At 43.4% G+C, this 72,089-nt stretch overlaps 1 protein-coding gene and 1 pseudogene across 1 annotated transcript; both read left to right on the top strand.

Annotated features, from left to right (window-relative positions):
* The first annotated feature begins 26,441 nt into the window (after positions 1-26,441).
* LOC123042987 (cysteine-rich receptor-like protein kinase 36) lies at positions 26,442-36,662 on the top strand (annotated as a pseudogene).
* A 184-nt stretch (positions 36,663-36,846) lies between these two features.
* Positions 36,847-40,962, top strand: LOC123039765 (FT-interacting protein 4-like). The gene is made up of 3 exons (XM_044462782.1): positions 36,847-37,241; positions 37,985-38,173; positions 40,788-40,962. Exons 1-3 carry the CDS (start codon positions 36,847-36,849, stop codon positions 40,960-40,962), a joined length of 759 nt encoding a protein of 252 aa, XP_044318717.1.
* The last annotated feature ends 31,127 nt before the right edge of the window (positions 40,963-72,089 follow it).

Below are 72,089 nucleotides of genomic sequence, written 5' to 3'. Positions count from 1 at the left end.
TGCTCTTGATTCAGTTGAGGACGAGGGTGACTTCCATCAGCACGACGGCGTGGCGACGGTGTTGATGAAGTTACCGGCGCAGGGCTTCGCCTAAGCACTATGGCGATATGATCGAGGTGTTTAACTGTGCAGGGGGCACCACACACAGTTAAGAGAGAACTTGGTGTGTTCTAGGGTGCCCCCTGCCCCGCATATAAAGGAGGGAGGGGGAGGCTAGCCGGCCTATGCTAGGCGTGCCGGGAGAGGGGAGTCCTACTAGGACTCCAAGTCCTAGTAGGTTTCGACCTAAAGGAGAAGGGGGATGGAAAGGAGAGGGGGGGCCCAACCCATTGTCCAATTGGGATTGGGCTTGGGGGGGCACTACCTCCTGGCCGCAGCCTCCTCTTCCCCACTAAGGCTCACTAAGGCCCAACAACTCCCCGGGGGGTTCCGGTAACCTCCCGGAACTTTAGAAAATACTCGAACTTCACCGGAACCATTCCGATGTCCGAATATAGCCTTCCAATATAACAATCTATTTGTCTCGACCATTTCGAGACTCCTCGTCACATCTATTATGTCATCTGGTACTCTAAACAAACTGGGGTCATAAAAACACAAAACTCATACTACAAAACCCACGTCTGATCATGTGCCTTGCAATGTCAGCATTCAGTCCAAAATTCCCAAATCCAAAATATTTTATTTCGAGGATTTTGGGATCAGGCAACCTTGATTCTTCGAGGTTGTCCAGCATTCTTGGAATACAAGTTGATATGCCCCAAATGCTGTCGCGGTTTTGTGCAAAAAGCTCAAGAACCTAAGCTACTATCTGAAGCAATGGAGTAGGAAAATCTCCAAACTATTGGTCCTGATTGAAAACTGCAACAAATCCCTCTTGGAGATTGATGGACTGAAGGAAAGAAGGAGACTGTCTATCCCAGAAGCTAACTTTAGGGTGATTTTGAAATGACACCTTCTTCATCTGGTGGACTGCAAAAAAATGTACTTGAAGAAGTGTTGTGCTATCAGATACTTCAAGTTTGGAGATGGCAACACAAAATCTGTTCACAGAGTGGCAACTGAAAGGTTTCGTAGAAACAGCATTGCCTCGCTTCGATTGCCTGACAACTCGTTCATTCATTTTCATATGGGGAAAGAGGATGTCCTCTTTCAGACGTACAAAGAAAGACTGGGATGCTCCAGTCACACCAGCATGCGTTTTGATCTGAGGCGAATCATCAAAAAAGTGGAGGGGCTCCAAGCCTTGTCGGCTCCCTTCACTTGCAAGGAGATCGATCAAGCTGTCAAAGAGCTACAGTTGGACCGAGCCCCTGGCCCGGATGGATTTAGTGGCAGCTTCATAAAATCAGGCTAGCACATTATCAAAGAGGACTTTTATCGGCTTTGTTTTGATTTCCATGCAGGTAATCTTGACCTCGAAAGTTTGAACACTGGATTTATCACCCTCATTCCAAAATCTTAGTCCCCGGAGACCGCCAACGACTATTGCCCAATAACACTTCTGAACTACTTCCTTAAGCTTCTGACCAAACTCCTTGCGACCCGGCTGCAGCGTGTGATCCTCAAGATCATACACCGCAATCAGTATGGTTTCCTGCGGGGGCGATCTATACAAGACTGTGTGGCGTGGTCGTTTGAATTTATACACCAATTCCAAACGTCGGGGCGGGATATATCTATCCTGAAACTAGATTTCGCCAAGGCGTTCAACACAATTGAGCATGCCCCAATGATGGAAATTATGAAGTGCATGGGTTTCGATGATCGATGGCTCGTATGGATGAAATGTCTATTCTCGATGGCCAAATCTTCTGTCCTCCTTAATGGGACCCCGGGTAGGCAATTCTTCTGACTGAGTGGTGTGCGCCAAGGAGATCCACTGTCCCCGCTCATTTTTGTCCTGGCGGCCGACCTTCTACAAGCAGCCATCAATGATGCTTATCGGGCGGGTGCCCTCCAACTCCCTATTCCAGTTCTGGATAATGATTACCCTGTTATTCAATACGCCGATGATACGATCCTAGTTATACCTGCGGACCAATCTCAAGTGGAAACCACCAAGCTTATTCTCCAGGATTATGAAGTGTCGGTGGACCTGCACATAAACTTTGAAAATTCTACCATAATCATTGTCAATTCTTCTGCGGATACGGCCTCGAGGCTCCATGCCATTCACGTACCTAGGGTTGCCTATGGGCATTACCAGACCGACTGTAACTGACCTCATGCCTCTCGTTGCGTTGGTGGAACGCAGGCCCTCCTCAGCTGCCACACTCTTGGACCTCGGATCAAAGCTTACACTGGTAAACTCGGTGATCACTTCTCTTACGATATACGCCATGTGTTCCATCAGGATCCCGCCGAAAGTCCTAGATCATCTTGATAAACTCCGGAGATATTGTTTGTTGGCCAAGAGCTCGGATGATGGCACAAAACTGGTCTCCCTGGCAGCATGGGAGCTAGTTTGCCGCCCCAAGAATAAAGGGGGGCTTGGAGTGATTTATCTGAGGGTACAAAATCAAGGTTTGCTCCTTAAGTTGATGCACAAATTCTACAATCGCATGGACTTGCCTTGGGTGAAGTTGGTTTGGTCAGTGTACTGCATTGGTTTAATACCTCATGCAACTTACCCTTGTGGCTTGTTTTGGTGGCGTGACATCATGCAACTTGCGCGAATCTATCGAGGGGTCACATCGGTGGAGGTGGGTGATGGGAGCACGGTTCTTTTTTGGAAGGACATGTGGCACAGTGACATACTCGCGGACAGTCACCCCCGACTGTACTTGTTCGCCACGAATGAGGATGTGTCCTTGCGAGATCTATTAACAGCGCCTGCTCTAGGCCAAAACTTTCATCTGCCGCTCTCAACCCAGGCTAGGGGAGAGCTCGAGAATCTCCAAACCAGCATCACTAAGATGGAGTTGGCTGAGACTTGGGATGTCTGGAAATGTGTTTGGGGTTCTGAGGGTTTTGAGTCCAGCAAGTTCTACCTTCATTGCTTGCATGATGGCGCGGCAGACAAAGCCTTCGACTGGATCTGGAACTCTAAGTGCACTAACAAATGGAAGGTTTTTGCCTGACTGCTGCTAGCGAACATGCTAAACACACGCAGCTTGTTGAAGAGAAAAAGTATGAAGCTCAGAGGCGATGATTATGCCTGCTTGTTATGCTCCAGCCCACCAAAGGAAACGGTTGAACATCTGTTCTTCGAATGTGAGTTCAGCAAATCGTGCTGGAGGGAACTGGGGATCACGTGGCCAACAGGTGGTAACAGGTTGCAGCTTGTGCATGCGGCGAAGGCGTGTGGACCTGGCCCATGTTCATCATAGCGGCTTGGAGCATATGGAAAGAACGTAAAAATAAACACTTCAGAGGGATTGTTCCGCGTGGAATGGATGGAGATAGAGATTCCAAAAAGACTTTGGAATGACGAAACAGAGAGTGAAGGAGGCCTTGTGGCCGTTTATTGAGCAATTTGTTGGCTCGATCTAGTTTAGCTGTGTAGTGTCCGCCTAGACAACTTGTAACCCTCCTATACCCTTGGTGGATAGGAATCCCTATTACTCTTTTCACTCCATGTAATCTTGCTCGTGTAACATTGCGTGTGATGGTTTAATATAAAGTCAGTGGGGGTTGCCCTCACTGTCCCAAGCTTTAAAAAAACGTTAAGTGTACGGACCCTATGGGTTCGAGAACTATGTAGACATGAACGAGACACATCTTCGACCAATAACCAATAGCGGAACCTGGATGCTCATATTACCCCTCCTACATATTTTACGAAGATCTTGATCGGTCAAACCACATAAGAACATACGTTGCTCCCATTGTCATTGGTATGTTACTTGCCCGAGGTTCGATCGTCGGTATCTTCATACCTAGTTCAATATCGTTACCGGTAAGTCTCTTGACTCGTTCCGTAATGCTTCATCCCTCAACTAACTCATTAGTCATATTGCTTGCAAGGCTTATAGTGACGAGTATTACCGAGAGGGCCCAGAGATACCTCTCCGATACATGGAGTGACAAATCCTAATCTCGATCTATGCCAACTCAACAAACACCTTCAGAGACACCTGTAGAGCATCTTTATAATCACCCAATTACGTTGTGACGTTTGATAGCACACAAGGTATTCCTCCGGTATTTGGGAGTTGCATAATCTCGTAGTCAGTGGAACATGTATAAGTCATGAAGAAAGCAATAGCAATAAACTTTAACGATCATTATGCTAAGCTAACGGATGGGTCATGTCCATCACATCATTCTCTAATGATGTGATCCCGTTCATCAAATGACAACACATGTCTATGGTTAGGAAACGTAACCATCTTTGATTAACAAGCTAGTCAAGTACGGGCATACTAGCGACCATATGTTTTGTCTATGTATTCACACGTACTAAGTTTTCGGTTAATACAATTCTAGCATGAATAATAAACATTTATCATGATATAAGGAAATATAAATAACAACTTTATTATTGCCTCTAGGGCATTTTTCCTTCATGTTTGCATGTTGTGGTTTTCTTTTTCCAGGCATGTGGCATACTGAGGTGATGCACTTGCATGTTGAGAGAAATAAGCTAGTGGGGGACTAGGTATTAAGATAGGGAATATGAATGTTACTCATGTCCTTTCTCTTCCATTCCCTTACTTATATGAGGAGAAATGAAGTTAGTGATCTGCTAAATTTGTAGAGACAAGCATAGATAGAGCAAGAAATTGGAGCAACATATAACATAATTAAGTTCAGTGAGGCAAGCGACATGCATATTTACTTCTATCTTAGAAACCACTGCACCATCAATCTTGCTGCCCCATTGATGTTTCCAGAAGGCGTATTCCATGGCGAAAAGTCACATCTGGGCAACCAGGGCCTGCCTATAAGTCAGGAAAATGGGAAAATGCCTTGGGCCCCAAGGGAAGGAGGGTACAAAATACAAAATATATACTAGTAATCACTATATGATTATCTGTCATTGAAGAAATATTGAAGATGATCAAAAAACATTATTTGTAAGGGCAAGTCCACTCCACATACCAATAACATGTATTAACAAAAAAAACAAATTGACCGTGATAGTTTGGTTGTGAGAGACTAACAGGAGATTTTTGTATGGAGCCTATAAATAATCAATATAATGTACATGAAAGTAAATTTGAGACCATTCCTATGTTAGTTGTTAATTATTATACGCAATATATTAACTCCCAATAAAAAAATGAAAGTTTCAACATTTCACTGAACCCAAATTCCAAGACCTATTTACCAATGGCACAATTTATACCCCAAAAGTTTATGTAAAAATAATTACCTAATAGTTGTACACTGGAAACCACTATTAAGATATTTGATGGACGATACACTTTAGAGCTATAAACTGTATTGATATTTAAATATATTGTACACATGTATATACACACAAATACATTCATATGCACTATATGATTTATGCAATCGTCAAAATTCATTCAAACAAGTTTTCTATTACAACAAAAATAATTAAATTTTGTGGAAAGAAATTTACCAATATATACATCAGAACTATATTTAAAATATTAGTAAATGTTATTCAACAATGTTATTATGTGGTTTATTATGTCAACTAGCAAAGAGCATTAATTATGTGAGTAGTATAATAAAAATTAATTTTAAAAAGTATAAATGTTTTGTATAAATATATTGGATATATCACTTAGGAACAGAATAAAAAATTAACAAGAAATGGTATAATTAAAATAAAGATTCTTTCTTCAAATGACAAACAAACACTTTCATATATAATCTAGACTTAATTATTAGATCTCTTAAGATTGTCATGAAAAGAGGAGAACTACGAGTGACTAACCTTCATATATTTAACAATGTACGAAGTCACTAGGGTGCCAATATTCTTAATCGTAGGAATAATCTCCCCATTTTGGACAATCTCAGGTGAAACTTTATAATCTCAGGAACACTTTAGAGTGTGTGCACCAATAGAATAGCCATGATGGTGTAGTTGCCCATAAAGGTTCATGTATTGCACTTTATCGGTTGTTGCAAGAAGCCAATCAAATAATAGGTTCACTGCAATGAAAACTTCCCGACCGACACCTCGTGGAGTTCTAACCCACTCAGGAATGCTCACTCCATCTCTTTACCCATATGGGCAAATGGGTATATCCTACATATATCACACAATAATAAGGTTGTCACTTATAAAAGAATAACACATTGGCAACAGCTTAATGTAGCTTAATTTCAACCTACTAGAGAAGTTTTATGAACCAAATGTTCCACTCTTGACTTGGCCACTTCCTTGGCTGCTTTCTCTAATTTCTATATGCTACATTTCAGATGTTGTTTATCAAAGGTAAAACATATCATATCAGATCATACAGACTAGGAACAATAGGTAACAAGAACTACAAAAGAAGATATAAGCACAAAATTCTTATTAATACCTCAGGATGTCCCATTTCATACGAATTTGGCACATATCTTATTAATACTTGACAAAAACACATATAAGGTACAATAAAATGTGGAATTTACAGGATGTACTAATATTTTACTAACAGACAGACAAAAGAAATAACACTAGCACAAAATTCAGCTGATAACTGAGTGCATTATTAGCTGCCTTCCCAGCTAATGAGGTGTTGTTTTTCAGATATGCAGTAGCAACAAATAAAGTAAATAAGCTTGAGGAAAATCTACTAACACTAGAATGGTAAGATGCTTTTTGTAAATGTATACTTCACTTAAGTACTACCACCATCCCATAATATAAGATCATTTTTAACACTATACTAGTGAGAAACACGTCATTATGTATGGGATAGAGGGATTCAAGTCACATTTACCAAATAATACTCAAGTACTGACTAGCAATAACATAGTAAACAAGAGTTGATTACTGAAAAGCATCTTCCAAGAAATGGAATAGACAGGCACGCGGACAAGAAAATAACTTAGCCCTAAAGTAGTTGTTACAGCAAAGCAAGGGTTCAAACAGAAATCTTCCAACTAAGCAAAATCAAGACAATAACAGTTCTAACTGATGCGAGTTAACAAACCCCATCCTTAAAAGAGAAAAAAATCAGATATGTGCCTGACCCCTACACCTTCAGCAACTGAATCAAATGCAAAATGATAAAACTATGGGCACCAATCACAATTGAGGAATGGGACATCAGCAGTAAATATTGGTTGCCTTTCTAGATACTGAGATGCTATTTTCACAAATATATGTTTCATTTGACTATGATTTTTACAGAACACTCACCAGCAGCTAATCAGCACTTTCTATTCTCAGATATGTAGTAACACTATAATGACAAGTAGATACTGACTAGAAATACCACATTCAAGTACTGATTAGAAATATGAAGTAGTAAACATGAGTTTATTAAAGAAGCCAAGCCTCTTAAAAATGGAATATAGCTCACCTTTAATGGAGGACAGGCATCATAAGAAAATAGATTTTGGCATCAAGCAGTGCGTGCTGAAAAGCAAAGGTCGGTCCAACATCAACGGCTACAACTAAAGTAAACAAACAGGGACAATTGCCTCATAGAGGAGCTGCAATTGGACATTGGTTACAAAGAAATGATTGAAATCAATGAGCCATGAACTTACAGTTATTTTTTGCTCATCCTTGCAGATGCATTTTGGAGGAAACGCTTCATGTTGGTCCATTAAAACAAAAGCTTCAAGATGCACTGTGCCCTAACACAAGAAAAAATGAGCATACCACTCAGCTAGAAAATCTTGAACAATACAAATATGAGGAAGTAGCTGCTAACAAAAGAAAAAGGGTCACCTTTAAAATATAACTTGAGAAGCTGGGAGAGGGGTTTGGTGCCCTACTTCATCTTGCAAAGGGACAGATGGAAGAACTACCCTTGTACTTGTAGCAGGAGGAGTTTAGGAGGGGCTGCAGAGCTGCAATGAACCACGATGCAGTAAGTAGAAGGAAATCTCCTCAGAAAACAAAATCCCCGTCATGAAGACTAAGAGGAAGGGAGGGGGCAAGCTCACATGCTGCTTGGCTTGGCGTCGAGCGGACGAGGAGGAGCCGCTCCACCGTCGGCGTTGAGGGGACGACACCATGCAAGTCGAGCGTAAATGAAGGCGTGTTGCTTCTGCTTGTTGGTGGGCGAGCAGCTAGGTTACAGTGTAGGCATAGTGAATGGGAACTGGACCAGGCCGCAATGCAAGATTGGTGGACTCGTCGCGGGTACCTGGGCTCCATTTCACAGGCGGGCCGGAGGCAATTCGGTCCAGCAAGATGACGGTAGGATCCTTCACGGTATCCCACACATCCACCATATGATGGGCGGACACCGATACGAGCGTCGTGCCGCTGTGCACCATGAAGGCTTGAAGAATCTGTCCCTTGGATTTCACAATGACGGTGATCCATCCAGCGTGACCGCCGGCTGACTGGATCGTCACATCTCATGGTTGTTGATGCGGAAGGGCACCAACGACGAAGGAAGGATGCGTGTCGACGGCCGGCAGACCACCAATGGCGAAGGACGAGGCGAACGGCTGGTACGAGTGAGAGAGATTCGATTTCAGGAGGAGGGAGGATGGGAGCACGGCGGCTGGATGCGCAGCAAAGGAGTAGATGGGGCAAGTGTGTATTGTGATTAGGTTAAGGTATGGGTGTTTATATGGGCCAGTGGTGGAGGTGGGGCATTAATTACATTCGGGCACGCCACCCCTGCCTACCGTGTCGCATTCTTACTTGGATCCGACGATCCACATTTACTCACGCGACAAAGGCATAAATGTGCCAGCCAAGCGGCAATTATCGAGGACGCTGGCGTGGAAAGTGATGCGTCATGCATGAACTGAATTGGTGCGGTGTGTTGCACATGGGTGGCGTCAATCGATTACCGAGGAAGGGAAGGAGTCATCAAATGAGTAAAGTCCGATTTAAACCTTAAGGTTGTAGACCTCGTCTGAAATGGACCCTCATGTTTAAATCCCTGAAGTTTGTACCCTTTTTGATGCCGCTCTAAATGAACCTTCACTCTGTTTTTTGAGGGGATTTGGTGATGTGGCACCGAGAGTCCGGGATTGTGGACTTTAACCAAAAAAATGATTGCCATGTTGGTGTACACATATACGGGTCCTTTCTTGTCAGTGTGTTGGAGAAAGAAATACTGGAGGGTTTGAGCAGCAACCCGAGCTGAGCGCCGGACCATCCCGCTCTATCTGCCGGAAGATATATTTGTATTCCATATTACGCAATAGCATGCCCATGGCGATGCCGGTACTTATCCAGCCGCTCTAGATCGCCATGCAGTCGCTGGTGACGACGTAGAAGTCGCACGCGCGCCTGCACTGCATGCTCCAACGAGTGCGACGAAACTGATCCCACGCGAAACGAAGCTGGCTCCAGTTGCTTTCGTATCCAGCCGGAACCAATCAGCACTGTAGGTTTGAAGCTAGCTTGTACCGTTGTATGTATGTCTTTTTCTCAATCCCAACGCCCCGCCCAGGAGGACATGCAACTACAAGCGTTGGCGCGTCGTCGCGGGTGGCAGCGAGAAGGACGACCCATGGCAGCCCCCGAAGCACCACCACGACAGCACCTCGCCGCGCCCCCCGTCCAAGAGATGGGTAAGCTCCCGTGATTCCCACTCGACCCCCTCCCCTGAATTCCTAGATTGCTTGCTCTCCACTGATCGCTTGAGTGGGCAGCAAGTGGGTCCAATCTCGATTTCGTTGCGGATGTGCTTTGAGATTTTGCATGTAGTTGTCGATTCTATGATTTGCCTCTGGTAAATGTGAGTGAGCACTGATCCATCGTCATATGGCTGCTGAGATCAATGCCTGTTGTGATTAAAATTGTGTGGGTGCTCCAGCAGTAGATGCACTACATGAGGGATAGGAGCTCGTTGATCATCAGGCTTATAAATATCTCCTTCCTGAATATCAGGTTGTGTTCTCTCTCTACTTCATGTTTGTCTTACAAGCAAATATAGCATGCAATTCATATTTTTTTTTGACGGACAGCAAGTGCCAATCTTTTCTTCAATTGTCATTTACAATCATTTGTGTGTAGGCGCCATTTGTTTGTCTGATGCATTTTAAGTTAAATTATTAACTATGGGCTCTAGCTAACGTTGCAGCGACTCACCCTATAAATGCAGGTTTGGCTTTTGGCACCATTGCATTAATATGTGTAGACCTTCTTCGCAGTGTACCATACGATTGTCAATGAAGTATTCAGTAGCAAACTAGCAACCGGACAATCATCTTGCCACATACGTGTCCGCTGGCAAGGCTCCACCCTGTTCAAGGGTGGTATGTCCCATTGGAAGTGGCAGTTTTGAGAGTCCCAGTGCTACATCTTTCAAACGTCTTGATAAATGGTTTCACTCCATGTTGGGCGCAAAAAAAAGGATAAATGATTTTCCTGAACTTTGTTAGCCTAGATAATCTCATTGCATGCAGCATATTTAGTTCTTTTCTGTTTTGTAATAAACGCATGCATATGCATGCAGATAGTGGAGAGCTGCGCCTCTCTGTAGTTTGTTATCCTCCTGGTCGTGGCCGCTGACTGATCCCGTCGCTGGATGGAGCGACAGAAGCGGATCACAGCAGCCAGGCCAGGAGGTAGTTAGTCCAGTCTTTGTAACTTGCTTAAGATGTGGAATACAGAACAGAAAAGCTGCGCAAGTTTGGCAGAGAAAAACCTCGCGTGTTCTTCCTCTCTAGCGACCTCTCTCTCTCTGATTCGTTCGGTCGGCAACAACATTTGGCATCAGAGCCGTGGTGTTCGATCCCTGCTCCGGTGGCCTGCGGTGTCTGATCCGCGGCGGCCATGTCCGAGAGTGACTCAGAGAAGAAGAGTAAAGGCGGGACGAAGTCGCCGCCGAAGACGCCGCCATCTACAGCACCGGTGGCACGCCTGACGGGCAGCGGCAACGACGAGCTCCGCGTCGTCGAGCGGGTTGTGCGGGAGAGCGAGACCTCTTCGTCATCCATGGTCCTCACCCCCACAAACTACATGGAGTGGTCACTCGTCATGCAGGTCAAGCTGCGGGTGGCACATGTTTGATCTGCGGTGACTGACTACGTCGCCGACGAACACGATGATCGCCGCGCGATGCAGATCATTCTCACCGGCGTGCCGCCGGAGATGATCCGTGTCCTGGCTGCCAAGGACACGGCCAAGAAGTCCTGGGAGACGATCAAAACTCTCCGGATGGGCAGCGAGTGCGCGCGAAGCCAAGGCCCAAGTACGTCGCCGAGAATTCGAGGATCTCCGCTTCAAGGACGGTGAGTCCGTCGAGGATTTCGCGCTGCGGCTCTCCGGACTTGTCGCGGATCTTGAGCTGTACGGCGACCCGGTCTCGGAGCACAAGGCCATCCAGAAGTTTCTTCGTGTTGTGCCGAGGAAGTACCGGCAGATGGCAATGGCGATCGAGTCTCTCATCGACCTCAAGACCATGACAATCGAAGAGCTCACCGGGCGCCTGTCAGCGTGTGAAGATCATTACGATCTGGACGACACGGCGCAGTCCGGCGCGCGCCTCATGTACACATCTGCAGAGTGGGATGCGCGCGAGCGACAGTTCAACTCCGGCGGATCGTCATCAGGCGGAAACAACAAGAGCAAGTCGCCTAGGAAGAACAAATTCCAGGGTGGTAGCAAGACCGCGCCGTCGAGCGCGGCCAAGAGCGGATCCAGCGGCTCCGGCACGAAGAAGAAAGGCAAGTGCCACTATTGTAACAGGCCGGGCCACTGGAAGAAGGACTGCCGCACTAGGCTCAGAGATGAGGAACAGAAGGGAAAGCAGGAGCAGACGAATCTGGTCCAAGCCGGCGCCGAGCACGATCAAGGTCTGTACATGGCTGTGGTCACCGCAGTGGACAACACACAGCTCGCGGCACCCCAGCACGTTTACCTCAACGAGGAGAAGGTCATGCCCGTCCCCTCGCCGGACAGGGTGTGGTTCTTCGACACCGGGGCGAGCAGCCACATGACAGGCGATCGGCAAGTGTTTTCTTCACTCGACGAGACTGTGCACGGGTCGGTGAAATTCGGCGACGGCTCGGTCGTGGCAATCCGTGGGCGAGGCAGCGTTGTGTTCCGCTGCCAGGGCGGCGATCAGCATGCTCTTACCGGTGTTTTCTACATCCCTAGCCTGCGGACAAACATTGTCTCCGTGGGGCAACTGGGCGAGGAAGGCCGCATCGTCAACATCGCGAGCAGCGTCATGGCCGTCCTGGATCCAGCGCGGCGCATCCTGGCACGCATCAAGCGCTCCGGCAACCGCCTGTACACCGGTGTGCTCACCATCCACTCACCGGCGGGTCTGATGGCGCAAGGCGACGACGCTACCTGGAGGTGGCACGCCCGCATGGGGCATCTCCACTTCCGCACGCTCCGGGCCATGACCACGAAGCAGCTCGTGCGCGGCATGCCGGAGATTGATCGGGTGGCCGAATACTGTGACCGTTGCACCTTGGGAAAGCAACACCGAGCACCCTTCCCACAGGCCACGGCGTACCGAGCCGAGCGCGGCCTAGAGCTCGTACACACGGGTTTGTGCGGGCCGATCACTCCAACAACTCCGGGAGGTAACAAGTACTTTCTACTTGTGGTTGATGATTACAGCCGCTACATGTGGTTAGAACTCCTAAGATCCAAGGATGAGGCATACTCCCGCTTCAACAAAATCAGAGTGATGGCCGAGGCTGACGGCAACTGCTGGCTCCGTGCGTTCAGGTCAGATCGCGGCGGCGAGTTCAAATCAATAGAGTAAAAGGAGTACTGCGAGCAGAGCGGCATCAAGCACTTCACCACCGCGCCGTACACGCCACAGCAGAACGGCATTGTTGAATGCCGCAATCAGACGGTGGTGGAGATGGCCCGATGCATGATGAAAAGCATGGACATGCCGGCGTTCTTCTGGGCAGAGGCGGTACGAACGGCTGTGTATCTGCTGAACCGCGCGCCAACTAGAAGCTTGGAGGGTGTCACGCCCTATGAGGCGTGGCACGGCCGTAAACCCCATGTGCAGCACCTGCGCACGTTTGGGTGCACGGTTCACGTGAAGCGCGTCGGCACCGGCATCACCAAGCTCAGTGATCGATCGACACCAATGGTGTTCGTCGGTTATGAGGAAGGCTCTAAGGCGTATCGTGCATATGATCCAGCCACCAAGAAGGTTCAGGTAACACGTGATGTCATTTTTGAGGAGAACGGGCCATGGGCGTGGAGCACTCAGAGCACGAGCGCGGTCACCACTGCGCTGGCGACTTTCACCGTGGTCTACACCACGGAAAGCGGGGTCCAGGAGGTCGATAGCGGGTCGGCAACCTTGCTGGTCACTCCGCGAGGAGCGGCGACACCCTCTACACCAACCTTGGGGACGCCACGAACCACTACAGTCGCCACACCGGCTGTGAGCACGCCTGCCTCGTCGCAGTCGGAGCCGGCGACGCCCACAGACTCGTCAGGCGGCGAGTACACGCCTCTGTCACACGACTCATGCCACGATGCACCTACGGGGCAGCCAGTTCGTTATCGAAGCTTTATGAGCATGCTGGAGGAAACTGAAGATGAGGCGGTGCGCGAGCAGTTCGAGCATTGTTTGCTCGTGCACTGCCTGTTCAGTGCCGAGGAGCCGCGCGATGTGGACGAGGCACTCGCTAGTAAACCATGGAAGATCTCCATGGACGTTGAGATGGAATCCATCGTCGACAACAAGACATGGCAACTTGCTAAGCTCCCGGACGGGCACAAGGAGATTGGGCTGAAGTGGGTGTATCGTGTCAAACGCGATACGGCTGGCAACGTAGTCAAGCACAAGGCTCGTCTCGTCGCCAAGGGATATGTTCAGCGTCACGGGGTGGATTTTGAGGAAGTGTTCGCTCCCGTAGCCCGTATGGAGACGGTGCGACTGCTGTTAGCTCTTGCTGCTCATTCAGGGTGGGAAGTCCATCACATGGACGTAAAATCGGCTTTTCTGAATGGAGATCTCACGGAGGAGGTATATGTTTCTCAGCCGCCGTGGTACGTGGTCGCCGGCAAGGAGGAAAGTGTGCTGCGCCTCCGCAAAGCTTTGTATGGGCTGCATCAGGCGCCACGAGCATGGTATGCCAAGCTGGATGAGACCCTCTCCTCTCTTGGCTTTACTAGGAGTGGCCTCAAGCATGCAGTGTACAGACGAGGCAACACAAAATTGTTTCTGCTAGTGGGAGTCTATGTGGATGACTTGATCATCACAGGAACAAATGTGGCAGACATAATCTCCTTCAAGGACCATATGAAGCAACTATTTAAAATGAGTGATCTTGGGCAGCTGAGTTACTATCTGGGCATAGAAGTTAAGCAAAGCAGCAACTGAATCATCCTGAGTCAGAGGAGTTATGCAAGCAAGATCCTGGAAATTGCAGACATGAGCAACTGCAACAGCTGTCACACGCCGATGGACTGTCGCCTCAAACTGAAGAAAGAAGACGAAGGCGATCTGTTTGACGCCACACTGTATCGCAGGGTGATTGGGAGCCTGCGCTACCTGGTAAACACGAGGCCAGATATAGCACACTCAGTGGGGATTGTGAGCAGGTTTATGGAAAAGCCAAGCATACACCACTGGGCATCAGTTAAGCAGATTCTACGGTACATCAAGGGTACAATGCACTACCGGTGCAACTACAAGAGAGGCCATGGAACTGCTGAACTACTGGAATTCAGTGACAGCGACCATGCTGGAGATACTGGCGATCGGAAAAGCACTTCTAGACACGTCTTCTTGCTTGGAAAGAATCTGGTGACTTGGAGCTCTTAGAAGCAAAGGATCGTTGCTCTCTCCCCCTGTGAAGCAGAATATGTTGCAATTGCAGCTGCTACCTGTCAGGGACTTTGGTTGAGTCGGCTGCTAGAGGATATCACAGGATCCTCGCCAGCACACTTCAAGCTCTTGGTCGATAACAAGTCAGCCATTTCCCTGAGCAAGAACCCAGTTCACCATGATCGAAGCAAGCACATAGACATCAAGTTTCACTTTGTGCGAGATTGCATGGAGAAGAAGCAGTTGGAGATAGATCATTTGGGAACTCAAGACCAGCTCGCCGATGCACTGACCAAGGCGCTCGGGCGTGTTCGCTTCATCGAGATGAGGCAGAGGTTGGGATTGGTCGGGGTGGACCAGTGAGATTAAGGGGGTGAAATGTTAGCCCAGATAATCTCATTGCATGCAACATATTTAGTTCTTTTCTGTTTTGTAATAAACGCATGCATAGGCATGCAGATAGTGGAGAGCTGCGCCTCTCTGTAGTTTGTTATCCTCCTGGTCATGGCCTCTGACTGATCCCGTCGCTGGATGGAGCGACAAAAGCGGATCACAGCAGCCATGCCAGGAGGTAGTTAGTCCAGTCTTTGTAACTTGCTTAAGATGTGGAATACAGAACAGAAAAGCTGTGCAAGTTTGGCAGCGAAAAACATCGCGTGTTCTTCCTCTCTAGCGACCTCTCTCTCTCTCTGATTCGTTCGGTCGGCAACAACAAACTTTTGGAAAAAACTAAAAGGTACACAATTATGATTTCGATGCACCCTTCTGATAGTACAAGAAAATGACACGTTCATGAACTAGATGTCGTCTCTCATCAGGGTGCTACTACACGTTCCCCTTGATTTCTTTTCAGTAATTTATAACATTTACTTTTATATAATATTTAAAAAATAATAGGGATGTGTAAATATACTCCTCAAGACAAAGCATAGAGTCACTTAGTTATTGTTTCTCTTTTAGGCCCAGATAAACAACTATATATTATATACACTGCTGTAGTGCATGAACATGATGTTGTGCAAGTACACAACGAACATCATTTTCTCATTTCTCTACAAAAGACGGCATTTTTGCGTACATAACCTGCCTATAATATATTTAGACCTTCTTTTCTTGGGAATTTTCTTCAAAGCATAGCTGGCTAATGATGCTTATGGTTCAAATATGTCATGTCCATGGTTTTTCTCAGACCTCTAATGTATAACAAACTGAAAGTATGTGATGTTAGTTCATTATCAGATATACTGGATACCGATGCATCTTTAATATTGCAGGTTACTTGGGAAACATACTTGAGAACTCTATACTTACATTTAAATTTGGACCAGGCTCATAATTGCACTGGTGTCTCTCTTCTATTTAGTTAACTTGATTCGGCAATGCTTTGCTTATTTCAGCACACACTGGTTATACTGATCAAGTTATGGATGCACAAGTCAACCAATTATTATTGTTTGTAAGGAGGGTACAAGTACAATTAGTTTCTTTCATATGATGATATAGCTCATTGTTCAGGTTGTTGGTGTGACCTTTTGACCATTTAGCTGAAGGCAGGCACCACCTACACTGGCAAGAGGTAAGGGACATAGTATAGCTCCTTGTTAGTTTGTGGTATGGGCTTAATGATAGACAGTGTATCTGATTTCCGATGTCTTGAGCTTGATCTTGATATGAAATGAAGAACCAATTCACACACATTATTAGCCTTCTTGATTTTGTAAGTATTTGTCTGCTAACAAGGATGAGCAAGGAAATCTCTTCCTACGGTTAATACAGATAAAGACTTGCCACGACAACCACAATGTGGAAGGGGGGTTGTGAGCTACACCATTGTCAAAGGTTGTACACTTATATTTGTGACACCTAGATAGTGGGTCGAGGAGGAAGAATAAAAGTGATTTTTAGCAATAAGATCCATGCAAAATGAAATAAAATCGACTAATAATATCATCTGATGTGCATAAGGATCCTGTATGTATATGTTTGACACGATTAATATTGAGCGAATAGAATATGTATGCCCCGTTGCAACTTACAATCCATAACACGATTCTGCTAATTCTGAGAATGTCTTCGAAACAAAAAAAAAAGTGTCTTCAAAACATATGATGATGCGTGCTTCTTCATTTGTATTAATTGGACCTCCCCTCCCATTCAGGTTCTTTCTTTCAGGTACCTAAAGGAGCTCGCTATCATGGCAGTAATTTAGGAGTACCTGCAGTCTCATTGATTGAGTACATGTGTGTGCCTTGGCCTCCACCCTAAATGAACACACTTCTTATTGTATGGTAGTGATCTATATGTGTTTATGGTCCTTAAGGGAATAAGAAAGATCAGTAAGAACTTCTTCTATTGGTGAAGGCTTGTGGTATACATTGTTACAATCATTCTTTACCTCTTGTCCTTTTTAAAAAATTGGAGAAGCTACAAGATAGATTTCACGGGACAAAAAGGTTGATGTACATTTATCAGCTGAGTAAGAAAGGAAACAACAGAAAAGCTTTCTATAAATGCCATTCTTCTTGGTCTTCTGACATGCTAGATTATTTAGCGAAATAGAAGATCTTATTGAATTAAGTGACTATCTTGTTTGACTCTGTTCGATGTTTTTAATGCTCACATCATTATGTCATGCAAATTATGGGGTACTTGTCTTTGCTAATACCACCAAATTATCCTCTAAGAATCAAGGTGATGTACTGCATGGCAGTGTTTTTTATTCAGTAATAATATTGCCACGAGTGAAGCCGAAACTAAGCAACATGCATGAGCAAGGCAAGTGTGTTGAGGAGCGTGGGGGGACAATCATGTTTCCAGCAGAAAGGGTGCACATGGGATAATGTATTACCTCCAAGTCCGCACATATGAGAGGTAAAAAAAAGTCTCTGCAATTCAAGGCACGTTCTAAGTTTCATGTTTTTGCATGATTACGTGCTTAGGGCATTTGATTACTTTTCTCTAGCATGGGTAAATGCCCCACCATTCCGATCTCTCCCCAAAAAGAAGAATTTCTATGGTTATGAGATTACCCACTTCAAGAATAGATAGAAAGTGGCAAGACACGGTACAAAACACTGCAGGATCATTACCCCTAAGACAGCGACAATGCTAACATTCATGTATGTATGCTAGGGCTTACGATATGACCTTATACTTATGCATGTTAACATCAAATATGTTGCATGAGATTACTATACAAGATGTGGTGAAACCGAACATATTTTGTACTCGGCACATTTAATAAAATATATTAACTAATTCACTCATACTTTATCTATCATCCCGTGGCATCGTTACTTCGTTGATATACAGGTTGTTGATGTGCAACATATGTCCTTTTTTGTTGATAATGGTAACCTTTTGCAAGGAGAACTGTATTGTTTTGATCAGAGTCACACTCGTGGTACTTTTTGTAGTGATATATTTATGAAGGGGAGAACATATATTCGGTGTTGTCCAGGTTATTATTATGGTAATCTCTACTCCTAATGTCTGACTTGGTAGCCTCGCCTCCACGGTTTTTTCCGTCTTCCACTTTTGTCTGGTTTATTTTTGTTGCACCTCCCACCACTAACTACTTCTCGGTTTCTTTGTCTCAACTCTCACCCTTTGCCCGCCAGTTTGGTCGAACAATCAACAATCGATCGCCACCCACTTCCATGTTCCTCCTCCTCCAACCATTCCCCCAACCTGGTAGCCTCGCCTCCACGGTTTTTTTAGTCTTCCACTTTCGTCCGATTTATTTTTGTCACACCTCCCACCACTATCTACTACTCGTTTTCTTTGTCTCAACTCCCACCCTTCGCCGCCTGTTTTATCGAACAATCAACAATCGATCGCCTCCCACTTCCATCTTCCTCCTCCTCCAACCATTCCCCCAAACCCAACCCCACTATGGACAGCGGCTGCCTCTTTCGTCCACCATGCGGGCCTTCCTCGCGTCTCCCTGGCAAGCTGAACAAACGTGAAAAAATTGAAGTGCTATTGCTAACGTACTATTCTTAATGTGAAAATCAATTCAATTGGCTCTTTTCTAGTTGTACACTTGCAGAAATCTCAGATCTTGCAAATGACAGTACAACCATAAAACTCATGATTTGACTACTACAGGGCCTTTTGCACTTTAATATGACTAATAATTTGCTTCAATATCATAGATTGCATTAACTTTCTAATTGAGCGACATTCAAGAAGGTCATTAAATAAAACCAAAAAATCCTTCCGGTATTGGAGTGTAGGAAAGTTGAGACTGTAAAACCAAAAGGTTATATTTATGATTATTAGAGAAGGTTCTTTACTTTTTACAGCAAAACACAAAATCTTTGTAACTAAAAGTTCAATGAAGGTTTTTTTACCATTTACGGCAAAACACAAAAATCTAAATCATCAATACCAGCCCAAACTAATAAATCAAATTGCCTACTCACGCCATCCTCAAGAGTACATAGTAGTAAACAAGAAAAAGAGGATGAGAGAAAAGTAAAGCATCAGACTTCAGTGCTGGGACAAATGAGAAAAGATAATTGTTACAACTGATAGATGACATATCCATCGACCATCATACCAATAATTAAGAACAGACTTGGAGAAGCTACAAGATAGATTTCACAGGACAAAAAGGTTGATGTGCATTTATCAACTGAGTAGGAAAGCAAACAACAGAAAAGCTTTCTGGAAATGCTATTCTTCTTGGTCTTCTAACATGCTAGATGATTTAGTGAAATAGAAGAGTTTACTGAATTAACTGACTCTCTTGTTTGACTCTGTTCGATGTTTTTAATGCTCACATCATTATGCCATGCAAATTATGGGGTACTTGCCTTCGCTAATAGTACAAAATTATCCTCTGCAGTGAAGAATCAAGGTTATGTACTGCAGGGCAGTGTTTTTTATTCAGTAATAATATTGCCACGGGTGAAGCCAAAACTAAGCAAGATGCATGAGCAAGGCAAGTGTGTTGAGGAGCGTGGGGGTGACAATGATGTTTCCTGCAGAAAGGGTGCATATGGGATAATGTATTACCTCGGAGTCCGCACATATGAGAGGTAAAAAAAATCTCTGCAATGCAAGGCACGTTCTAAGTTTCATCTTTTTGCATGATTACGTGCTTAGGGCATTTGATTATTTTTCTCTTGACATGGGTAAATGTCCCACCATCCTGATCTTTCCCCAAAAAGAAGAATTTCTATGGTTATGAGATTACCCACTTCAAGAATAGATAGAAAGTGGCAAGACTCGGTACAAAACACTGCAGGATCATTACCCCTAAGACAGCGACAATGCTAACATTCATGTATGTACGTTAGGAGTTAGGATATCACTTTATATTTATGCATGTTAACATTCAAAAATGTTGGATGACATTACTTTACAAGATGCGGTGAAACCGAACATATGTTGTACTCGGCATATTTGATAAAATATATTAACTAATTCACACATACTTTATTTATCATCCCGTGGCATCGTTACTTCGTTGATATACAGGTTGTTGATGTGCAACATATGTCCTTTTTTGTTGACAATGGTAACCTTTAGAGAGGAGAACTGTATTGTTTTCACCAGAGTCACACTCGTGGTACTTTTTGTAGTGATATATTTATAAAGGGGAGGACGTATATTCGGTGTTGTCCAGGTTATGATTATAGTGATCTCTACTCCTAATGTCTGACTTGGTAGCCTCGCCTCCACGGTTTTCTTCCGTCTTCCACTTTTGTCCGGTTTATTTTGTTGCACCTCCCACCACTACCTACTGCTCGGTTTCTTTGTCTCAACTCCCACCCTTTGCCCACCGGTTTTGTCGAACAATCAACAATCGATCACCTCCCACTTCCATCTTCCTCCTCCTCCAACCATTCCCCCAACCTGGTAGCCTCGCCTCCACGGTTTTTTTAGTCTTCCACTTTCGTCCAATTATTTTTGTCGCACCTCCCACCACTATCTACTGCTCATTTTCTTTGTCTCAACTCCCACCCTTTACCCACCTGTTTTGTCGAACAATCAACAATCGATCGCCTCCCAGTTCCATCTTCCTCCTCCTGCAACCATTCCCCCAACCCCAACCCCGCCATGGATAGCGCGGCTGCCTCTTTCGTCCACCATGCAGGCCTTCCGCGTGTCTTCCTGGCAAGCTGAATAAACATGAAAAAATTGAAGTGCTATTGCTAACGTACTATTCTGAATGTGAAAATCAATTGAATTGGCTCTTTTCTAATTGTACACTTGCAGAAATCCCAGATCTTGCAAATTACAATACAACCATAAAACACATGATTTGACTACTACAGGGCCTTTTGCACTTTAATATGACTAATAATTTGCTTTAATAACATAGATTGCATTAACTTTCTAATTGAGCGACATTCAAGAAGGTCATTAAATAAAAACAAATAGTCCTTCCGGTATTGGAGTGCAGGAAACTTGAGACTGTAAAACCAAAAGGTTATATTTACGTTTATTAGAGAAGGTTCTTTACTTTCTACAGCAAAACACAAAATCTTTGTAAGTAAAAGTTCAATGAAGTTTTTTTTTACCATTTACGGCAAAACACAAGAATCTAAATCATCAATACCAGCCCAAACTAATAAATCAAATTGCCTACTCACGCCATCCTCAAGAGTACATAGTAGTAAACAAGAATAAGAGGATGAGAGAAAAGTAAGCCATCAGTCTTCAGTGCTGGGACGCATGAGAAAAGATAATTGTTACAACTGATAGATGACATATCCATCGACCATCATTCCAATAATTAAGAACAGGCTTGGAGAAGCTACAAGATAGATTTCACAGGACAAAATGTTGATGTACATTTATCAACTGAGTAGGAAAGGAAACAACAGAAAAGCTTTCTGGAAATGCCATTCTTCTTGGTCTTCTGACATGCTACATGATAGTTTACTGAATTTACTGACTCTCTTGTTTGACTCCGTTCGATGTTTTAAATGCTCACATCATTCTGTCATGCAAAATTATGGGGTACTTGTCTTCACTAATACCACCAAATTATCCTCTGCAGTGAAAAATCAAGGCTATCTACTGCAGGTCAGTATTTTTTATTCATTAATAATATTGCCAGGGGAGCATCCAAATTATCTTCTGCAGTGAAGAATCAAGGCTATCTACATCATTGTGCGCAAGGCAAGTGTGTTGAGGAGCATGGGGGCGACCATGATGTTTCTAGCAGAAAGGGTGCATATGGGATAATGTATTACCTATGAGTCCGCACATATGAGAGGTAAAAAAAAAGTATCTGCAGTGCAAGGCACATTCTAAGTTTCATATTTTTGCATGATTACGTGCTTAGGGCATTTGATTATTTTTCTCTTGACATGGGCAAATGCCCCACCATCCCGATCTTTCCCAAAAAAAAAAGAATTTATGTGGTTACGAGATTACCTACGTAAGAATAGACAGAAAGTGGCAAGACTCGGTACGAAATGCTGCAGGATCATTACCCCTAAGATAGCGACAATGCTAACATTCATGTATGTATGTTAGGAGTTATGATATGACCTTATATTTATGTATGTTAGCATTCAAAAATGTTGGATGAGATTACTATACGAGATGTGGTGAAACTGAACATATGTTGTAGTCAGCACATTTGATAAAATATATTAACTAATTCACTCATACTATATTTATCATCCTGTGGCATCGTTACTTCCTTGATATACAGGTTGCTGTTGTGTAACATATGTCCTTTTTTGTTGACAATGGTAATCTTCAACAAGGAGCACTGTATTGTTTTGATCAGAGTCCCACTTGTGGTACTTTTTGTAGTGATATATTTATAAAGGGGAGGACGTATATTCGGTGTTGTCCTGGTTATGGTTAAGGTAATCTCTACTCCTAATGTCTGACTTGGTAGCCTCACCTCCATGGGGGAGAGTGTGTCCACGTACCCTCGTAGACCGAAAGCGGAAGCGTTAGTTTAATGGGGTTGATGTAGTCGAACGTTTTCTCAGCACCGAACGTACATCGCCCCTCCAAGTTCTGCACATGTTCAGCTCAATGACGTCCCTCGAACTCTTGATCCAGTAGAGGTACGAAGGAATAGATGAGTTCCGTCAGCACGACGGTGTGGTGATGGTGATGTGATCTGCGCAGGGCTTCGCCTAAGCACTACGACAATATGACCGGAGGAGTAAACGATGGAGGGGGGCAACACACACGGCTAAGAAACAACTGATGTGCCTTTAGGTGCCCCCCCCCCCCCCGCCCCCGTATATAAAGGAGGAGAGGGGAGGAGGCCGGCCCTAGGGCGCGCGCCATGGGGGGAGTCCTAATAGGACTCCTAGTACTACATAAAGCATGACTAATATAGGAGAAATAAAACAAGTCATGCAAACTGACGGAGAGAAGGTAAATAGCATCTGCATATATGAATTGTAACCAAACTTATCTAGGGCAAACACTAGAACAAGGAACTGCGGCAATACCTCTAATAGGAAGAGCAAGAATACGTACGGGACATCAGCAGCAATAGGAGCACTATACTTGGGGTCGATATCCTCGCCAGCCATGTCGTCGAAGAGGTTGTCGCCGTCGGGGAAGAAGTCATCATTGGGGAAGTGGTCGTCGGTGTCCGTGATGAACCGGTCAGTAATCGCGCCGAGCGCTCCCCAAAAACCTTATCACCCTTCTCCCGTACAGGACTCAAAGAGGTGCGATTTCAGAGGCCTACTGTCCCGACCTGCGGTGCATGCCGCAAGTCGGGATGGGGAAGAACGTAGCAGCAGCGTAGTGCTCAGGAACTTGGTGGCAAGAAGGACATGGTCTTTCTGATGTGTCTCTTTGGAGAGGAGCGACCTCTCTTATATAGGCACAGGAGAAAGAGGCGAACAAAGAGGTGCGCCATTCGGATTCAATCTCCCCTACAACAAAAATGTTTCAGCTCCCGTGTGACTGTTTGTATACCCGTTGTGCATGGAAAAAAATTAGACATCGGCTCGGCTCATTTCCGCAACCCGCGGCATGCTGTGACGAGGCGTGGCGTGGCGGGCAGCAGAGTAGGAGTGCGTGTGAATGCCCCTCTTGTTCTCATGCTCATACATGTGGCAAACACTCTTCGTTATAAGGACGTCCAACTCACACCAAACTAGCAATGTGGGACTAAACTTGGTTCCATATCTTGCCTTGCACAAATGGGCTGAGTGGGCCTCTAGGATTTATCAGGAATTTCTGAAATTGCTATTGGGCTGGCCCAGAAATAGAATCAGCAATCCCCACCAGGTCCTAGAGGCACATAGAATTTGCCTTTAGTTCCAAAACACTGTTTTATATAGTACTGCATTGGAGACAATTAAGTTGAACTTCCACCTAGAACTCTATGCTACACTAGTAAGCAACTTGAATAGTGGACTAGGCCTTGAACTGCAACTTTTCTGCGAATCTAGCTTCACAAAAAGACCATACTCCGAGGGCAGAGCTTATGCGTCATAATCCGAGACCTTTCATGAGTTTACGAGAGAGCACCCTACTCTCATAGATTGCGACGTTCAACAATCAGACTCATATAGGTGCGTTCTTCAAAAGATGTTCTGTAGGACAACATCTCTGCTTCAATGAGCCACTTAGAACGCATTAAGATATACATGAACATGCTATGCAGATTAGGAGAGTATTGCAACTTCATGAGTGGTATATTGTTAATAGTAAGGATACACTCCTCTCAATTGACCAATAGCTTTTCTTCCACATCTAATTCACGGGATCTTTGATCTCATACACTAGGTTATCACTGTGAACAACTCATATTGTGGTCTCATACCCATCTCCTTTGATGCATTATCTGTTACATTTTGTGACAGATCCTTAGTAAAAGGATCTGCCAGATTTTTAGACGTTTGGATGTAATCCAATGCAATAACTCTAGAGTTTTTCATTTTTCCGACAGACGTTAACCTTTTCTGAACGTGTCCTGATGACTTCATGTTATCCTTTGACCTGCTCACTTTCGTGATCACAGTTTGATTGTCGCAGTTCATAAGGATACCCGGTATAGGTTTCTCAACAACCGGCAAGTCATTCGAGAGCCGACAAAGCCAATCTGCTTCAACCGTAGCTATTCCTAGTACTGTGAGTTCTGCTTCCATTGTTGACCTCGCTAAGATGGTCTGCTCGCAAGACTTCCAAGAAATAGCGCCACCTCCATGAGTGAATACATATCCGCTCATGGCCTTTATCTCTTCAGCATCTGAGATCCAGTTTGAGTCACTATGCCCTTCAAGCACCTTTGGGTGCCCCGTGTAGTGAAGTCCATAATTTGCAGTTGCTTTCAAATAACGCAAAACTCTCTCTAGAGCTTTCCAGTGCACATCTCCTGGTTTTGAGACAAACCGACTCAGTCTGCTAACAGCAAAAGAGATGTTGGGTCTTGTAGAACTGGCTAAGTACATAAGCGAGCCAATAATCTGAGAATATTTCAATTGATCTCTAGCAATTCTTCGATTCTTTTGAAGAAGCACGCTCTCATCATCATCGTCTCTCAACAACTTGATTGGAGAGGGCTTGCAATCACTATAACCAAAGTGACTCAAGATCTTTTCCACATTGTGAGATTGAAGCAATGTAATCCCACCATCATTGTCTCTCAACAACTTGATATTCCGAATGACATTAGCCACTCCTAAATCCTTCATCTCAAAGCAACAAGATAGGAAGTCCTTGACCTCCATAATAACATTTAGATTTGATCCGAAAAACAATATGTCATCAACATACAAGCAAAAGATATTGATTGTAATATTGTGCCCACATAATCCTCCTTACGTTGTACAATATTATATAGGATGGGGTATTCTATGGCTAGAGGCGTCTCCCCTAACCACGTATCCTCCAAAAATCTTATTGTCATTCCATTACCTACCAAGAATTTGACCCTATGAAAGAACAAATCTTTCGTTATCATAAGCCCTTTCCACATTGGCGAATATTAGGTCTGATGGTAGCTTGGGCAAGAGTTTTAGATTGCAAGTATTTGTTGCATGCGTAGGATCTATGCCCACATACCCTCCGTCTCTACTGATAACCTATACAACCATTTACTCATGACGCATTTAGTTATAATTACCAAGTTCTCAATACAAAGACCCCCCTAGTCCTTAGGTCGGCAGATGATATCCCATCTTGCCAGGCGATACTTCTTTTTAGCCTCATCTGACTGCCAGGGTGCTTGAACTATGGTTTGTTCCAAATAATATTGGAATCAGGCCCTGAGGTCCTTTGGAAATAATAAAATTGTTCTGTTTTTCAGGGTGTTTTGGTCCAAGTAGGCGGAATAGTAGCGTGTTTACTTGGTCGCAGCTGACAATTCCATCATAATCATGTTTTCAAGAGTGAAGACAATCACACGTAGCACCAATATCGTCTTATATCATGTAATATTGGTTATGGTGGCTAGTCCTGTCTTACAAAGAAAAGGGAGGGTCACAATCAAAATTAGTGCTTTATATTTTTTGCATAGTCGGTGAGTGATCTGAATTTGTTCAGTGTGTAGTATATCGATTAATATTACTTTATCAATTACCTTCTAAGTAATTGGGGATTTGGGTCTAGCTAGTAGGCTCATACTACATATATGATGAGTTTGCTCTTGTTTCTAGGTTAATTACGTGCTGACTGCAAATGGAATGCAGATCTTGTTCTACGCGAAGTGACCTAGAGGAGTTGTTAGTTGATGATACCATGCAGCCCAGGGACCTACCATTAGCACTTTTGGCAGACATCACAGGTGATTTCTCTGATGAGCAGGAGATTGGAAGAGGCGGATTTTCAGTGGTTTACGAGGTATACATTCCAATCTTAATCACACTTGATTTGAAAACTCAAACCGATGCTAACATGTATGAGAAATAGGGAAAACTTGGTGATAGGAAGGTCGATATGAAGAAGCTCACCGAGAGGTTGAATGCCTGATGCGGGTAAAGCACAAGAATGTAGTAAGATTTCTGGGATATTGTGCTGACAGACAAGGAAGTATGGAAAGGTACAACGGAAAACTTCTCATGGAAGATGTCCACCAAAGATTGCTTTGCTTCGAGTATATACCTAAAGGGAGTCTTGATAAGTATATCATTGGTATGACCATGTGGCCTCTAACTTTTCTCTTTGTTTTCTTCATTCATATCCTACAAGTTGCATAATGTGTCATGTAATACATCCAGTATTGAAAAGCTAAGACATCAAGTATCTCAAATCTTAAAACTGGTTTTTCGTCTCCATTTATAGATGCCTATCTTGAGTGGGGAACATGCTACAGAATAATCAAACAGAATTGTCAGGGTCTACAGTACCTTCATGAGAATAATATTGTTCACTTGGATCTGAAACCCGCCAATATACTGCTTGATGATAACATGGCATCAAAAATTACTGATTTTGGCCTGTCGAGATGCTTCGACGAAGATCAAAGCCGGAATATTACCAAAACTATAGCAGGAACATTGTAAGCTAGCTAACTCTTCTTAGAAGCTCAGACTTTGGTGTTATGTGATTTAAATTGCACTCTCTTCATCCATTAATCAATCACATCTTTTATACAAGTGATACTTGGCACCAGAACTTCGCAAAGGGGCTAAAATTGCACACAATGCTGACTTTTGTAGTCTTGGTATTATTATCAAAGAAATGCTGACTGGACAGAAAGGGTATCAAGCTATTGCGGATGTAAGAAAAATATGTGCCATTGTTACAAAGATAAAAGCTCAATTTCTTTTTTATCTAGGCAGGATCGACTTTAAATTAATTTTCATGCCTCTACTTCGCATATTGTCACTAGATTTTAGGTTGAGATGTTGCAGAATATCAATTCTGGAAGCGCACCTAGTAATGGAAAGCACAATTTAGATGTAAAAGAATCGACATGGCAGATTGCCTTCTAGAGAATTTTTGTTGTAAGTTTGATGCTTGGAGATGTATTTGTCAGTATATACTATATATATTATTTCCTATATAGAAAGATGTTAGTGATGCAATCCATTGGCCACAACTCATCTAATCAATAGGGAAGATTGCTTTTTAGAGATTTTTTGTTGTTAGTTTGATGCTTCATTCCTGAAAGTGCAATTTACATGCTAATAGATCTGACTTGAACCTACTGGGAGACAATCTACTTTTCAGAACATTTCTTGTTAGTTTGATATTTGATGCTTGGATGTATTTGTCGGTACACTAGATATTATTTTCTATATAAAAATATGCTAGCAATTCATTGACCATAACTCATGGCCGCAATTTTTTTAAGTACTTAAAAGTTGGAGTGATAGGTTGGAGAGATGACAACAAGACACACTATGCGAACAGATACGGGTATGCTACGAGATAGCTTTAGAGTGCAGAGACTTCAATCCAAATAAGAGACCAGCTAGTGCACGAGATATAATTGACAGGCTTCACGAAATGGAAACTATCCAGGTACGTTTAAAACTTGAGAGTTTATGTATTTCTCCCTTCAATTCCGAGTTGCTACCGATACATCTTGGATCCTTGCACTTGAACCATTTGAGTTGCTAGAGTATGTGCTTAGGTGTTTGAGGAACAGGGACAGGAGTGGACGTTAGTTGCTTTAGTCGAACATCCTTGTTTGGACACTGAAACATTTTCCTCCATACTACCCTGGTTCATAATTCAGAATTTAATGTGAATCAAACATTTTAAGTTTGACTTTCAATATAGAAATAGTTACCAACACATATAATACCAATTGTTTTCTAAACGGAGGCAAAAGCTTTGTCTCATCTCATTACTTAAGAAGAAGTATGACATAGTTTTAAAGTTTACAGGACCAGCCATGTCAGAGAAAAAACTATGATCACTCTCCCGGAATTAAGTTCCCCAACAGTCTAGCCCCGACGGTAACCCAAGTCTTCACCTCATCCTTAATCCTCGCGACCACCCTAGAAGGAAGTGATGCTTTGGAGCGGAAGACCCCACCATATGAGCATCTGCAGAGAGTTGTTGGCCTTCCTTGAGTTCCTTTGCATGCCATCATTTGAGGTCCACCATTGCTTGATAGTCTTGAGATTGCTCTAGCCTGGAGTCGCCGATTGTATTCCTGACCAGTCGAAGACCATGTCCCAAACTCTATGAGTGTAAGTACATTTAAACATGAGATGGGCAGTAGATTCCGGTTCCCTTTTGCAGAGTTGGCAAAGATCGCAGTTTGACCATCCTCTGCAAAGCAATCTGTCTGCCGTCCATATTCTATCTTGAAGAATGAGCAAAGAAAATAACTTGATCTTGGGCAGATCTTCCAAACTAACCATGGCATGTCCGACTTAATCAGTCCAGCAAAATGCATCTTGTAAGCGGTGACGGTCGAGTAGCACACATCAGCGGTGAACTTCCACCGGATGTCATCCCTCCATTCCGGTGATGGTTGGATCTCTTGACATTTGCACGAGAGGTCGAAGAATTGTTGGATGAGGGCAACAGAGAGGCCATCGTGCTTGTTAATGTGCCTAACCCATTCATTATTCAGCAAAGGACCTGGAGAGACAGTAGTTGGTGCGTTCGGAAAGGGTGAAGATGCTCGGGGCGATGTCCTTTGGCTTTAGGCCCTGTAGCCAAGGGGAATGCCAGAAGCTTGCTTTCTTGCCATCCCCAATCGCAATTGTTGTCGCTGCATAGAATAGCTCTTTGTCTTCATCATCACACGGTATTTCAAAGCCCACCCAAGCCCTCTGTTGGTCGACCCAAGAAAACCAGAGCTGCCGCAGCCTAAGAGCATGCGTGAACTTGTCAATATCAAGGATTACCATACCTCCGAGATTTGTAGGCCGGCAAACCGTTTTCCAGTTCACTCTGCATTTGCCTTCCGACACCTGATCAGCTCCCGCCCAAAGGAAGGCTCGTTGAATCTTAGTGATATTTTTTTTGTTCCTGTAGGCACATCAAGCGCGGTGATGTGGTAGATCACAAGAGATGTCAAGACCGATTTGACCAGCGTTGTCCGGCCAGCCGAGCTGATGTTGTTCCCTTGCCAAGGTGGAAGTTTGGACGCCAATTTGTCCACTAGGAACTGATAATCTGCCTTCTTCAGGCTGTGCATAGAAAGCGGAAGACCCAAATAAGGCATTGGAAATCCAATCCTGGTGGCTGGGAAGCTCTGAAGAATATCGTCTAAGTCCAAATTGGCACAACGGATTGGGGCGACGATGATTTTATGAGGATTGGCCACCAAACCCATGACCTCCCAAAATTAGCCAGAATCTTTGTTATCTGTTGAATATTTTCTTTGATGGGAGCGACAAAGATGGCTGTGTCATCCGCATAAAGAGAGGTTCGCATGCATGTAGCACGACCTCTTAACCGGTGTAGGAGGCCCTGCTCAGTAGCTTTGGCAAGAAGTTGTTGTAGGGGGTCAATGGCCAGGACGAATAACAATGGAGAGAGCGGGTCACCCTGACGTAGGCCCTTCCTAGCCTAATTGGGTCTCCAGGTATGTCATTTAGTAGTACTCGCGACGAAGACGAGGCCCAAAGGGCCGCAATCCAATCTCTGAATTTAGGAGGGAAGCCCCGGCATTGCAATAAATCCAGCAAGTAGTCCCAACGGATCGAATCAAAAGCTTTCTTGATATCTAGGTGGAGCAAAAGAGTCGGAGTCTTGGCTCGGTGAAGGCGTCTCACAAAGCTACGGACAAAAATGAAGTTGTCATGGATGCTTATGGTCTTGATGAATGCACTTTGGGCCATGCAAACAAGACCATTCATGAATGGTGCCAGTCGCATGGCCAAAGTCTGGGTAATGATCTTTGCGAAGGCATGGATCAGAATGATGGGATGAAAATCTGAAATATCCTCCGCCCCTTCTGTTTTTGGTAGCAACACAATGTTTGCCGAATTTAACCAGTGGGGGTTGGCGGTGTGCAGATTTGAAAATGAGTTGATAGCATGCATCATATCAACATTAATTATCTCCCAACACGATTTGAAGAAAGCGCCTGTGAACCCATCTGGACCGGGTGCCTTATCCCTAGGTAGTTGTGAAATGGCAGCCAGAACCTTCTCCCCGGTAAAATTATCTCCTAGACTGGACAGATCCGTGTGCCCAAAGTGCAAAGCTTGCCAGTTAAAATCCCGAGACCGCCTCGTGCCCCTCTTCAGAATTGTCTTGAAGTGTTCCTGAGAAGATAACACCAAATTAATATGACTAGATCTGTTATCATATAGATTTTCACAATATTTAATTAATTTTGTATGAACAACATGCCCTCTTCATTTGAAAATACATGACGTTTTTAGATTTTGCATAGTGTCCAATGTACATCTTTGAACTTTGCTTTTGAGATGAATATGCAATTGTAAACTTATGAAAATTGTATATATACAAAATTACTTTTCATGACAAATCTAGTGGTCAAAGTGACAAACTTTGGTGCCGCGCCTCCTACCAAGTCATGGATTTTTCAATTGTGCGAGTAGTTTTAAATAGAATTCACTTTGAACAACATGTCAATATCCTAAGGTGCTTATATTTTGAATTAGAGGGCCTTGCTTATTTTTCAGCAAAAATAAAATAAATAATGCTAAGCCAAAATTTGTAATTGAATGTATGTACTTTGTATTCCTTTAGTGCCGAAGAGTTCTTCAGGCCAACAGTACTAAAAAGTTTCATTGTCACATTTCAAACAAGATTTTGGAATTACTCCTTCTAGGTATATATTAGTATTCCTTTCATCAATTTGTCTGGTTTATTTTTCTGAATATTTAGCTAGAATATTAAATTGCAAATCTTGATCTCAAATATAACGAAGGGTTTTTGGTTGTTAATTAATTTAGCTACTTGCATGAATATCTAAAACTAATATGTTTTGCGTTGAGCAAGGAAGTACTAAAGTTTTGACTTCTCTTCTGTAGTTTTTCTTTATTTAAGAAAGTTGAGCCTCCTTTTGTTTTTTCTACAAATATGATAATATGCCACAAACCACAAGATAATAAACTCAGTCATGAACTCTTGATTATATTTTTCCAGATGGGTTAGACATGTCTATGACTCGGACTTAATTTTATGGGATTGTCTGTTGATTAGTCGCATGAAAATATTTATCATGTTCTGTCAGTTTTAAATGGGTCTATTACCTAGGCTAACTAAAATATGGATTTTAAGAGAAAGTACTGAATCAACGGTACTATTTTGGCGATAACATGCAAATAGGCGCTCGTCGGAGTAACACAAGCCATACATGAATACACCCATGGAGATCGATTGACGAAATGCGACCTTTTTCACCTCATTTTCAATCTCATCATGGTTTATGAATGGGTCGTAAATACTAACTCTATTGATATGGTTCGTTACTAGTTTTATGTTGAAATTTATTTATGTTAAGAAATAGATATGAATTTTTTTTTCAACAATTAGTGTAACACTAGTAGAAATAAAAAAGAAGAACAACATTACACGGATATTGCAAACAAAGTGCACATCAAACTAATATGGAAAATGTTAGAAAAGTAGCTATAAAGATGGAAAAAAATAGTAGCCTAGTTTGAAGATCTTTTTTTACTTTTGTTTCTCAGCTTAGTATATATTTATATATAAAAATTTACAATCGTCCGATCTGAGTAAAGGAAAATTATTTACCCACCTTTGCCATCACACATCCTACGAGGGGTTATTTTCCTTAGCGATCTATTTTGTGTGGGCCCATGTTATTGAAGACCCAAAGTTAATGCTGACATGAAAAACCCACATATGTCATTATAAGAGAACATTTCACCTTTTATTGATCGCAACTATGCCTACGGTGATGCCTTTCCAAAAAAAACAACAACAACAGTGAAGCCATTGGATGGCATGGCGATCTAATCCGAACTTCCAGCCTAGGGTTCGGGTTGTATCCAAAATTTCGGACGGAAAGGTGATCTAATGCAAACTTCCAGGCTAGGGTTCGGGTTTTGTCCAGAATTCGCCATCAAGATCTGTCCGCCGTCACCTGGTGAGATGTTTGTGCCAAACTCATCTTCACTCAAGGGATTCTGTGGCTACCCTCTAGACTTATTTCCTGTATGGAAACTAACGGCCGCTAAGAGTAGATGATGTTACAGCCTACAGGCAGCTGAGATGCTCATATGCGGTTGCTGGTATATCCTAGGAGATGATGCAGGTTTGATTAGTGGACCCCTTAATTCATACATCTACTTTGTAATATTGTGGACCCCTTAATAGTAATTTTTGTGTGTGGCGATTGTTTGAAAATGAGATGACAAATACTTCTGTGGAATTTTTTATTCAGGAGAAAGCCAAAAGGATGAGCGGTCTTTGAAGATTACTGGCCATGCCAAGTTTGATAAGTGCTCTCTATCCTAATCTAATTATTTGGTCATATTAGTTCATTGTAAGTCTGCAGATCAGATAAATGATTTTCACAATTACCTTTTTTGGATCGTTCCATTTTTCAGTAGTATGTCACCTGGTATTTATTTTCAGTGCCTCACCTTCTGATGATGTATTGGGTCCATAGCCAATATTTAGAATCCTCGTGTACAAAGCTAGCCACCGAACTTGATGTGCCAATTGTCAATTGGATCGATCTACTACTTACAGCTAGCAATGTGATACTCCAGCTTTGGTTCCACTTAGTCTAGGTGTAAATTTTCCGTGTGTTTCATAATTAATATCTTGATATAATGAGCATTCTCTCCCCACCTATAGGAACATTGTGTGCGGCAATTTTTCGAAAATGAGATGGCAAATACTTCTGTGGAAATTTTACTCAGGAGGAAGCTGAAAGAATGAGAGGTGTTTGAAGTTTATTGCCCATGCCAAGGTAGATATATGTGCTCTCTATCCTAATCCAATTATTTGGTCATATTAGTTCATTGTAAGTATGCAAATCGGATAGATGATTTTCACAAATACCTTTTTTGGATCGTTCCTTCCTTTGGAAGTATGTCACTTGATATTTATTTTCAATTCCTTACCTCCCAATGATGTATTGATTCTATAGCCAATATTGAAAATCCTCATGCACAAAGCTAGCCATCAAGCTTCATGTCTCAATTGGATCAATCTACTACATACAACTAGCAATGTGATACTCGCGTTCAGATTTAGTTGCACCCATGCCCATGTCGAGTGAGTAGTCCAAGCATCGGCAAATGGCCTCAGTCATTTCACCCGAGATAGAGGATCAAGCGACCCATCCAGAGATAAAACAGGCGAACAAGAGGTGATGTTCATCTTGATGGTGAGTAATAGTTTCATACCTACTTTTAGAAATCCTACTGGTAGCTATGTTCTCACCTTCTTCGCAATCCTTTGCCACTGCACGAGCAGAAATAACAGCAAGAGGAAAAACTGCGGTTGCTGATCACATAGTACTAAAGCAGACAATTTTGGTTTGATGAGGTGCAGCTGTCAGAGAAGGCCGATGACAGTGCACCTCGACAGGCGAGTACATAGTATATGTGACCCCTTTTTGCAAAGGAATATCTTGGGGAGCACGGATGATGTTGAGCCTCAACAATCAAGTACATATAGTTAAGTTAAACTTCTTGCATGGAAATCCACATGATACTGATCTCCTACACGCAACTGATCTCTCCTCAAAATTTGCATACGGTGAGCAAAGGAAGAGCCCCCCCCCCCCCCACCCCCACAGCAACCTGGAGTGTGATAAAAAATCAATTTATACCAATTATGCAATTTAGTATCTGCCAATGTACCTATAAGTTAAATTATTTTGCTTCTCAAGCATGTAGTTATGACAAAACATATATTTTGTAATTTTTAGATGTTATATCGGAAGACACCAAACTATCAGTAGTAAATTTTCTCACATGATTTTTTTTGTCTTCTCTATAATTTCACTTGTATGTATAATCTAACTGTAAAGTTTCCTATTGGGTCTAGACGTCTACTAGTGATGCCCTTCACAAATTTCTAATTCTTGGGAGCACAGTAGAGTCCAGAATTTGGAACTATCTATGAACATCTTTGTCACTCAACGTGAACATATTTATCACGATATACTTGGCCCCCTCCACGAAGTTCACTAATACAGTATTGATGACGACATTTATGGATGTTTATTATTAAAAAGTTCAAATGAATTAAAGAAAATTATTACTTTGCAGGAAAAGAATGCCTTTTGTTTTAGTCAGAGAAATATATTCTAAGAAGGCCAAGTGCTTATCTACCATTACCTCCGTCCCAAAATTCTTGTGTTTGATTTGTCTAGATACGAATGTATCTAACACTAAAACGTGACTAGATACATCTGTATCTAGACAAATCTAGGACAAGAAATTTAGAACGGAGGGCGTAAAAGATAACACTCATTTTATAACCATTATTCCTATGACTAAGTATATTATTGAATACTCCTGTATATTTCATATAGCAATAAAAATTATATAGCCTACTAAAATAAAATAATCATTCAGTATTGTTAACATAACATTGTTTGTCTATATGATCACAACATCATGTAATACGTACTAAAGCACAATAAAAGAAAAATTGGTATGCTAGTAATTGTCACAAAAAAGCGATCCAATGTCATCATTTGTGAAAGAAATTTCTAAAAGAAATTAAAATTTGTAAAAGAAATTATTAAACCATTAATCTTGCGAATCCTCTATGAACTAATTGAAGGATCAAAACCTGTCCTTCATATTTGATATTTAATAACTAAACTCACTGTTTCATATGATCATCATAAATATATCCAAAGGAACAAAAGCATAGTCACTACCATATATAATCATGATTGCACCCGAGCGGATTAGCTGACAAATGAATAATTTCTAAGCATCTACCAACTGATACATCTTCATAATTATACATAAAATGATTTTTCTATGAATATCGATACAATAAATAAAAAATATGAGCATTTCTCAAGAATTATTAATATGATTATAATCTATGATTTTTAAGATGACAATGAGAAAACCCAATCCATGTTATCAATAAATTATATTCCTAGAGTGAGATCTATATGTTCCCAACGAGATGTTGCTTGCGCCAAACAATATATTATCATGATTAATCACTACAAGATTCTAGCACGCGCATCGAGCGAGCTACTTTACTAGTTTATAATAACAAGACTAACACACGCATGACTCTGCCCCTGCCGGTGTCAGGTAGCGGAGGTTGCCTCTTCTACCTCAGGGGTGATACCGACAGGATCCAAGGGGAAGAGCAACACCCGCTTCGTTCCAGCCCCTAGTGGAGGCGTGCATCCGTTGACGGGCCAAGCGGTAGTCATGCCGTGCCGCGATGGCCCTGCTGCAGCGGGTCCTGCGGCGTACGGGCTGGTGGAGGGGAAGCTGCCCCTGCCTGCAAAGTTTGACGTGACCTTCGAGAAGGCATGGCTCTCGGAGGCGCACTCCGTTTCCCAGGAGGGGCTCACAAACGCCACACGCTTCAACGTGTACTACTCCCCCGAGATCATGTACCTCAAGGTCGTCGTCATCTCGGCGCAGGACCTTATTCCAAGCGAGAATGCCCGGCCTTTCGCCAAGATACAGATGGGCAGCCAGATCGAGCAAACATTGCCGTGGCAGCAGCCGGGGTCGACGAACCCGACATGGAATAAGTTCATGTTAGTTGTCAGCGAGCCGTTGGAGGACCCACTGGTGGTGACAGTAAAGCACGGTTATGCTCAAAGTGATGAGCTAGGCCGCGTGATCATCCCCGTGGCGTCTCCCTACGTGCCCCGCAACGACCTAGCCAAGTCGGTGCCACCCAAGTGGTTCAGCCTGTCGCGCAGGGTGACGGTGGACAAGGAGGCTGCGGACATGACCATGGAGAGCAAGAACGTCATCCAAGACGAACGTAGGCAAGATCCAACTGCTGCTGAGCCTTGAGCCGGAGTACCACGTGTTGACCTGACCGTCTCTTGCTTAGCACACAACCACACACAACGGCGCACCTCTGTTCTGCTTTGTTAGTTAGCGGGCCAGAAAGGAAACTTAAGTTTCTTTTGACACTATTCATTAGCAATTATGTTTCTGTTGCAAACAAGATACATTAAACCAACCCTCTCTCCCCGCTGCTGGAGGACCAAATCTGGTTCATGCAGCGCCGGCTCCGGGACAAGGCAGCACAGATGGTGGCGAAGCGGCTGGAGCGGGCCCAGCCGCCGCTGCGGAGGGAGGTGGTGGAGTACATTCTCGACGTCAACTTGGACACCATGTTCAGCCTGCGCCGGAGCAAGGCCAACTTCTACCGCATCACCTCGCTCTTCTCCGGCGTGGTCGCCTGCGGCATGTGGTTCGACGGCATCTGCAAGTGGAAAAACCCGCTCACCATGATACTGGTGCACGTCCTGTTCCTCATCCTGGTGTGCTACCCGGAGCTGATCCTGTCCACCGTGTTTGTCTGCATGATCATGATCGCGGTGTGGAAATACCCGTGGCGGCTGCAGAAACCACCGCACATTATCACGGACTCAGAGCTCGCGCACCTGGACGAGCTGAACGAGGAATTAGACAGCTTGTTTTTTTTTTCGAAAAGGGGGAATACCCCGGCCTCTGCATCTGGACGATGCATACGGCCACTTTATTGATTATTAACACAAGACCTTACAAAGTCGTACAACAGTAAGACCAAAGCCACCATCTTCGCAACTTCTGTCGCTACTCCTATCTAACTGATGAAGGGCGCTGATGGTCTGGGCCTAATACCAAACAGACCTCGCAGCCAAACCTAACATCTTAGACCGGAGGTCCCAACCAGGACTCCTTCCGGGTATTGGCACCCACCAGTCCGGCGTGCTCGTCAACCAGGCCCCCTGCCGGGTATGAGGCCGCCGCAGCCACGTACCATCAATCCATCTTCAGAGCTGAACTGTTGCATGAACCGTGCCAGGCCTCACTGCCATCGACGCCACCACGACGCCAGACAGCGCCACCAACCTGCACTCGTCCATCATCACACGCCCACCGGCGAGACCCCCGCTGCTCCATGCCGCTGAGACCCGCCGTTGTCAACGTGCCAGATGCCACGCCGCTCCTCCTCTTGTCCCCTCCAGCCAACACTTGCTCCAAAACGATGCCCCCAGGAGAAAGAACGACATCGAAACGCTGGGGAGGCGACGGCGGCGGCGGCCGATCGATCTCCCGAGGCGCACGCACGGAGCGCGCCGCGGGAGACGGGAGAGGCGAGCGCTGGTAGCCGCCGCACATAAATACGATGCCCTGGTGGTACCCGGTTCAGGCGCACCCCCTCGACGAGCTAGATGAGGACACGTTTCCGACCTCCAGGTGGCCTGACGTCGTGCAGGTGAGGTATGATCGGCTGAGGAGGATCGCCGGTAGGGTACAGACAGTGGCTGGCGACCTGGCTACCCAGGGAGAGCGCGCGCAGTCCCTGCTCCGCTGGCGCGACCCCAGGGTGACTCCCGTCTTCATGCGGAGCGACTAACAGTCAGTCGTCTGAAATTAGTTTTGGTCAGTCAATTTTTCTTAGGCCAGAGAAAAAACATTTTGTTAAAGCCCCAAACTCATGTGTACAACAGCAGCTCGCAAAGCATTCGGCCAAACCTGCCTGGGCCTAATGCGATCGGCACCAAAGGTTGTACGTACGTTCATGGGCTATTTACTACAGTCCCTTCCTATGACAGTACAAAAAGTCAACATGGTCACTGAATTTTAGTCTATTGAAAGTTTTGATCTCATGATAGATTACTCCTTTTGGATCAGAACAAAGTCGGGCCATGGACAGAAGGCCAAGCACCAGGTTTTTACCGTCCTATACTATTATACTAAAATACAAACAAAAACAAAAAGGCTTTCTATGGAGGAATAAATTAGAAGCAATGGTAATACTCTTTAAGAAGAAAATAAAATGAAAACTAAAATAAAAAATGATGATAGAAATTGCAGATAATTTACAAATAAAATGTGTGTTTAATAATATGCAATAAAAAGCATATAGTAGTGTCGTTTTGCAAGAATTTTTTTATAAAAAGGAATGAATTAAGAACATTGGTATTATCCTTCAAGAAGAAGAAAATGAAATAAAAACTCAAACAAAATCAAAATAAAGTTTTCTAAGGAATAATGAATTAGTGGCATTAGTATTACCCTTTAAAAGGAAAGAAAGTGAAGATAAAATAGATACGCACAAAATTTGCACATAGTTTACGAATGAATTGCGATCTTTTATAATATGCAAGAATAAACATAGAATAGTGGAACTTTCAAAAAAAAAAAGGTTCCTAAGAGAGAATGACTTGGTGGCATCGGTATTACTCTTAAAGAAGGCCAATGAAATAAAAACTTAAACAAATCAAAATAATGAAGTTTTCCAAGGGAGAATGAATTAGTGGCACATGTATCACCCTTTGAGAAGGCTAGAAATGAAACAAAAACTAAAATTAAATCAAAATATGAAAGCTTTCTAAGGGAGAATGGACTAGTCGCATTGGGATTACCCTTTAAGAAGAAAATGAAACACACTAAAACAAATAATGAACAAACTTGCACACAACATACATACATATTGCTCTTTTTATGACATGCAAAAATAAGCTTATAAGAGAGGATTTTTCACAAATAGAAAGTTTCATAAGAACGAATGAATTATTGGAGTTAAATAATAACCATATAATGAGAAAATTCACACATTTTACACCAAAATTGCGCTTTTTATAATACGGAAGAATAACCATATAACAGTGCAACGATATTGCTATTACCGTTAAAGAAAGAAATTTAACAAAATTAAAAGTAAAATGAAAACAAACAAATTTTTTTAGGGAAGAATAAAACCCTTTAAGAAGAAAGAAAATAAAAAAGAAAAAAATAATATAACGAAAGTTTCTAGGGAAGATTGAAACACTTTAAGAAGAAAGAAAATAAATAAACAGAAACAAATATTTTCTAGGGAAGAATGAAACCCTTTAAGAAGAAAGAAAATAAAAAACAAAAACGAAAACAAAATAATGAATTTTTTCTATGGAAGAATGTAACCCTTTAAGAAAAAAAATACAAAAACTAAAAAAAAAGTTTTCTATGTAAGAATGAAACCCTTGAAGAAGAAAGAAAATATAAAAGCTGAAACTGAAACAAAATAATGAAGTTTTCTTGGGGAAAATGAAGCCCTTTAATAAGAAAGATAAATTAAAAATAACTTGCACACAAGTATGCCCTGAAATTGCACTTTTGTAATATACAAGAAATAAGCATATACAGTGCAATTTTTACTCTCCACTATAATTTACGCACATGGTGCATCATACTTGCGTGTATACTTAATAAACATAATAAAACAAAAAAGTTTTATAAGAGAGAATAAATTAGTGACATTGGTATTACTCCGAAGAAGAAAGAAAATTAAAAAACTTGCACAGAACATTATAATAAAAATTGCACTTTTTATAATATGCAGCGAAGACACATATAATAATGCAACTTTAGCAATCTAGTATAATTTACACACATATCGTATAGTACTTTCGTGCATACATACACATAACAATGGAAAAATGTATTTAATTAGCAAAAAAATTAGCATAAAACAATTAGCATTGGTACTACCCTTAAAGAATAAATAAAATAAGAAAACAAAATTTTCCACACAATTAGCACAAAAATGCACTTCTAATAATATGAAGAGTAAATATATAAGAGTGAAGTTTCCGTACTCTAATGTAATTTGTACATGCAGTACTTGCATGTATACATTTACACACACTCAACATTTGAAAAATACACGTAAAGAAAAAAAATAAAACTCAACTGAAAAATAAAAATATACTCCCTCCGTTCTAAAATAGATGACCTAACTTTGTACTAAAGTTAGTCCAAAGTTGAGTCATCTATTTTGAAATGGATGGGGCCCAAGAAGGAAATTGACTGACCCAAAATAGGGGTCAGTTGAATCCAAACAGCCTAGTACCACCAGCAATACAAGACAGAAAGAAAACTGCACCAATCTTAAAGCACAATCCAAGGGGCAGAAAATCGACTGAGCACAAAGCTAATATTCAGCTGACTGAAATCTAGCTAAAGTGGTCTTCATGACCCTCTTCTTGGCGGTGGCCATCGTACTGTACCTAACGCCGTTCCATGCGGTGGCCATGGTGATGGGGCTGTACCTCCTCCGGCCCCCGTGGTTGCGGGGCAGGAGCAACCTGCTCTTCAACTTGTACAATCGCCTGCCCTCCAATGACGACATGATGCTATAAGGCTGATGCATGCAGGAATTGTTCTTTTTCTTATTTTCGTTTTGGTTGACTATGTTACCTTCTTTATCTATGTACCAGCAAAAAGACCCGTGTGTTGCAACGGGAGAAACAAATCTTGACACGCCCTAGGCGACGATTTTCCCACTTTGTTTGCCATCATTGTTAATGATGGTTATGTTGTTGATGTATTCACAACTAACGTGATTAACTTCAAGGCGATCAACTTGGTCATCACACTATGACACTGCTTTCGCACATCCTCATTGCAACAACTTGTATTTCATGTACTTGTAATGATGGTGGTCGCCACCCCAATCCCATCTACACCTGGTGCATGCACCATGCAACACACATGCCCTCTAGTCCAAGACCCATCCATTTTGTTACTTCTCCTGGCTAGTGATGACCTGTTTATGCAGATACTCGTAATTACACGTAATGATGGTGGGCATCACCACATCTTATCTGCCTCTGTAGCATGAGCTATCATCAAAACATTTATATAACAATTATTACAGTGTTCCTTTCACTGCATTTTATTTACTCCCTACTTCCATCTATATAGGGCCTCATGCGTTTTTCAAGATCGCCTTGACTATTGATAAGATTAATAATACATGAGATGTATAATGTGAAAATTATAGAATGGAAAGCTACTTTCACGTACGAATTTGACGGTATGCTTTGTGTAACTTGCATGTCATATATTATTGCTCTAACACTTGTCAAAGTTAGCTTCAAAAAACGCATTAGGCCATATATAGATGGAAGGAGGGAGTAGGTGCTTCACTGCATTTAATTTTTCGCTAATTTATTGCACGCCCGAGCTGCAGCCCAAGGATAAGGTGTGCCAGCCTGTGGGCCTAAGCCTAGGCGCGAGTTCGGGCCAGTTATCAAGCACGAAAAAGTTACTGCAGCTCAGGTGGAGGCGTGCAGGCCTGCGGGTATAGGCCTAGACGCCAATTCCAGCCAGTCAGTGTGCCCAAAATATACGGATGACTTCGACCGTGCCATTGTGGTTCCCCGAATTAGTACCACCTCACGTATATGTTATAAATTCAAATTGAAAGCGTAAATTCCTGGGAAGAAGCATATTACGATGGTGAACCCGCAGACTCAATCTGTGCTTTCTTAGGGTCGCGGTATTTACGTTTTATGTTCATTTTACACTATATTTTTACATTTTATGTACATTTTACACTATATTTTTACATTTGTAATTTATGTAACATAAAATATTTTTTACGTTATTTATATATTTTCTTACGTTCTCTTTTTACGTCTAAAATAAGATAAAATTTACGGAACATAAAATTACGGTGCATTGATGTTAAAATATAGGGGGGGGGGTTTGAAGAATAACAATTCCTCACCCAGGATGATGAATAGCACGAGAGAGAGAGAGAGAGAGAGAGAGAGAGAGAGAGAGAGAAAGAGAGAGAGAGAGAGAGAGAGGTAGATATAAATATAGATATATATGACTTTTCTGGATTGCATAGAATATTACTCCTTCCGTTCAGATTTGTAAGACTTGTTTCTACTGTTATTTCATTGTCTCGAATATAAGACTTTGATTGTAATTTTAGTGGGCACTTTAGTGCATATTTCGATGAAACAGGTAGGAGCACCGCCGATTCATTAATGGTGAACTTTTGTCGATTTCACATTATCATAATTTTTTTATTTTTCCATTCAATTTCTTCTCATGTCAAGAGAATTTTTTCATCTTTTTCTATGTTTTTTCAGTTCAAGAGCTGTTTCACAAGGGTACAATCAATATTCTTTTAAAAATGATTTTAGTTTTTCTGTTTGTTGTGCAACCATTTCTAGAAGTATTCTATCATTCATTGGAAATATTGTTCTATATGATGATGAACTGAAATGTTCATGCAATTTGAGCAAAGTGATTTTCAATATATTGGACACCTTCCATGGATAGTTGCTTATGACTGTCAACAGAGTGTTCCTTGGTCCGTAAAAGCATGCTTAACCAAACCTTCTCCGATACTCATGTGAATATATATATTCTAATTCGCAAAACAAATAAAAATACATGAACATTTTCTAGTCAAGAGTGGAAATATTTTTCAAAAAATATATCTATATGAATCATTATTTTTGTTATAACTACCATAATAATAGTTGTTTCCACTTATTTATGTATACATACATCTTCCATTAAGATCCAACACTGGCCATGACAAGAAGCACATTTTTGAAAAGGGGCACTTTATTACTTTATCCGATTTGACCACTACACCTGTCCTCTGCATAACTAAGATACACACAGGCAAACAAGGTCCTCTCACACATACAAAAAATGAAAATGACGAAATACAACGAGACATGTAGAGTATGTATAACACCTAAAGCGGATATGGGCTAATCCTAAGATCATGCTGCCACCCATATTGGGTAAAAGTATCCCTTGCCGTAGCCTCCAATTGTGTACACACCTTCGTACTTGATTCGCCATGTGTCGTAGAGAGGACCATAAATGAAGAGTCCTGATACATTTGTAGATAACCTGCATCAGTCAAATACTAATTCAGATAATGATATGCATTGCAATATCCCGGTTCTTATGTCTAGTCTAAAGAATAGCTTATAAAACGAGAAAACCCATCCTATCAAGATGGAGAGTGATACATGGTACCAGGTATGTACCCTGTTTTTTCATTGGACTATGTTCGATAATCCATAATTCGGAATGGTGCCACAATTGTTATTTGATTAATGGGTGTAAGTAAATTCATGTTAAATCAGTTCTCTATGCGCTTCCCACTTGTGATATGGGGATTTTGTAATTTCTTGTGAGGCTTTGTGATGATTTCACACAAGTGATTCGAACCTTTTGGTGGCGAGATGAAAAAAACACATGGAAGTTCATTGACCGGCATGGGATAAGAATGGCAAACCAAAAGGGCACTGATGGATTATTTTTCGAGATCTTAGATTGCACTGAGGACCATGTTAAAACAGCTCTTTTGGTTTAGAAGAACACCGCACTTTTATTTCAAACAATAAGGTTTAAAGGGATAGAAAGGTGATCTGGACGATCATTAAGCCACACATGGTGGCCAATGCTAAGTGTAGTGGCCTATCTTGCTAATATGTGTGCCACACCATTGCTTGTGCAATGCTCTTGGACAAACTCGCAACTCTGTTGCTTTGTCATTCTGTCATTGATTTACTTTAGGATCATACAGTATTCGCCCGCGTGCTCTTTAGCTCATTAATGAGTCTCTAACAGTTGGATGCTATCCGTGCTTTGGTGACGACCAAATCCTCCATAATTAAGGGGAAGTGCATATCTACATGCATACGCTAACAGAGTAGCAGGCTCCGTAATGCCCTAGAAGATAATCGCTGGCGCTCCCAAGAAGCCACCTCTAGCTATTTGGTAGAATACACCGACCGCCTCCAGTGTGAGAAGATTTCTCGACCAACTTACGGCAAGTGAAACAATTTTTCATCGACTCCTCTAGGGACTTTTTAGTCACTGGAAACAAACAAAGAGGGACTTTTTAGGGACTAGGGATTTTTTAGTCGGGACTAGAAAAAGTCCTAGGACTTATGAACCTAACAGGGCCTTAGTCTGGTGCGAAGGGGCTTCTTAATTAGAGCGCACCCGTCGCATGCAGAGTCAACGCCTCTACTTGATGGAAGAAACGCCACGCCCCACCATGAACGCACGGGGCTGCATATGTAGGATGAGGGCAGTGGGTGGCAGGCGAGGTTGCCCTGGGCATGTCCTCGGCCCACGAATTGGGGCCCCCGGACATGCATGTTCCGCACTTTATTTGACCGTTGTCATGCGCCAAATAAAATTGTGATAATCACACCTCTCTGGGTAAACCCAGTTCCGATGGTTCAAGTGATTTGTCGTAGGGGTGCGGTCGAACTTAATCGTTTATAGGCAATTCCTGAAAAGCATCACCAAAATTGATCTCCTAAGTTCTTCGTTGCATATGTTTTTGCATTTGTGGACTATTGTAAAATATGTTATTCGTGGGCTATTTCTTTTCTCGGCTCCAGTTCGGCTCAGTTGCCCGGTATTTGACCTATGACGCATAGAAGGGCATGTGCAACAGCATTCATAAATATACAAAGCAGATACAAACTCAATATGAATATAACCACTTTCAAACCATTCATGAAACACATCATTCAAATAGTTTACCTTAATTTTCGGTTGTATTAGGTACTCCCTCCATTTTTATATACAAGGCCATAAACTCAAATTACAGGTACAAGGTAAAATTTAATACATGTTTTGCAACCCAACTTTTCTTTTCGTTACTGGGATCATTAATACACCACATGCATGCAGGAAAAATGAGTGGATGAAGTAGCTAAGTGACATTATGACAGCATGCATGCAAGCATTAAACAAGTTGCTAGTACGAGGAAACATCATTAATTTTCCCTCGATTACTGTTGGTGGCCTTGTATAGATGCAAAACGTATATTCCATACTAGCCTTGTATAAGTAAATGGAGTTAGTACTTCGCTTCTTGGTTGTAGTTAGTCTCTTCAAATAGTTCACTTAACTTTCATTTTATGTTTGAAATAGTTCACTTAACTTTCGGGCTGCAGTTGATCTTTGCGCCAATGGTGCAACGGGTGATCTAGGTACTTCATAGTCCACTAGAAACCACAATTAAGATAGATATTGGATGAATGATACGCTTTAAAGAAGTCTAAACCATATTGATATTTATGTATGCAGAGATACAAGTATATACATAGAAATAAGTACAAATACACTACATGATTTACGCAATCATGAAAATTCAATTCAAACAATTTTTACTATAATGTGAAATTTAAATGTTGCTGATTTTTTTATCAAATAATATACATCACAACTATATTAAAAATAATAGTAATTATTATTTAAAAATGTTGTTATGTGGATAATTATACCAACTAAGTAATAGAAAAGGATATTAACTAAGAGTCTAGTATAATGAAACTAAATTGAAACAAGTATAAATATATTTGTATATTCACTAACTTTTGCAACTTTTGCTTTGTTAATTTGAACTCAACCTCGATGTCCTTATGATGTCCAACAATGTCTTGGCAGCACTCTTGAGCCATCTTACTGTAACTTTGGATCTACTTTTTCAGTTCCACATAAATATCCGGTCTTGCAACCTTTAATGCTCGTGCAATTTCTATGTCTTTAATCACGAGCCTGAGCAAAAGCGCCGCTTTGCAAGAGTAGTTCCAGTGGCGAGCAAGATCATCGAAGACCGATCCAACTTGTTCACAATGTACTTTTTTCTGTTTGTTATGGTTTCACCTTTGAAAAGGTCAAACCTCGGACACTCACCAAAAACAAAGAAATAGAAGTGCAAGACTACCATAGTTTCAGCGTCACGACGGTTGTTATGGTAAACAGGATCATCATCAGCAACATCATGATCATCATCGGTAGCACCATGATGATCATCAATAGCAGCAACATTTTGATCACCAACAGTAGCAACATCTTGATCATCATCAGCAGTATTGATATGTTGCTCATAAACCATAGAGAGAGCAAGCAAAATCCTAGATCCATAAAGAGAAAGCAAATAGTCACCTGTTAAGAAAAAACAAACAATCAAGATTCATGTGGACGCACAATTCGATAAATGTAAAAATAAAGAACCATTGTACTTATGGCACACTATATCTAGCTTGGTACCGAGTCCTTTTAAATTTGAAAATCCCTTTTAGATCTTTAACAAAGCCAGGTTCATCACAGATATAACACCAGTACACCGTAGCCACCTAGTCAAGACTGTCAAACAACTTACAAGAAAGAAGATATCCAGTTGCAATCTGTCGCAAGAACTCTAGGAAGTTCCCATTACCATCTCTGATGGGTATGATGTGATATAGATGATGTCCAAATGAGAAACGTGTTAAAAACACTTAGCTTATACTAGATATCTTCCTTATTTTCTGGACATGACAGATGCCTACTTGGTTTGGAACACAATATCATAACTTGAAAGAGGAAAAACATGGAGACATACATACAATGAGGATATTGAAAAGGAAGCAAAACAAAGGAGGAGGTACAACTCACTTTCATCCAATCAAAACACACTCTGGAGTGACAACAGTACCATTGTAGGACAACTTTTCCATTACCACATGTTCCCTTTAACTTGACAACAAAAGTGGAGACACAGACGATGTATATTGGTCAATCTGCCCGTATAGATTTCTAGCTCCTCTATTGTAGGCATTGAACTTAGCCGGTCATGGATGACATTGGATGGTTTAGTAACCCATAGAGGAGCTTCACGACCAAATGGATTTTCGTGTTCATATTTGTAGCCATATGGGAATGTTGGGATGTCCTAAAAGTACATTCCAATTACGTTCAGGTACAAAACAAGAGAACTACTTATTTCAGAAACAAGAACTACAAAAAGTGTAGAACATATACATGGCGAGTTCTCTGGATCATGGCCACGACTTTTGCAATGACACGTTCCCTTTATTTTTTTTTTCTTGCACTTCTCTGCCTGATCTCGAAAACGCTGTCAATCAGAGGTAAAATAATTTTTTTCTTAACCTAACATTAATAGCAAAACAAACAATTAAACTCGAGATTGTTTTTGGTTACCTCAGAATTGCTTTTGCCTCCTGTCATTTTGCACTTGCACCCAACCAATATTCAAACTACACACAAACAAGTTACATGGTAATCATAGGTTCTAGAATTCATCCCTTCAGTAACATATTCTATTAGTACCTAACTAGTATGTTATGAACTGCAAAGTTAGTAGGAGTAATTTAAGCATACAATATTCTTGCATATAAGAAAGTAGCTGCTGGCAAAGAACATATGTCATCTTCAAAATCTAATTTCGTCTGCTTCAGGGTAAATAGGGACAGGGCTGGTGATCTACTTCGTTTTGCTGAATTGCAAATTCTTTCCAAGGGAAGGGAAGGAAATAGGCTAAGTCAAGAACAAAACTCTGGGATTTGAAAGAAGATCCATCAAAAATACAATGATGCAGACCAACAGATAGGATAACTTACCTTGTGCTTTAGGCTAACTCGGGGAGCTTCATGGGAAGGCAAATGAGGCATGAGCTCGAACCCAGTGCAGGAGACAAAGTAACCATACAAATCAGTACTCCAATTTTCCAAATTAACAGTGTATGAGAAACAGATCTCACCCAATAATATGCAATTATTACAAGTGACGTTATGACTAGAACTTACAGAAAACAAGAAAACAGTTATTACAGTGATCTTACAATGCTTACAGCCAGTTGGGGGAAGCCAGTCAGTTATCTCCAAAAAACACTTTCGATACAAAACTTCCTGTAAAAATCAATGAAAAAAATAGCGCGCTACAGAAAATAGTGTGGCCCCTAAAAATATGCTATTAGCATGCTATAGCGCGCTATAGCGTGCTATTAGCGAGGCATTGTACATTGATTTATTTAGCGAGCCAATTCTCTATATGCTATAGCACGCTATTAGCGGCGCTATAGCGCGCTATTTTTTTCAGTGGTAAAAATAAGCACGTGAAGTCAACAAAAATCCGATGATAAAGCAAAATCAGCAATCTGAAGCTGGAACATACATAAAAACTGAAATCAATCCCCAGGGATGGTTTTGTGTTTGCACTTCCAACAAAATCAAACAACCAGAGGAAACAAACCATTCACTGCCTATATAACAACGAAAGAGGATCTAGCACAACAACCATCCACTGACAAATTCAAGGGTGCAGATTAAACATTAGCTACTCATAACTAGTGTGTTTTGAAAAAGATTTAAAACTTTGCACATCCAAAGTTAGCAGGAGTGATTTAAGCATAAAAGTAGCTACTAACTGAAGAAAATATGTCACCTTGAAATTCTATCTTCAGATGTTTTGTGGTAAACAGAGAGGGAGGTTGTTGAGCTACTTCAACTTGCTGAAATGGGGATTGGTTCCCGGGGAAGGGAATGAAACAAGCTAGGTCAGTAATAAACTCCCTGGGAATCAAAAGAAGATCCATCCAAATCACAAAGATGCATATCAACGGACAGGAGAACTCACCCTATTGCTCTCATCTGGAGGAGCTTGGGTGGCGCTGCAGAGCTCCAATGCAGGACGAGCAGCCTGGTGGTTCCACGGGGAGACAAAGAGGTGTTGTTAAATTCCAGCGTTAATGTAGGGGACAACAGAAGAGAATCACCCAGAAACACAAATACCTATAATGCAGATCAAAATCAAGGGGGAGCTCACCTACTGCTTGGCGTCGAGCGAACGAGGCGGAGCCACTCCCGCGGTCGGCGTCGAGGGGATGACACCAAGCTCGAGGACCTCCTCTAGCAAAAATGATGGCGGCTTGCTCCTACGGGTTGGTGGGAGGCAAGCAGCTAGGTCACTGTTTCGCGTGGTGAATGGAGAATGGACCGGGCCGGGATGGAAGATGCGTAGACTCATCCCACGTACTTGGGCTATCTTTCGCAGGCGGACCGGAACCGATTCGGTCCAGCAGCATGAAGGCAGGCACCTTTGTGTGAGTTACTAATTGTTTCTTTCTCATTTTCAATTTCATGCAAGCAAAGAATGTATCAGGACGCTTCGTTTACTGTCGTCTGTACAATGTGTGAAGAATCGCGACCTCTTTACGAAGCTTTGTACACGATTGGAGGCTACAGTGAGGGACACTTTTACCCAAAATGAGTGGCAGCATGATCTCAGGATTGGCCTCCATACGTCTTAGGCGATATACAGACACTAGATGTTTCTTAGTATTCCGCCTTCTTTGGTTTTTGTTGTGTGTGTGGACTTCTTTTGGCTGTGTGCACCTTAGTATGCAGAGGCCAGGTGTAATGTTTAAACCTTTTAAGAATAAAGCACCCTTTATCAAAAAAATAGCCAGACACCCATAGAGAGCGCCAGCAGGCAAAAATCATGTCAGCATGACTCACTCTCCCCAATCATTTTTTCCGAAAAGGCGGCATCAGAAAGCATTTTTTCCCCAATCGTGATGAACATGACAGCGAAAAGGAAAATTCAGGTTGCCTTCAGCATTTCAGCCAAACTACTACTACATAATACATCTAGATAGATGTCGAGCTGCTGTGAGAGGCAGCGCCCTCTGGATCCAGAGCTCCACTCGCCCAGCTGAAAAGGGAAAATAGATTTAATCTCAGGTCGGAAGATGAGGAGGAGGAGAACAATCCACATTTCTTCAGTAGTACGAGTACAAGTTACTGAATCCGTTGCTTGTCCCGCATGAGTTCAGACACATCTTTCTTATGGGATATTGGATAGCTTGACACTCAGCTCACACAACAGAGGTTATCTCTTGGGTTTGCTTAGCTCTAAGCTTGATGGAAGTGTCACTCCCATCCATTCATCCAGGAACAAAAAAGAAGTACAAGTGTGTCAAATACTTTAACCCAAAAAGCGAGCGTCAATCTCATGAATATTATTCGAAGAATACATAAACTGGATCAATAAAAAAAGGGGGCGCACCTTTGCTTTTAAACAAAAGATCATGGCATTGGTTGGTTCATCAAACTGATCCCTCTCTTCCCTTCTTAGCTTGAGCTGCCTAACAGCAGCATTAAGTGAAATGTTGACCTGTTGGAAAAAATGAGGAAGGACCTCAAAACACAATTGTTGGGGATATGACTATTTGTGTAAGGCGCCCCGGAGGGGCCGGGTTACGCAAAGAGGACTCATCAGAGGAAGCCCAAGAGCAAGCATGAAGATGGTGGTTCAGTAAAAGGCTTAAGGCCCACAGGCGGCTTAAGGCCCGTTGTAGTAAACCGCCATGATGGCATGACTTGTAACATAAGGTAGATTTAACTAGTCACCGAGCCGGACACTGTTTATAAGCCGGCCTGGACTCTGTACGCCACAGGGCGTCAACCCGTGTATATAAGGGGACGACCTGCTAGCGGCTTAGGGCAAGAAACAACTCATCGAGAGCCAGGCATAGTGTATCTCGCTCCCTGGCCATCGAAACATCAATACCAACCCAACTAGACGTAGGCCTTACCTTCACCATAAGGGGGCCAAACTAGTATAAACTCTCTCGTGTCCTTTGTCCCGATTTAACCCCTTCAAGCTTCCTAGTTGCCATGGCTCCACAACTAAGTCCTTTCGCGAGGACATCTGACGTGACTATTCCACGATAGTTGGCGCCCACCGTGGGGCCAGCGCACGGTGGATCTGAGTTCTTGAAGGGCAACTTCGAAGGGCTCAAGGGATACGTAGTGGGCCGGATGACCAAGAGTCGTCGCGGCAAGATCTACATCGACGACGAAGGCTGGGGTCCCGACGCCGGCTCAATTGAGTACGGATAGAGGGTCCCCTTCGGCGGAATCCACGTCTTCATCGGCCGGATCGGTGAGCCGGGCCCTGAGCCGGAGAACTGCACCGGCCTCGTCGAGATGGCTCAGCGTGCGAGGAAGACCCGGACTCAGCCGGTCATGAGGCGTGCCTTCATGGGATGCGTCCACGGAGAAGAATTTTCTGAAGGATCTGAAGATAGGGGTGAGTCGGCCGTCCTCTCGGACGGAGATTCGTCCGCCGTTTCAACAGATTCGTTGTACCAAGTGCAAGATAGCGTGCTCGGGGGCTGTTCCGACGGCATCAGTATTCCGGACCCCTTTGAGCCGCCAAGATGGGCCGGAATCTTCATGGCTGGGAATCAGCCCGGCTCAAACTCTACAGCTGCTGCGGCGGCAACGTCCGGTTTAGGAGTAGCCGGGGCAGGCGGCCCCGTGCGCCCACCGGCTCAGGTGCTGATAGACCTCATGGACAAGCTTACGGCCCTGTTAACCGCCACAGTTATTCCTGCAGATAAAGATGAGCATGACACAGCGGTAGCACAGGTGCGTGAGGAGATAGCTTAGGCCACGGAGGCCTTGGCAGCTGAGGATACTAGACTAGCTATAGAACGGGCGGCTCTCGACGCCCGGGCGTAGCGCTTGCAGTCAGAAGCTTATCAGCTCACAATGAGCCTAAACGCCTCTAATGAGGTAATGAGGAGGAGACATCAGAAAAGTCAGTCCCGTTTGCCTCCGAATTACGATCCTCGGATTATTTTTGCGACACCCGGGGCCGGCCCAAGTAACCCGCCAGAGACCAATCAGCTTATAACGTTCGGAACAGGAGGGCCGACTCAGCCTCGGGAGAAGGAGCCGCCGCGTTATGTGTCAATCCCCCCGGGTCACTTTTCCAACCCTATGGAGAACTTAATTGCAGCTTCAACACGTTTGGCGGCTCTTCCCATGGACGGTGATGACCCGTCGGCAGTGGAGACCCGGAGAGTCAGAGAACTTCTTCAGACAGCCTTGGCTCAGCAGGAGACCCATTCTTATAGCCGGGACAGAATCCATTCAACTCCCCCGCCTTGGTTAGTGCCGCCCCGCAAGAACCGGAGCCCGAGTTACAGCAGGCACATGGAGTCTAAAGCTTTGTCAAGCAATGCCCAACGCCATAACCAGCCCGGTGGCTATCACCCGGTACAAGACTGAATACGTCAGGAGAACGAACGAGCGGCTCAGGCAGCGGCTTATCAGGATCACCCGGAGTATCCTACGACATCTGTTGCGGCAGGGGTAGCCACTAGAACCGGCGGTGTTCCTTGCCTGGTACCGGCTCTGCGCAATGTACGTCTGCCCAAGGACTTCAAGGGACCTCGAAAGATACCGAATTACACGTCCGACTTACAGCCCAGGGCGTGGATTGAGAGTTATGAGATGGCCATGGAGTTGCTAGAGGTTAGTGACGCAGCGATGGCTAAATATTTCACCATGATGTTAGATAGAACAGCCCGGTCTTGGCTGAAGGGGTTGCCACCCAATTCCATTAGCTCATGGGAAGAGTTAAAGGCCCGGTTCATTCAGAACTTCAAGGACACCTGCAAGCAATCCATGTCAATTGTGGACTTAACCAATTGTAAGCAGGGGGAGGGCGAATCCACCACACATTGGGTGCGCCGGGTTAAGGAGATAATTCATTCATCTGACAATATGGATGCCGGCTCTGCAGTCCTTATGTTGGAGAAGAATTGTAGCTTTGAGCCGCTGAGGCAGAAGCTGGGGCGGCTTAACTATGACTGCAAGGATATGGGTACGCTGATGGCAGCTTTAGTCAAATATGCTGATTCTGATAGTACCAAGGATCCCGCGTCTGACGATGAGAAGACAGGGAAGGGAAGAAGGAACGGCAATGGAAAGGGTCAATAGCATAACCCGGGGAATCAAAACGGCAGTAAGCGTAAGGCGGACGGTAACCCGGAGTTCGTAGCCAATGCCAACGCGTAGGGTAACAATCCGAGACGTAAGGGTAAACCGCCTCGATCCGGCGGGTCAGGCCCATCTCTTGAACAGTTACTTAATGAGCCCTGCCCGAGACACGGCACCAGGGAGCGGTCTGCCACACACCTGTGGAAGGATTGTGCAATCAAGAAGGCGTTTAAGAATTCCAACACTTATGATGGCCATAATGGGTCTGGTGGTGGTTCAGGAGCTGGCGGTTTCCATGGCCCAGGTGGCGGCTCAGGATCCGGCTTTCACGGACGTCAAGGAGGGGGCTATAACCAACAGCAGCCTGGTCAAGGGGAGCAGTAGCAGCAGCAGTCGGGTTATCAGAGCAACCCAAAGCAATTGAATAGTGGGCAGTATCATGTGTTTACCACTAGCTTATGCAAACGTGACCAGAAGGTGCATAAGAGGGCCGTCAATTATGTTGAGCCGGCAATCCCTCGTTATTTGAGGTGGTCAGAGCAGCCCATCATATGGAGCAGGGAAGATCATCCTCTGCAGGTCGATAACCCGGGTCAGTTGGCCTTGGTAGTGGCACCTCAGGTTGGTGGGTATAAGTTCACGAAAGTGCTCATGGACGGGGGTAGTAGCATCAATATCCTCTACTATGAGACCTTTCGACGCATGGGATTAACGGATAAAAATCTGAGAACATCCAACACTGTTTTCCATGGAGTTGTCCCTGGTAAGTCGGCTTACCCAGTTGGCAGGATTGAGCTGGAGGTGGCCTTTGGAGACGAATATCACTCCAGAGCTGAGAAGTTGACGTTTGAGGTGGTCAAAAATCAGGAGCCCATACCATGCTCTGTTTGGGCGGCCGGCTTATGGTAAGTTTATGGCCCGGCCATGTTATGTTTATTTGCAGCTCAAGATGCCGGGTCACAAGGGCACCATCACTGTACATGGCAGTCGTAAGGTAGCACTGGAGTGTGAAGAAGGTGACGCGGCTTATGCTGAGTCAGCCTGCGCAGCAGAAGAGCTCAAATTTTATCAAGATAATGTTGACCCGACGGATATGACATCCCTGAAGAAGCCAACTACAGAGCACAACCCGGCGTTGAAGTTTAAGTCGGCAGCTGAGACAAAGCTTGTTGATTTTACACCGGGTGACTCTTCTAAAAAGTTCAACATCAGCAGCAAATTGGACCCCAAATAGGAAAGCGCGCTCATCGAGTTCATCCATGAGAACTGGGACATCTTTGCATGGAAACCTTCTGACATGCTGGGTGTACCGAGGGAACTCGCTGAGCACACTCTCAACATTGATCCAAAGTATAAGCCGGTCAGCCAGTTTCTTCGGCGTTTTAACGAAGAGCGACGGAAAGCTATTGGGGAAGAAGTCGCCCGGTTCTTAGCGGTCGGGTTTATCAATGAAGTTTTTCACCCGGAGTGGTTGGTTAACCCGTTGCTTGTCCTCAAAAAGAACGGCACCTGGCGGATGTGTGTGGACTACACGGACTTAAACAAGGCTTGTCCGGCTGATCCCTTTGCTCTTCCCCGTATTGATCAAATCATTGATGCTACGGCGGGTTTTGAGCGTTTGAGTTTTTTGGATGCTTACTCCGGTTATCATCAGATTAAGATGGCAGTTAAGGACCAGGAGAAGACGGCTTTCATCAGATTTCTCCGTTTCGAGCCTTCTGGTATGTATCTATGCCATTTGGGCTCAAGAGTGCCCAGGCGACTTATCAGCGGTGTGTGCAGAACTGTTTGCACGATCAAATTGGGCGTAATGTTCATGCTTATGTGGATGACATTGTGGTGAAGTCCAGAGAAAAGGAGACCTTGATATCTGACTTAAGGGAGACCTTTGATAATCTCCGGGTTTACAAGATGATGCTTAACCCGGCCAAGTGTGTGTTTGGCGTTCCTGCAGGCAAGCTCTTGGGCTTTCTGGTGTCCAATAGAGGTATCGAAGCTAACCCGGAGAAGATTAAGGCGATTACCTCCCTGGCTAAACCGGCGTGCATCAATGATGTTCAGCGGCTGGCGGGTCGTGTTGCCGCCTTAAGTCGGTTCATAAGTCGGCTCGGTGAGAAGGCCCTCCCTTTGTATCAGATGATGAAGAAAACTAACACTTTTGTCTGGAGTGAGGCCGCTGATGCTGCTTTTGAAGACTTAACACTACAAGAAACCTGTTAATCCATGACGGATTTCTGATGACGTTCTCGGAAACTGTCAAGGATTGACCAGCTGAGTCTAATTTTTTTTTCTAAACCATCCAGGCCGTTACAGACTGCTTGTGCTGATGTGTCCTGCTTTCCTCGATTCTGTGTGTTCCAGAAGCTGCTTTCTGATTGGTTGATACGACTCTCCCACGGATCACGCATAAGCACCGTCCATTCCTCTGGATCCAACGGTAGGCACAACCGCCCCTCTCTATCGTTGCTTCTCCACCCCGAGCCGCCGGCTCCTCTTCCACCTAGAGGAACGAAGCCTCCCGGTCCCCCCGGTCTTCTCTCCCACCTCCCGTGATCCTCCGCCGTCCCAACTCCCACGATTCTTTTGCAGGTCGAGGAAAGGACGTCGCCCCACCGCACCTGCCGGATCTGCTGAGCCAGCGGCCGGATCCGCCGAGCCAGCAACCGGATCCGCCGATCCGCCGAGCCAGTTGCCGGATCCGCCGAGGCAGTGGCCGAATCTCGATCTTCTAATCCTCCCTGCCTTCTCCTCCGTCGGCGGCAGGCAGCAGAAACGTGCAAGGCGCGCGCGACTACTCCGGCCAGAGGAAGGCGCGAGGTGCAACGCGACGTCGCGTGGTCGAGCCGGGCACGACACGGGCGGGCACTACCTCACTGGGGCGCGACTACGGCAGCCAACATCGGCGCCCAAATCGCATCCACCGAACCCAAGCGTGGGCTCCGGTGGGCGTGCGGTTCTGCGTTCGACGGGAGAGCACGCGCGAGAAAGAGCGCTGCTCGCGTCTTCCAGCGAACCCCAAGCAGAGGAGGAGATGACCAAGGGCGAGGTCCGTTGATCGGCATCGACCTTGGGACTCCTACGTCAGCGTGTGGCAGCAGGTCGAGATCATGGCCAACGACCAGGGCAACCGCATACCACACCACGCCCTCCTACGTCGCCTGAACCAGCTCGCAATGAACCCCACCAACACTGTCTCCGGTACGTGCATCCATCTGGAATTTCTTCTAGTGGGCGCAGTCATTGTTCTATTCCCATGCACAGGATATGATTAGTTGGGGTTGGAACTATGGTTATTTGATAATCCGAGGTAGCTGCTGTCGAATCCCCTGTTTCTAAGATTTACTACAGATTTATTAGTAGTTCATATCTGCATCTCTACTCTCTGTTCTGAGATTTGTTTTGCTATGTTATGTTGTCAAATTAGATACTTCAGAATTAAGTTGGGATGCTTCCTTAGGATTGAAATAATGATGTAGTATTAGATTCCGCCGTTTCAGATTGAAGTTGAACATAGCTTAGTTTGGCAGCACCGTTTCTGAAAAACCATAGTAATCTGAAACCTCAGTTTTTAAATGTGTGGGAAATGAATACTTAAGTTTCTAAAAACCATATTTTTCCTCAGTTTTGATAAAACCACCGATGTGTTTGGCAAGTGTTGTTTTGACTTGCTGCGCCTTGCTCAACTATACTCATGGAGCTGATCTGCATGTAGAAACGGCGCCCAATGCATGCAGCATGTCATGCACGTCAAATCCCCTCCTAGCTAGCCGGGGCAAAATTGTTTTGTGCGTGTACGGGCGCATAGCCTATATGCGCGTAGAATCGATTGGGTAGGTAGCTTTTAGCCTGCTGCATACAAGTGCTCCAACGACCAATGGATATACTCCAGGAGCAAGTTTGTTTAAATCATGTGGTACTGTATAATTTGCAGCCATCATTCCAATAGAAGCGTGCAAGATCGTCAGAAGAACTTAACATGCGTGCCATCTCTGTAGAGAAACTAACTACCAAACCTGAAGTGCCTAATAATCAGGAGCACTTTGTTTAAAAGATAATATATGGAGGGATCAGAGGCGGCAATCGCATTTTATCAACTTTGGATTTAGACGAGCCGACGAGTTCTCTCAGTTCAGTTTAGAAAAAAAAGAGGTCCCGACCTCTTTTTTAAATATCTCGAAAAAACCACAGTATGATAGATACCTTGTTATGTGAAAGTACAGTATTTGTTTTATGCAAACACCTCAAAGTATTTAATACCAAAGTTATTCAGAAACAACAATATTTTCAAAAAACTGCAAAAATACTTTGCATCCTATCACAGTATGTGAAATTACCTTAAGATCAGAATTACGCTATTGAATGATCCATATTTCAAATTGAACATTAGTTTCAATGCATTATTAGGTCCTTTCTAGGTTTAATATTCCCAAATTATTTCCAACTTAGATATCTGGTAAGCACATGGACAAGATTGTGGTTTGAAGACAAATCTAGTGCCCTCCAACTTTTTGTCTGGAATATTTTTTCGGAAACTGTACTTCAAAATAAAAGTGATTGATATCTTGATTCGATGCACAAATCACAGTACAAAGTTAAGTTGGTAACGAGGTATCCCTTTCCATCCATAATCCTTGGTTTACCCATTTGGTCCAGGATCAGACTCGCCTACTCTGAACAATTGTTTTCTGTTCTGAGTTTCATCAGCCTCTTGAATTTTTGGCTTGTGGAATTTCAATCTGAATGCTTGTTCCATTGATAATTTTGGTTGCTATTTAGGTTTATTGGGGTTATATTCAATACTCGTGCTACTGAACAATTTGCCTAGGATGTTACTTAGAATTTTGGCATGGTACTATGGTGATTTGCAGGTTGGCTGTTTTACTTCTCCATGGCTTCTAGCTACAGCTTAACTAGAATAGTATAAATGGATAAGAACCGAAATTACCATGCTAGACTTGAGTTGTGATTTCCCACAGTAAAGTGTTTATACTGCTAGTTCTTTATTGTAGTTTTAAATAGACATGTATATTGAGTGTATCTGTATTGCCTCTGTTCGTAGTGATCTACTTCACTTACATTGCCTCCAAATGCTGGAATAGTGAATGTTTGGTTGGAGTGGTAAATACTAATGAATTGATTTTGTTGAGTCAAGTGTAGTCATATTTGTGAATGTGCCTTCCGTGAGGTTTGCGAATTTGCAAAAAAAACTACTTTTATTCTGCACTGTGATCTTGCATTTATGTACTTAACATCAAATAGAAAAAATACCATTAGAATTATATATTTTTGAATAGAAAATAGGCCTTCTGACAATTGTAAACTCTTTTTCTTTACCTGTTTAGAAAATACAAAATTAGGCCTCCCGACAATTGTTTAAGTGAGACGTGTGATGCACATTCTCTTTGAGGCACAATTGTTTCCTTTCCTCCATAATATGTATTGTACATTGCATATAATGATCATTTCCTATTTTCCTTATTCCGTATCAGCTAGAAACCCATTGGTGTAGTATTTTAACAGCTCCTCAGGAGCTGCCTGTACCAGAGCAAGAATGACAGCATTGACTTCTACCTGCTCCATCTCAAGGACAAATCTCATGCAACCCATGGTGCTGCATTTCACACACGCATTTGTAATTTATTAGTGACAATGGTGTGTAATGTCTGATGTTTTGGATATTTTTTTTGTAAATTATGCCAATGTGGCTTCAGTGATGTACCTCTGATGATTATTGTAGTTGAATGAAACAATTTAATGGTAATTTGTGGGCTCGGCAAAATTATGTGTTTTGCTGATGGAGAAATTTTTGGCTGTGAAAACTTACTTGTATTATATGTATTGGGCTGTGCTAGTTGGGCGAATTGAATGGGCTGTGTTATTTGGGCCGTATTGGAATTATTGGGTTGAAATCTTAATTATAGTTAAATGTAGTGGGCCGAAAATTTTAACTGGGCCGGTGATCAAATGGGCTGCCACCTCAGATTCCCGGAGGCCGCCACGTTAGATGATGACGTGGAATGCATTTTAACGTCGTTATGAGCACGTCCATTAATACTCACCTGTGATGGTCAAAATCCGTCATGGATCCATGACGGCCAATATCCGTCATGGAATACGTGGTGGACAAATTATGACGCGATATACATGATGGATTTCAAATCCGTCATGGACACCCTTCCATGATGGTTTTGAGCACACCCGTGACGGTCTGAATCTGTCATGTATTAACAAGTTTCTTGTAGTGTAAAGAGACAATTGTCCGAGCCACCGGTTCTCGCGGCTCCGATTGACAAAGAGCCTTTGCTGTTATATGTGGCTGCCAATTCATGAGCTGTCAGTGTTGCCATCGTGGTGGAGCGTAAGGAATCCGGTAAGGAGCATCCGGTTCAACGGCCGGTTTACTACATCAGTGAGGTGCTCATTGAATCCAAGCAAAGGTACCCGCATTGGCAGAAGCTTGTTTACGGGGTGTTCATGGCCAACCGGAAGTTGAAAGCCACCCTATAACTGTGGTAAGTTCTGCCCCTTTGGGAGACATCATTCAGAACAGGGAGACCACAGGACGAGTTGCCAAATCGGCCATTGAGCTTGGGCCTCACGATTTGAAGTATATGCCATGTACTGCTATTAAGTCTCAGGCCTTGGTGGACTTTATCAATGATCGGACAGAGTTACAGGCCCCTGAGGAGAAGCCGGATAACACATATTGGACGATTCACTTTGATGGGTCCAGGCAGCTAGAAGGCTCGGGGGCTGGAGGGGTGTTAACTTCCCCTCGAGGTGACAAATTTTGTTATGTACTCCGGCTTATGTTTCCATGTACTAACAATGCAGCTGAATATGAGGCCTTACTCCATGGTCTCCGGATAGCTAAGGAGATGAACTTAAGCCGGGTACGATGCATGGGCAACTCAGATCTTGTGGCTCAACAAGTGTCAGGCAAGTGGGATTCCAAGGACCCCCTCATGACGGCTTATCGTCGTGAGGTAGATGATGTGGCTGGTCACTTCACGGGTTATCAAGTGGAGCACATCGATAGAAGGAAGAATGAGGCGGCTGATGCTTTAAGCCGGTTGGGATCCCAACGTAAACCGGTGCCGCCCAATACCTTTCTCGATGTGTTACATAACCCTTCTGTCAAGGTGCCTACCGAGGAAGAATTAGCAGTGCCAGACCCGGAGGCACAGCTGGTGGCGGCTCTTCACGTTATCCCAGATTGGACGGTGCCTTACTTGGCTTATATGACCCGGGGTGAATTGCCGGAGGATTAGACATTGGCGAGACAAATTATCAGGCGCTCCAAATCCATGACAATTGTTAACGGCGAATTACATCACCTAAGCGTCACGGGGTCGTTTCAATGCTGTGTGTCACCTACAGAAGGCCAAGAAATACTTCGTGGGATCCATGAAGGAGATTGTGGCCATCCTACCGGGTCAAAATCTCTCGTAGCCAAGGCTTTTCGTCATGGTTTCTATTGGCTGACGGCTCATGCTGATGCGGAGGATCTTGTCAGTAAATGTGATTGTTGTCAAAAGTTCTCACGACGAGCTCATGTGCCGGCTCAAGAATTGAGGATGATCCCAATCACTTGGCGGTTCGCAGTCTGGGGGCTTGACATGGTTGGACCTTTCAAAAGGTTTAAAGACAAAAAGACACATCTACTGGTGGCAGTGGACAAGTTAACCAAGTGGGTTGAGGCAGAGCCGGTCAGTAAGTGTGATGCCGCCACGGCAGTTCAATTCATGAAAAAGGTGATCTTTCGTTTTGGTTTTCTACATAGCATCATAACTGATAATGGCACTAATCTCTCTAAGGCGCCATGGAAGAGTTCTCTCAAAGAGAACATATCCGTCTTGATGTTTCGGCCATTGCTCATCCCCAATCCAATGGTCAAGCAGAGAGAGCTAATCAAGAGATCCTGAAAGGTATCAAACCCCGGCTCTTAGTCCCCTTACAGCGGACTCCGGGTTGTTTGGTGGAGGAGTTACCCTCCGTGTTATGGAGCATCAACACTACGCCTAACAGATCTACGGGATACACACCTTTCTTCATGGTTTATGGAGCAGAGGCGGTCCTGCCAAGTCACATCCGGCATGACTCACCCCGTGTGGCGGCTAACGTTGAGGCGGATAACGAAAAGGCTCGTCAGGATGCACTTGACGTGTTGGACGAAGAGCGAGACTTGGCAATAGCCCGCTCGGCGCTTTACCAGCAAGACCTGCGCCGCTATCACAGCCGCCGGGTTTGGAGCAGAACCTTTCAGGAAGGCGACTTGGTGCTCCGGCTCATCCAGGATCAGTCTAACATGCACAAGCTATCCCCGCCTTGGGAAGGGCCCTTTGTGGTCAGCAAGAATCTACACAACGGGTCATATTATCTCATCGATATTCAAGAGTACAAGGACTCACTTAAATCGGAGGAGGAGACCCGCCGGCCGTGGAATATATCTCATCTCCGGCCTTACTGTACTTAAGTTACCAGTTTTTAAGATACCTTTTTATGATGTACATATTATATAAAGCAATAAAGCAGGACCTCTGTCCTTTTTTCCCATAAAGAATGTTTCATGTCTTCTTTATCAGGTGATGGACACTGCCAACAGGGGACGGATCATATCTGAATCTGGCTTTCCCTTTGGTCCGGCTTACGATCATATCTGAATCTAGCCATGGTCACTTGGGGGCTTCCTGTTCAAACATAGGTCGTATTCGAACCAAAGAGGACATAGCTGTCGATACCCACTTGATCGGCATACTGCCAAACCTACTTGGGGGCTTCTTGATCATATTTGAATCATAGCTTAACCCCTTTGGGTCTGACGTGGATCGTATTCGAATCAGCGTCATTAAACAACTCTTATGTTCACTTGGGGCTTCCTGTTCAAACATAGGTCGTATTCGAAGCAAAGAGAACATAGCTGTCGATACCCACTTGATCGGCACCGCCAAAGCCACTGGGGGCTATATGATCGTATCTGAATCTTAGCTTAACCCCTTTGGAACGGTTCTCTGATCGTATTCGAATCAGGAGCCTGTGAACATTATTTATAAGTATGATTACTTTAACTTTCATTGAAACCTTCTTGAGGAGATGGTTCTTGATCCTTCCGGTTTCATATTGATTACCTTTAGGTTCTAAAAGTGCCGGGTAAAGCCTTATATGAGCCGGGGAGACTATTAAAAGGGTCCCAGGTATGCTGTTGTGATTATATTTTAACTAATCATAAACCGGCTTATAGATGTTATCTTTTGATCATGTCCCGGGTTATCAATACTCTATAACCCCCTAGCACAGTGAACCGCCCGGGAAACCTTTCCTGTTTTTATGTGCAGGATAAAGCAGAGCAAGTTCAAACATCAAGGAAATACGCGGTTAACATAAGCCAGAGGAATTTAGTGAGGGTGGTTTACAAAAGAAATCAGTACCATAAAGCATGACAAGCATTAAGGAGTTTTCTCTATCCTATTACAAGACTCCCCGAGTCTAAAATAAGTGAAGCATTGTTTTTGCAAAAGTTATAACACAGCTAGCGGCTCATTCCTCCGGCTGGCTTGACGACTCCGGGTTATCCTTCCCCGGCTCTCCTTCTGTTGTTTTGTCCTGGAAGGTGGACCAGGCCCAGTCAAAGCCGCTCAAGGCTTCAAATTCAGCCTCATTATCTAACTGGCCGGGTCCACTTCAGGGGCAAAGGTATGCTTACGCGTTGGAGGGATCAGGCTGACTTGGTCATATGGGGCGTTTGGAATTCTCTGGTTCTCACTATCGTAGCCTGGCGAATACTTAGTAAGATCAGTATCATTCCCAATGTGAGTCGCCAGGGGACGTACAGCTTTAACACAGGCAGTGAAGTCTTGGTCGTCAAAAGCAGTGCCGTCCTCTTTAAGGCTTGGATATCCGAGAGAGAGAGAGATCAGCAAGGTCAAGTTCCGGCACCCATGCTCTTACCCGACTTAATGCAGCCACAGCTCCGGCTCTCGCAGATGCCCGCCTTAAGTCTTGAATTTGTTGAGGTAGCACCGAAAGATGCCTCAACACATCTTGTAGGAGCCGAGGAGTGGTATTTGATAAGGCCACAACGGCCAACGCACGCTGTGACCCGAAGTACAGCTGTTCTACTAAGGTATACACTGGCTTAAGCTTGATCAACATATTTTCCTTCAGACTGGTACTCCTGGGGCCTGTATGTTCATAGGTATAACAGTAAGCCGGAGGTAACTATTACGATAACTCTTGAAAGATTACAATATTTACGAGCGACTTACCGAAGATGGCTGAGACCATTTGGGATATCTATCGTTTTAAGTCGGACAGCTCATTTGTTGCCTCGACAAGAGATGCTTCGGCTGTTTCAGCCCGAGTCACTAGTGAAGCCCTCTCATCAACCCAAGTTTTCTTCTCCGATTCAAAAAATTTCTTCAGCTTCTCTTGTTCGGAGACACTGAATTCAAACTTGGAGTTGGCTTTCTGAGTTTCGAGCTGTTGGGTTTTCAACTGACTCTTCAGATCGGCAATCTGCGCCTCAAATTGACTTATGGTGGCCTGCATCGACATCAGGCTATGGTAAGAATCATGGTAAGATAGCATTCAAGTCCCAAACACTTTACAAGTAAAGATACTTGGCACTTGGGGGCTAATGTATGCTTAATGAATTTTTTTAACCTATTTTACCGTGTCATACATATTAAGTCTCAAGAACTTTACAAGTAAAGGTACTTGACACTTGAGGGCTAATGTGTAACCCAAATTCAAAGTTTCATGCTATCACGGGGTTAAACAAATTCAACTTAAACTGGGCAAAACTAACAGTAAGTCGATTACTAAGTCTACAACATATTCATTCATAAGCAATAGACTTGGGGGCTAGTATAGTAAGTAAGGTTCAGAATAAAAGCATAAGTTATACCTCAGATTTATGTTGTATTTGCTTCACCATGTCAATTTCCAGGTCACGACTATTGTGCACTTGGTTCAGATAGCCCGAGACTATATCACTAGTACTTAGGTGAGAATAATCAGTGATGTCCTGTTTGGCTTTCCGACGCTGGGCAAACTTCTCCTTGGCAGTGCATTGGGCAAGAACAGTAGGCCGACCTGGTTCAACATATTGGCTCTTCACAATTTCAACCTCCGGGTCAGTTGTCTTGACCGGGCTAGGAGTTTCCGGATCATCCTAGTTGTGGATAACGTCTTCTATAGGCGGGTTAGAGGTTGGCACCGGAATGTCAGAAGCCGGATCAGGTGGTGGCTGATGAGTGGAGCTGTCAAGAACGGATGAGTCAAGCACCGGTTCAGTAACTACCGGGTCCCGGGATGGATTATCCTTCTTTGCCCTCTTGCTGGGCTTTACTTGCAAGCTGTCAATCAAAGTGGAAGGATAAGAATCAAAGTATAAGTATGGAAAAACTTAAAGTAAGAAAGGTTATATTACCCGGGAGCCGTTTTGAAAGGCGGCATGTTTGATTGCATCGACTCATCAGAAGAAGGGGAGGTATCCTGATAGTTGGAGTCAGATGAATTGAGAAGTTGGCGAATCAAACCCGTCAAAGGTAAAACAAAACGTAAAACGGAGATAACCTTGGTCCGACGCTTCCTGGTTACGTCGGGTAAGCCGGAGGAGAGCTCTACGTCCTGGTTGGCCCGAGTCTGCCGCCAATTTTCAAGCTGTTGTTGCTTCAAAAGAAATTGAGGATCTTGGTAAGCTAGAGGGTGTGAAAACCTTACTTTCCGGGTCACCCTTCGGATTTTTTGTGTTGGCAAAGGCTCTGAGTCGGAGGAAATTATAGTTACCTCTTCGCCAACTGCTTGACTGTTCCCAGTATCCTCCTGAAAGGATCAAATGTCAGTAAAGTAATGATAAAGGAGTTAAATAAAATCAAAAAAGATTACCTCTTCCTCATCCGAAGAAGAGTCATCCAGTTTAAACATATCGGAGGCGCTGGGTTTCTTCTTCCTAGAGGTGCCCGTCTTGGCGGCTTTCCTTTTAGTTTTTTTGGCCGCCCTGGCCTGTTTGGCAGCCTCATGGTCATACTTGACCTTCCAGAAATTATCACCGGCCTATGGAAACAGATGAAGAATCGTAAGTACAAGAAGGTAACATATGAAAGAGTATTGATGAAGATTAGTAACTTACCGCAGGAGCCGGGTTCTTCTTGCAGAAGGGAAGTAAACCGAAGGTATTGCTGGTTACAGTGCCCTCCTTCAATAGCGACTGGACTGTAGCATCTACCACATCATCTGGTAAGTCCTCAGGGCTATGACGCATTGGGTCTTCTTTCTCGCCTGTGTAAGTACACATTAAGCTGGAGCGGCGGCTTAATGGTAGTATCCGCCAGGTGACCCAGACCCGGACCAAATCAATGCCACTTAACCCGTTGCCTAAAAGGGCTTTGATCTTCTTGATGGTGGGATTAAGAGGCCGGCGCTCAATAGCAGTCAACTTGTCCGCCAAATGAAGGTTGGACTCAAGACGCAGGGCACGAAAACCGGGCAGAGCCTTGTCATTAGCCGGAGAGGTATCTTGACAATAGAACCATGTCTGGTTCCAGTCTTTTGGGTGACTCGGTAGCTCAGCGTAAGGAAAAAGGCAATCTCTCCGCCGTTGGATTGAGATGCCGCCAAGCTCAAGACTAGGCCCGTTGGCATGTTTGTTCTGCCGGTTCAAGTAAAAAAGTTCTCTGAACAATAGCAGACTTGGTTCTTCTCCTAGGTATACCTCGCAGAAGACTTGGAAATTACACAGATTTGACACGGAATTGGGTCCAATGTCTTGAGGCTTCAGGTCAAAGAAATCCAAAACTTCCCTGAAGAATTTTGAGCCGGGAGGGGCAAATCCCCGGCTCATATGATCTGTGAAAACTACTACCTCCCCATCCTAGGGTTGAGGTATCTCCTCAGACGGGTGAGGGGCACGATAAGACATGGCTTCCTTCTTTGGAAAATGGCCAATCTTCACAAACTCGGCAAGTTTGCTTTTGGTTACTGTGGATGGAACCCAATTGCAAGTCACAGGGGCCTTGGCCGCCTTAGGAGCCATGACAATAGTTGGCCTACGACAAAATAAGAAGGTTCCGGTTCAACTTTAATCCGGAGACATATATAAATTGTTCACAGTGGCGGCTTAAGAAAGGGGCCTAATGATATAAGGGTGCTTCTGCAATAATGTTTTAAGCCGCTATCAGTATCAAAAGCAATTCAACATATTTTTTAAAGATCATGAGAAGAAAGCAAGGTTCACAGTTCAGTATCACTTATTTAAACCGGACACTTAGACAGCAGTGATGGAAGCAAGTTTTACAGAAGAAACTTTCCGGGTGATATAAACAAGTTTCACAGACGACAGCTATTATCATGGATCAAATTATTGCTCTGAAAGGAAAATTTTCTAGACCTAGAAACAGAACTGGGAAATTCATACAGTTGAAGAGGGTTTCTAAGCAAGGAAATTGAGATCTATTTTTATGCAAGATCAATACAAACAACTACCGCGGCAGTTCTATACAGTTTTACGACCTAAACAGGGCGTTGAAGGTGAGAACTAGCGAGGGTTTGTGTTGGGCAGTGATGAACGCCGACGAACTCAGCGGAGTTCCAATGCAGATCTGAGAAAGGGGAGGAGAGTAACTCACGGATGAAGACGAGCTGCGGAGATTCGCTGACGTTTTCTGGTCAGAGTCAGGTCGATGCAGACGAGGGGATCGACGGCGGCGGCGGCGGAGCTCGAGTGGCAGAGAAGAGAGGAAGAAGACGACTGGAAGGAGAAGAATGAAAGACCTAAGGTCGCGCCTATTTTTAGGGAGAGGATAACTGAGACGGCGCGGGAAACGACGAGATAAGAATTATTATCCAGCGGCCCCGACGCCTCGATTTTCGGAACACTTAATAAGGCAGAGATCCGTTGAAGGATATGACGGAATAGAAAATGAATTAAAGAAAAGATGATTTCATGCCGGGTAAAGGTGGATCCAGAGGATGACGTCACGTCGGGTTAAAAGAAAAGCCCTATGTATAGTCAGAAGAGAGAAGATTTATTCTTTAGAAGTATATTTTGAGATTAACATGAACAGGTTCAAATCAATCTGGGGCCTAATGTTGGGGATAGGACTATTTGTGTAAGCCGCCCAGCAGGGGCCGGGTTACGCAAAGAGGACTCATCAGAGGAAGCCCAAGACCAAGCATGAAGATGGCGGTTCAATAAAAGGCTTAAGGCCCACAGGCGGCTTAAGGCCCGTTGTAGTAAACCGCCATGATGGCATGACTTGTAACATAAGGTAGATTTAACTAGTCACCAAGCCGGACACTGTTTATAAGCCAGCCGGGACTCTGTACGCCACATGACGTCAACCCGTGCATGTAAGGGGACGACCTGCTGGCGGCTTAGGGCAAGAAACAACTCATCGAGAGCCGGGCATAGCGTATCTAGCTCCCTAGCCATCGGAACATCAATACCAACCCAACTAGACGTAGGCATTACCTTCACCGTAAGGGGCCGAACTAGTATAAACTCTCTCGTGTCCTTTGTCCCGACTTAACCCCTTCAAGCTTCCTAGTTGCGATGGCTCCACAACTAAGTCCTTTCACGAGGACATCTGACGTGACTATTCCACGACAACAATATTTTTCGAAACTCATACATACGATTAGTTTTAGCATAACAATAAATATCACTGGTAACTCAACACCTCTGATAATCCTGCATCAGAGAGGCCTTGGGTTAAGGCTACTAATGATGGAACTCATTAGTCTGTCGACTGTCGGACGTCACATTGGATTAGTGAGTGGAGTCTTTGGCATGTGAGGGAGGATGCAAAATTGGAGCTCCAATAGGGCGCAAAACCGTTGGATCGAGTCGCCAGCGAAATCTTCCAAGCACGGCGGGAGTGCGCATCCTGGATCCCAAGACTGGGCGATGGTTGAATTGCAGCCACACAGGGGGTTGAGGGGGGAATTATGGAGTAAAAATGTGTTTGGAACGAGCTTTGGTCATGTTTCGATGGATGTTCTATTGCCTATCCCTCTTTACTTGCATTCGCAGGTTTGAGGGTGTGTGTGTGTGTGTGTTTTGGGGTTGTTGCTTCATCTGTCTCCTTTTAGACTTAGGTGGTGTTTGAGTTTTGGCTGTATCATATGACTATTCGGTTTCTTTAATAAAATTGGGGGAAAGATCCCTTTCATTCAAAAAAAAAGTCTGTTGGACGGAAACATTTGTGTCCATGTCAAACCTATGCCTAGAAGTAGTCAACATAAAAATAATAATATAGGAAGGTCTTATTAAGGAAAACATAGGTACGTTCTTCAGATGAGCCTCGATTTTATCCCTTTGCTTCTCCAACTCAGAAGTCTCAGCAGTCAACTACTCTATAAGTGACACATTAAAAGGTAAGGAACATCGGCAGAATATACAACAAAGCAATAGTCACCAAGCATTTATTTTAATGTATGTGTGACATATGTGAATTTGCATGCGAAGTACCTATGATCCAGAAATATAGGTAGACATCCTAATAGCCTTGTAAACAAAGCGTGGGCTCCACAAGTAGCTCGAGCTCAGTTAGAACTAACCTCAAGTTAAGTTTGGTTCAAGCTCAAAGTGACCTGGGCTCAACCTCATCTCGGTTAGCTGGAGCTGACCTCACAAAACTGTCTTCACTTCTTATATGCATGACCTTACTGATCTTTTTCGAGCTTAGCTAAACCTCATATCAGTTTGCTCGAGCTGAGCTCAAGCCTAACTCCAGTCTCGACCCACATCACGACTGGCTCGAGCTTGACTCACTGGCAACCCTACATCTTATGAACACTGTGCGCATGCATAATGGTTTCATTAGAACATGTGTTAGATGCAGTTTTCATGAAACAAGACACATGTCCAAAGGTGCATGGCTAAAACCAGCTGCTAAATGAAAATCATGATGAGAGACCTATGTTCCAATATATGATTTCTTATAGTACAAGGAGTACAAACATTTCTACTGCCACCGTATAGGCTAGGGTTCCTACTTTTTCAACTGCACTCACTTATCTTCCTTTTTGGCATGAAAGTTAAGAGCCTCCTCTTTCTGGCGTTTGCAGTATGCACAATAAACTTTGAAAGGTCACCTCGAAGTTCATCTACAACCAATGGGTAAGTTAAATAAAATAGTACCACAATGAAATCTAGAAAAATAATGCAACCATGGCAGGGAGCAACATGAGAGATACTTCATGGTCTACCAAGTTTTTGAATTCACCCAGAAAAAACATAAACTCAAAGGGTTGATGGATGAAGGAAAATGAGTTCCACTAGTAGAAAACCCCCCATTCGTCCCGGTTCGTGAAGGCCATTTGTCCCGATTCCCGAACCGGGACTAAAGGGTCGTTACTAAAGCCCTGTCCCTTTAGTCCCGATTCGCCCAGGAACCGGGACAGATGGGGCTCCACGTGGCCGCTGCCGCTTGCCTAGGCAGGGGGGCCTTTTGTCCCGGTTGGTGCCACCAACCGGGACCAAAAGGCTTCCACGTGTCAGCATTTCAAGGCTGGGTTTTTTGTTTTTTTTCTGAGGGGGGGGGGGTTGGGGGTTTTGTAGGGTTAATTTAGGGGGTTTTGACTAGTTTTTCAGTGATTCTTTTAGCTTTTAGGTAATTAAAATTATAAACTTTCTGTCAGTGCCATTTGTTTTCTAATTTGAATAGTTTAAATTTGAATTTTTGGAAATTTGTGTGAATCACTAGTTTTTGAATAGCTTTACTATAAAAATAGATTTTTGAGTGATTCTTTTTCCTGCTATTTAATATTACTGTGTTTTATCATTATATTCAAAAACATATTTTGTTATTTTAGTTTCTAACAAAAAATTCTTTAAGATAAATCTTTTTGCTATTAAAATTCTAACAAAAAATTTCTTTATGAAAATTCATTTTTCTTTTAATGTTTTGAACAGAAAATACTTTGATAATTTTAGTTGCATAAATTTTATATAATTTTTGTTTCAATAATACTAGAGGTTTTATACAAGTTTATTTTGTTTTTACTTATTTATTAAAGTTTATTTATTTTATGGAAATTCTTTCTTTTTTGCTTTATTTATTTTATTTTGTTTCTACTTATTGTTGCTATTTTTATTTATTTTATTATAGTTTATTTATTTTACTTTATTAAATTTATTTGTTTCTACTTATTTACTAAAGTTTTTTCTGTTTCTGCTTATTTATTTTATTTTGTTTCTACTTATTTATTTTCTTTTCTTTTTTGCTTTTTTATTTATTTTGTGAAAATTCTTTTTGCTTTTAATGTTTTACACACAAAAGCCCTCTCCCCTGGCTGGTTCACTGGTCCCGGTTCGTGGCTTGACCCGGTACTAAGGGCCACCCTTGGGACCCGTCTCAGGCCACCAACCGGGACCAATGGTGGTGGGCCAGGAGCGAGGCCCATTGGTCCCAATTCGTCCCAACAACCGGGACCAATGCCCCCACGAGGCCCGGCAGGCCCCTGGCCTCACGAAACGGGACCAATGGGCCCATGGGTCCCGGTTCATGACTGAACCGGGACTAATGGGCTTACCTGGCCTGAACGAAAGCCCTGTTTTCTACTAGTGTTCGTAAAGGTAGATGATATGGAGTAAACCAAATGGCAACAAAAGATTCATAGACAAATTGTATGGAAGCTACACCTGTGATCCAAAATACGCTTCTCTGCCTTGGAGGATGAATTGGCAAGGGACGATGCTAAGACCTTTAATTTGTCAACCTGTAAAATTTGACCACAATGTATTTGTTATTGCAATCCATGACTTTTTCAACAAGTGAACATATATAAGAAACGTTCATGTTGAGTGTCTATCATGTCAAGATCAGAAGTTTGCACTGAACAAAAAGGTACATTGAAGTTGACTCCACAATGATGTCAGGCACAATGGTGACTAGTCACTTGTACACACAAAATATGTGTGAAACCTTAGCCCAAAAAATCAACTTCTATGGTCGTCGCGTCCAAGTGTCTAACAAGGGTAGTAGTGCATAGGATACAACTATTCAATGGGAGATTTAAGGAACATACTAAAACATATCCCATGAATCAACAGTTCAATTATTCCGGCGACAAATTCTACAAATGAAGTTCCAGGAATAGAAAATAAGTAGAAGTATGTATGCATAAAATTTGCAGCCCATAGCATTGAAAGATATTCCTGTAGTGATCTAAAGTATTATGTGCAAGGTATTATTCAGTCATTTTGCAAGAAGTTTCAAAATATGAAAATTTACAGCTGAAGAGCCTGAAATGACTGCTTCCTCATCGCGGGCTGGAACCAACTAATCCAATATATATGTAATATATCAGCCACAATGCCCCAAATCTTTTTAGCAACAATGTGATCAAAGAAAAAGATGCTTGATAGTTTCAACCTGCGGACATAAAACAGAAGAAGTTCTAGTAACTACCTGACAGTTTGCTAGATTATCTCTAGTCAAGCTCTTGTGAATGATAAGCCACAAAAAATATATATGTTAGGGGGCAATTTAATCTTTCAAATACAATCTTTAAATGCATCATGAATTCCTCCAAAGTTAATTAGTTTGTAGAAAGATCTAACAGTGTTGACACCTGAGTTTTCGAGCACCCAAATGGGTTTATCTTTACCAGAAGAAATTGTTGTATTCTGAACTAAAGATAGTAGTTCCCGCCATTTCTTATACAGAGCTTTAACAACACATCTTCTAAATGAAAGTTTCAGGTTTTTGCCATCCTACACCTGCGCAATAATGTTATCTTTTTTATGGCAGATGCCAAATAGCTCTCAGAACATTGCCTTAAGAGATACAACCCCAGCCCAATGATCATGCCAAAAAGTAATATTCGCCCCATTTCCTCATTCCCATTTATAAAAAAACTGTGACATCAAAAGCCCAACAAATATTCTTCCAAAAGGG

This window comes from Triticum aestivum, chromosome 2B (assembly GCF_018294505.1).
Source record: "Triticum aestivum cultivar Chinese Spring chromosome 2B, IWGSC CS RefSeq v2.1, whole genome shotgun sequence".
In the NCBI taxonomy this organism is placed as follows: Eukaryota; Viridiplantae; Streptophyta; class Magnoliopsida; order Poales; family Poaceae; genus Triticum; species Triticum aestivum.
The sequence above is the reverse complement of the archived record's forward strand: the minus strand, read 5'-3'. Positions and strand labels throughout refer to the sequence as shown.

Bases quoted from the DNA above. Each gene is read 5' to 3' on its own strand.
- LOC123039765 (XM_044462782.1), top strand. From the start codon at position 36,847: ATGCAGCGCCGGCTCCGGGACAAGGCAGCACAGATGGTGGCGAAGCGG. The intron at 37,242-37,984 runs CGAGCTGAACGA...GTGGTACCCGGT, and splicing joins TCAGAGCTCGCGCACCTGGA to TCAGGCGCACCCCCTCGACG. The intron at 38,174-40,787 runs CGTCTTCATGCG...TCTAGCTAAAGT, and splicing joins CGCGACCCCAGGGTGACTCC to GGTCTTCATGACCCTCTTCT.